The sequence below is a fragment of the Aethalodelphis obliquidens genome, unplaced genomic scaffold, assembly GCF_003676395.1.
Source record: "Aethalodelphis obliquidens isolate GAN/ISIS:26980383/991018 unplaced genomic scaffold, ASM367639v1 scaffold9, whole genome shotgun sequence".
Taxonomy (NCBI): domain Eukaryota; kingdom Metazoa; phylum Chordata; class Mammalia; order Artiodactyla; family Delphinidae; genus Aethalodelphis; species Aethalodelphis obliquidens.
In genome coordinates, this window is record NW_020837953.1 from 21,933,697 (window position 1) to 22,005,785 (window position 72,089).

Genomic DNA, 72,089 nt, shown 5'->3' on the forward strand with positions numbered 1-72,089 from the left:
ATTGAGAAGAGTTCCTGTGCTATACAGTAGGTCCTTCTTGATTATCTATTTTATATATAGTAGTGTGTATACAGCACACAGTATTAATATCATATGCAGCTTATACAAAGGCTACAAAGCACATCTTCAATTGTCATAAAGATCCCATGAGAGAGCTGCTATTAGCTCCATTTTACAGATAAGGACACTGAGGTCATAACAGTTGATGACTCTGGAGTCCTATTTGAAAGGCACTGTGCTATGTGCCTTAAATTGAATATTTCAATTCTCATCACCCTCATGATAGAGTGAGTACTACATTTATCCCCCTTCTACAAATGAGGAAACTGAGGCTAATTGTGGGCACGGACTTTGTCCAAGTTCATGCAGCTAGTAAGCGGTGAAGCTGGGATTCTAATTAGGGCCCTCTAGGCTGTTCCCTCATTTACATGAAGAGAATCACTCAAGGTCATACAAATTGAATAGTAGAACTGAAACCTGAGGCCAAAATATGACATCATTATTTGGTCCCCACAGGTATTTTATCAATCAGCATTGCCTTTCAATAAAAATTTATTTCTAATGAACAGTTCCTTAATCCTTAGTGTTGGAAGGACAATAAAGACTTAGAACAGGGACTTCCTTGGTGGCGCAGTGGTTAAGAATCAGCCTGCCAATGAAGGGGACATGGGTTCAAGTCCTGGTCCGGGAAGATCCCACATGCCGCGGAGCAACTAAGCCCGTGTGCCACAACTACTGAAGCCCGCGCATCTAGAGCCCGTGCTCTGCAACAAGAGAAGCCACTGTAATGAGAATCCCGTGCACCACAACGAAGAGTAGCCCCTGCTTGCTGCAACTAGAGAAAGCCCACACACAGCAACGAAGACCCAACGCAGCCAAAAATATAAATAAATAAATAAAATACACAAATACCTCCAATATTAAAAATAAAAGATATTGATTAAAAAAAAGAAGACAGAATCAATAAACAGAAAACATTACCTAGACTTAGTATTAATTCAAGGAGCAGAATGACATGCTATATGGAATTCCTGTGTAACGTGACATGCTGCACAGTTACTAATAAAGGTAGGGATGGGGGCTTCCCTGGTGGCGCAGTGGTTGAGAGTCCGCCTGCCGATGCAGGGGATATGGATTCGTGTCCTGGTCCGGGAAGATCCCACATGCCGTGGAGCGGCTGGGCCTGTGAGCCATGGCTGCTGAGCCTGTGCGTCCAGAGCCTGTGCTCTGCAACGGGAGAGGCCACAACAGTGAGAGGCCCGTGTACCGCAAAAAATAAAAAAAAATGTAGAGATGGGTTGAGATTATAATTATTATAATGGCAACTCAAGGGAAAGGCCCTGACCTCAGAACGAGGGTTTTGATCTCAGCTTTGCTGCTATGACAAAGACTCTCTCCTTGAGCAAACTTTAGGGAGGCTCCTCTGAAGCCTCTTTTGACTAGGTCTTGACTCTGGCTTTCTGTGTCTGTCCACGAACAGCTAAATTTTAGCAGGAATGCTACTAAGTCACTTTAGAGAGAATCCCCCATCCCTGATATCTGATCAAGTTCTTTATCCCCCCACTTTGTTGTCGAAGTTCTTAGCCTGTCTTTAGCGAGAATTCCCCTGCCCTTGACTCTCCTCTTAGTACTTTCTTATCCACTGGCCCCCTCACGCTATTCCTTGGTCAGCTTTCTTTGCTATGTTTGGAGTTGAGCCCGATCTCTCTCTCCTATTGCAATAGTCTTGAATAAAGTCTTTTTTTACTGTTTTTAACAAGTGCCAGAATAATTTTTCCTTTAACACTTAGTACCACATTGACCTTTAACACTTACTACCATCTGACCGGGCATCACTCATTCTTCTTGCTGTCCACCTCCCCTTCCGGGAGTTCACCTTCCCGGAGTTCACCTCCCAGGACGGGACTTCCTTAAAAGATTCCAGATAAATGTCTCTTTTGATGGAGAAAGCTCTGTATATTTAGTAAATCATTTGACATCTTTGCCTTTCGTTTTCCTCCCCTGTAAAATAGGGTCAATAATTCCTGCTGGGATCCCTCTCAGTGCCTCTGGAAGAAGCAAATGGGATAAGGAATATAAGTAATGTGTGCAAACTGTCAAAAACTGAACAAACCTATGTAGTATCTTGGAGAAAACTAGCAAGAACCACAGATTTATGCTCTGTTGAGGGCCTTCCCCAGGCTGTGTGGGGACTTCCAGAAGGATCTGGCAAAATGGGAACTAGGTGAACTGTGCCAGAACACCAAACTCCACGCGGGGTGCTTGGAAACCTCCTGCACCCTCTTAACGCGCAAACTGTTGCCGTTCCCAAACCAAGAAAGATTTCACTGCCTCCGAAAGCGAGGTGTGATTGCACATTTCCCACACGGCTTCTGACTGCAGGCACCAGGCGGGCTGCTGAGGGAGTGGGCCTGTGTGTGTGTCTGTGTGTGTGTGAGTGTGTGTTTGTACTTGGAGTGGGTGTCTGTGAAACCTGAAGGGCCATATCCCACGCTCTGTGGCTCCGAACAGCCAGCGCCGTCTGAGGAGCCCAATCCTGTATGGCCACACTGGAGGTGCTAACGGATAGCATTCTAGAATTAATGTGTGAATTAGTTTGGGGTGAGTTAGTGGGAAGTTTGCTGGCTTTCCAAGGTTTCAGGAACCGTAGCCACGCGTAAGCTTGCTGGAATCACCATTCACTTTAGCTTGGCCAGAGCACAGTCATCTAGGCAGGGGTCATTTTGGGGGAAGTTGCTTTAAGAATAGTAACATTTTAAGGCCATTATTGGTTTTTCGTCTTGCTTTGTTTTTGTTTTATTTTTAAATTTTTATTGGAGTATAGTTGATTTATAATGTTGTGAAATGTTGTGTTACTTCCTGCTGTACAGCAAAGTGAATCAGTTATACATATACGTATATACACTCTTTTTTAAAATTCTTTTCCCATATAGGTCATTACAGAGTATTGAGTAGAGTTCCCTGTGCTATACAGTAGGTCCTTATTAGTTATCTATTTTATATATAGTAGTGTGTATATTTCCATCCCAATCTCCCAATTTATCCTTCCCCCGCGCTTTACCCCCTAGTAACCATAAGATTGTTTTCTACATCTGTAACTCTATTTCTGTCTTGTAAATAAGTTCATTTGTACCATTTTTTAAGATTCCACATATAAGCGATATCATACGATATTTGTCCTTCTCTGTCTGACTTACTTCACTCAGTATGACAATCTCTAGGTCCATCCATATTGCTGCAGATAGGCCATTATTGTTATTATTATTGTAGTAGTAGTATTTTAAGAGGGTTTAGGCAACTGTTTTCTCTTACTCTATAAAGGTTTTACAGCTAAGACTGATTTTAAGAACCCAAGATAAAGAGACAGGTGATTTGTCGCTCCTTCTTTCCCTTCCATGTATCCACCTGTTCTCTCTCTTTTCTCCTGAAAAAATACTTGATTTCCGATCCTTTCTTTAGGTTAAATGGCCCAAACCATATCTGAGTTCTAAACTGGGACAAGGCTGTGGACCATCAGCTAATTCAACTATTCCTAAGTATGTTCAAAAACTAGAAGAGTGGGCCATAAAGGGTCTGTGAGCCAAGACTTTGGATGGAATGGGAAAGTGACACACTGGTGCTGGGCCACAAGCCTGCAGATGCCGGGAACAAGGCCCACAATTAGTCCCACAGGCGTCGTGGGGGAGTGGCAAACAGTCCCCCCAGTTTTGTAACCTCTTTTGTGAGATCTTTTATCCAAGCTGAGGACCCTGGGAAACACTAGTTACACATCTCCAGGCAGAGGCTCCTGAGGTGGGCTTTAGAGATGCTAATTGTGTAATGGATTGACAGGCAGCAGGACAATAAACCACGGAACTGTGAATGAACCAGGCTTGCACTGAGGCTGGAGGGCCTCAGGGATGGAGAAATTGTAGGTTTCTATCTACTTGTACATTCCTGGCTACAATTCAGATATCTGCAATGAGAACTCAGCAAATAAGAACTAAATAATTTAGACTTCGAAAAACCAGGGTGTCCATGCATGAGCTTTTAGAGGTGCCTGAAATGAAATCAACATTTCATTTGTGGGTGAATTTTTCTGGAGAGAGGACGCATAGATTTGGCTAGATTGTCAAAGTCCTTTGTGACTCCAAAATGTTTTAAAACTCCAAAATGTTTAAAAAACATCGGGCTCCGTGAGCCATGGCCGCTGAGCCTGCGTGTCCGGAGCCTGTGCTCCGCAACGGGAGAGGCCACAGCAGTGAGAGGCCCGTGTACCGCAAAAAAAACAACAAAAAACACCGGGCTCCGTGTCTCTAGGGAGTAAGCTATCTTGGGGAGGAACGGGTCTGCGTTGCCAAATCCAGATGGAGGTGAAGTCCTCCAACACTCCATTCAGTCTGCTCCCCTCCCCCCATACCCTCAGTCTCTTAATTGCCAGATTCACTGCCACCTTTTTAATGCTTATGGCATTTGACACCCTGGACTACTCCTCTGGAAACCCTCTCTCCCCTATTTCAGTGACACCACTGCTTCTAGATTTCTTTTTGCTTTTCTGATTTTCTTGGTTCACCCTTTAAAGGTCAGCCTTCTCCAGAGCTCCTTCTTCTGTTCTCTTCTGTTGGTCCTATTCACATGCTCTGAGAGGCCTTTTCCCCAATGCCATCCCCTTGAAATTCCATATCATGACATCCACAACCTTTCCTTTCCCTTTGCCTATCTGTCCTGTCCAATCCAGCCACGTTTTAATATTAATAAAATTAAAAATTCAGTTCCTCAGTCACACTACATCCTCACAGACTACATTTGAAGTGTTCCATAGCCACGTGTGGCTAGTGGCTACCATATTAGTAGAATATAGAGCATTTCCATTATTGCAGAAAATTCTACAAGTCTAGCTAACGCTTATGTGACCTCTGAAATTCAGCCCTTGCCATGTCTTCCAGGGGAGTCCTTCCAGGCTCAGTTAGACATCCCACCTCACTGCATCCTCCACTGTCCTGTACTAGGATCCTCACTGACATCTTTTTGTTTTGTTTTGACTTTTCTTTTTGTTTCTTTTTTGTTGCTTTTATTGACTACTTATATTACATGTGTAAATTTATAGTTCATTAAATTTTTAAAAATTTCTAATTTAATTTATATTTTGTATTGGAGTATAGTTGATTTACAATGTTGTGTTAGTTTCAGGTGTACAACAGTGATTCAGTTATACATATACATACATTCATTCTTTTTCAGATTCTTTTCCCATATAGGTTATTACAGAATATTGAGTAGAGTTCCCTGTGCTATACAGCAGGTCCTGGTTGCTTATCTATTTTATACATAGTAGTGTGTATATGTTAATCCCAACTCGCTGACCTCTGTGAATGCTCCACCATCCTGTGGGTTCCCTGAGGACAGGCACCATACTTACTTACTTGACTCACCAGCACTCAGCATAGCGTCTGGCAGAAAGTAGGTGCTCAGTAAACATTTGCTGAATGAAGGAAGCTGTGACAAGCAGAGCTGGGCAGCATAACCCTGGCCCTCTGTTACCTCCACCTGCAGCAAGTTCATTGGTGGAGTGTGTTGGTTGCAGTTAACTTCCTGTAGGAGACAGATGAGGCTGTGATCTCCAGATTGGAGGGGGAAGGAAAGAGGGCTCCATAGTCCCTTGGCTGGTGCAATGGAGGTGACCAAAGGCAACTGTTGAGCACTTTTGATTTTCTGTGTATAAGATCTTGGCCTGAGATTCAGGCCCACATGGCTTCCTTTGCTCTTACTAGGCAATTCATACACTTAGAGAGTCACGGAAACTTAAAATTGAAGAGACCCGGGCTTCCCTGGCGGCGCAGTGGTTGAGAGTCCGCCTGCCGATGCAGGGGACGCGGGTTCATGCCCCGGTCCGGGAAGATCCCACATGCCGCGGAGCAGCTGGGCCCGTGAGCCGTGGCCGCTGAGCCTGCGCGTCCGGAGCCTGTGCTCCGCAATGGGAGAGGCCACAACAGTGAGAGCCCCGCGTACCGCAAAAAAAAAAAAAAAATTGAAGAGACCTTAAAAGTAATGTAACTCGGACCTTTACCCAACGAATTAATCTCCTCTTAGCAGGGGCCTCCACTTGCTCACATCCAATGACAGGGAACCCCCTTCCTCCTGAGTCAGGCTAGTTCATTTCCAGGCAGCTCTTTGGGTGCAAAGTATTTTTTAATATTGAACTGCAATCTGCCTCTTTATATCTGCAGCCCTGGCCCTGGTTCTGCCTCTTGCACAGAGAATGCATCTGTCTCTCTCTTATGGTTAAAAGCAACCCATGGGTGCAGACATTTGTCTCTTCCTCCAGGGACCACTGAAATTCTTAGGTGGGACACCTTATGGGTGGTTAATTTTTATTAAACCAATGATTTCACAGCTTCCTATTTCCTCACCAAGTCACAGAGAGATGTAAGTCAGCAAACTTTTCTTGTCACAGAAAGGCACTATAGTATTTTACCCCTAAAATGCTTTTTATGTATAAGAACTGAAGCCAGTTTTGGGCTGAGATGCGTGTTGGGGGAGGGAACTGAAATGACAAGCAAGTCATTCACCTTTGACAGGGATCCTGGGATGGACAGTAGGTGTGGAATGGATAATCAACATTGCCCAAGTGGAGGCAGGTGTGTCAAAACCTCATGGTTGATATTTCATTATTTATAGAATACTGATACATGGCATTCACAATAATAGCAACAAAAATAATAGCTAACTTCCCCTAAGAGCTTTCCATGAACCAGGAAGGGTTCTGAGCCCTTCATCTATTTTATATTTTAAGACAATCCTATGCAAAGGTCCTATTATTATCCCCACTTTACAGATGAGAAAATTGAGGCACAGAGAGTGAGTGCCCTTGCTCTTGATTGGTTAGTTTCCTTCTTCTCCCATTACTCGTGCAACTTCCTAGGTTTGTTGTGTGCGCATGTGCCACGCTCTAACAGGTCACATTGACCTGCAGCTGACGGTGCAGAAATCGTTCTCCGTGAAATCCTCACAGCATCTCTGTGAGGCTGGATTTATTAGTTCCATTTAATGGTTGAGAAAATCAAGGCTCAGAGGAGCCTTGTCTATCAGAGAGCTTCTAAATGATAAGAACTGGAACTCCAGTGAGAATCTCCAAACTCCCAGCCTAGTGTTTTCCCCTTTACCGCCACACCTCTCCAAATGAAGGCAGGGTCCCAGATGTGCATGGTCATTTCCAACACACTGCGCATCTGTATTTCCTCCCCTTTCTGAAGTAGTTGGACAGGTATCTTTGCCCTATTGTCTTAAAGGTAAGGAGGTGGTGAGGCTGGGCCTAGGACACAGGTGTTCTAGCTTCGTGCCCAGGAACTTCTGAAGACTCTTTGACCTATGCAAGGACCAGCAAGGTAGAGCATGACCCCAGGTATATCCAGAGCAGTCTCTGGTGGGGCTCCGGGACAGGAGTAGGTGCTGAGAGATTCTGACTTCCTCCCTTTGAATGTTCCATCATCCAAGTTCTCCAGACCTGCTCCCCCTGAAGCCCTGGTGCCCTAGGCCAACCTGACCTTCCATTAGACCATCCAGGAGTCCTCCACACAGAGGATTTCACACAGAGCAGAGGGATGGCTCTGGAGTCATGGAGAGGGCCTTAAACCCTCCCCCACCCAAGTTCCTCTTTCACCTCCAACTCTCTGTGAACATGGATGAGGAATTTATCGTCCTTCTGTTTAAATTTCTCAGAGCTGAGACAAAGCTCATAACCTGCGTTTCTCATAAGGCTGTCAGGAGGTTCAAATGGGATAAAATATTCATTCGTTTATTCATCTGCTCATTCATTCATTCAACAGATATGCACTGTCAGCGAGGTGCCAGGCACTCTTCGGCGATGAGGATACAAAACAGAGTCCAATTTTTATGGAGCCTCTATTCCAGCTTCCATTCTGGAGGGACTACAGGTGAAAGGCATATAAAGAAGGAAAAATAAAGCATGACACGGGGATACAATGTGACAGGGGTGTTATTTTATATGGGGTGGTCTGAGAAGACTTCTGTGAGGCTACATTTAAGGAAAGAACTAAGTGAAGTGACTAAGGCGAGAACCATTCCAGTCAGAGAAGAGCATGTGCAAAGGACCTGAAGTAGGACCATGCTTGGGTCCCAGGACCCCCAGGAGGCCAGCATGGCCTGAGTTGAATGAAGGAAGGTGGGAACGGTAGGGGATGAAGTCAGAGAGACAGCCTGGGGTCTAATCCTGTAGACTCCTACAGCTCAGGAGATTCTCTTAATGTAGAAATAGCCTGAAGCCCAGGCCACCCTTTGAACACTGGGTACCAGCCACTCAGGCCAGCCCAGTTTAGAGCTCAGAAGATTATGGCCAAAGATAGATGGGGCCCTTGGGGCTATTTGAAATGTAGGTTGGATCCTGGATGCAGCCGCAGCAGCTATTCACACAGAGAAATGGGGTCCAGTACCAAGCTGGAGGATTCAGGGGCATAGCTCAGGAATGCAGTGGGCATGGGTGACCCACAGCCTGGAAGCAGAGTGAAACCACGTCTAGCTCCTGTGACCCCAAGCCAGTCACTGTAGCAGGTCTGCCCTGGGAATCACAGAGCCCTTCTCTAGCAGGGCTGTGCTTAGGGTCTGGGGATCCCAAGCCCACCTTGGTTGCTATTGTAAAGCCACAGAATGAGTGGAAGAATCTCTTCTTGGAATCTCAAGGCGCAGTCTAGCCCAATCTGATGAAAGAAATCCATGGTGTGTGTACATGGTGGGCGCAGGGTGGGGGGTCCTGCTCAGGGTTACCCTGCTCCTGGAATTCTGGCTGAGCTCTCTGATTCTGACTCAATACCGTTGGCCTCCCTGTGTATGCTGTCTTTCCAGGCAGGCTTACTTGTACATTCCCCATCCTCCCAACCTAGAGGGCTCAGCAGACCTAGAAATCATGTGCCCCATTCCCTTCTGGAAGACCAGGGACACACAGAAGCCCCAGTTAGGCTCCTGAGGCCTAGGGCTGGCTACAGTGCCAGCCTCATCCTGGTTAACTGCTGGCATGGAAGCTGAGAGGGGACTCAGGAATTAGGCTGACGAGCATTGTGGATTCCATGTAATACCTAGGACCTCCTGCCTCTGCTGCAGAAATTGTATTGTGTGTGGTGTTTCACAACTTGTAGAACTTCTCACATGCATAAAAATAAAAACTACAACAATAACTGAAGTATAATTCATATATCATAAAATTCATCCTTTTAAAGTGTACAGTGGTTTTAGTGTAGTCACAGGCTGTGCAACCATCACTTCTAATTCTAGAATATTCTCGTCACCCCAAAAAGAGACCCTGTACTCTTTGGCAGTCACTCCTCATTCCGCCTTTCCCCCAGTCCCTGGCAATCGCTAATCTACTTTATGTCTCTATGGATTTGCCTGTTCTGGGCGTTTCATATTAATAGAAGCATAAATATGTAGCCTTTTGTGTCTTGCTCATAGCATGCAACAGCACTTCATTTCTTCTTATGGCTAAATAATGTTCCATTTTTTGGACGTACCGCATTTTGTTTATCCATTCATCAGCTGATGGACATTTGGGCTGTTTACACTTTTTGGCTATTATGAATAATGTGCTGTGAATGTTCATATACAAGTTTTTGTGTGGACCTATGTTTTCAATTCTCTTGGGTGCAATTGCTTGGTCATGTAGTAACTCTATGTCTAACTTTTTGGGGAGCTGCCAAACTGTTTTCCATAATGGCGGCATCATTTTACACTTTCACCAGCAACCTATGAGAGTTCCAATTTCTCCACATCTTTGCCAATACTTTTCATCGTTTGTCTTTTTGATTATAGCCATCCTGGTGGGTGTAAAGTGGCATCTCACTGTGGTTTTGACTTGAATTTCATTAATGACTCATGATGTTGAGCATCTTTTCATTTGCTTATTGGTCATTTGTATATTTTCTTTGAAGAAATGTCTATTTAAATCCTTTGCTCATTTTTTTTTTATTTATTATTTTTATTTTTTGGCGGTACGCGGGCCTCTCACTGTTGTGGCCTCTCCCGTTGTGGAGCACAGGCTCTGGACGCGCAGGCTCAGTGGCCATGGCTCACGGGCCCAGCCGCTCCGCGGCATGTGGGATCTTCCTGGACTGGGGCATGAACCCACGTCCCCTGCATTGGCAGGTGGACTCTCAACCACTGCGCCACCAGGGAAGCCCCTTCTGCTCATTTTTAAATTGGGTTATTTGTCTTTTTACTGTTGAGTTCTTTATGTATGCTGGGTACTAGACCTTTATTAGATATATGATTTATAAATATTTTCACTCATTCTGTGGGTTGCCTTTTTACTTTCTTGATAACGTCCTTTGAAGCACAAAAGTTTTTAATTTTCATCAAGTTCAATTAATCTATTGTTTCTTTTGTTCCTTGTGCTTTTTGGTGTCATATCTAAACCATTGCCTAATCCAAGGTCATAAAGATTTACACCTATGCTTTCTTCCAAGAGTCTTATAGTGTTCGCGCTTACATTTATGTCTAGTCTATTTTGAGGTAATTTTTGTATATGGTATGAGGTAGAGGTCCAGATTCATTTTTTGCATGTGGATACCCAGTTGTTCCAGCATCATTTGTTGAAAAGACTATTGTTTTCCCATTGAATTGTCTTAACACCCTTGTCAAACTGCAACTGACTCACATGCATTTTTGAAGATGTTCCACACTTAATTGTGAATTGACTTTTGGAGTCAAAATTATCCTACGACTTTGTATGCTCAGCAAAAAGCACAGGCCCTGGCACAGAGTAGGTGCAAAGTAAGTGTTAACTTCAGTCAAATGGAGTAAGCCTGATAGATAGGCACATTCAGACACTGAGCCTTTCTGTATCCAGGGAGCACAGGGGATGGAGAGAGGTGATTTTTCTCTCTGGTTCCTGCTCTGTAACTGACCCTGTTGAGCATCACCATTTCTTCCAACCATATTTCTGATTTATCTTGTAGTTGTGATTCTGTGTCTGCCTCCTGGGGACTCAGCAAGCAGGCAAGTCTTAGCTCCTTCCTTAGACCTGAGGAATTTACTCTGAAGCTCTGATCCACACCCTTGGTAAGGATGCACATTGCCTGCAGGCTGGTGTGTACATCTCTCTGCGGGTTACTGGGGTGGCCTTTTATGTTCAACCTTGTATGTACATGGGTACTTTCCAACATTCCCAGACCCTGCCTTGACAACACAATGCGATGACATTAAAGTTAGGCTTGTAAAGTGAAACGTGCTAGCACTTCCACTCCCCAGAGCAAGTGTTTTCATTCTGCCATGGCCCTTTCCACTCCTTTGCCGCATGCAGACATGTTTTGTTTGTTTGTTTGTTTTTGTCTTTGCAGGTAGAGTGCAGATATGATTTTGTGGCCTGATTTTTTTACTTTGTTTTCATAATATTTCCCATGTCTCCACTTAGCCCTCATAACACACATTTGTAAGACTTTATTGTGTCGATAAGCCAATCCTCTTTGTTGAATATTTAGTCTTTTCCTGCTGGCTCTTAAGAAACAGATTTTAAAATACAAAAATAGGAATAAGTCATGCCCCACCCTCTGGGATAACAGTTCCTACTGAGATAAAACCTGCAAGGCTTAGTGGTCAGACGCTGAACGGATCCCAAATGACTGGAGACTATGTTGATTCAAGGAAGGCCACGTATTGGGTGGACCTAGAGATTATCATACTAAGTGAGAGAAGTCAGACAGAGAAACACAAATGCCATGTGATATCACTTATGTGTGGAATCTAAAAAAATGATACAAATGAACTTATTTACAAAACAGAAACACACTCACAGATATAAAAAACAAACTTATGGTTACCAAAGGGGAAAGCGTGGAGGAGGGATAAATTAGGAGTTTGGGATTAGCAGATACAAACTACTATACGTAAAATAGATAACCAAATGGTCCTACTGTATAGCACAGGGAACTATATTCAAGATCTTATAATAATCTATAATGGAAAATAATCTGAAAAAGAATATGTGTATATGTGTGTGTGTGTATATATATATACACATATATATATACACACACATATATGTGTATATATATATATGTATGTGTGTATATATATATATATATATATATATATAAAACTGAATCACTTTGCTGTACATCAGAAACTAGCACAACTGTCATCTGAAACTTCGGTGCTTCCATGAAATATGAAATTAAGCAGTTTGCTCATGTGGCTTAAACTCTTCCAGCTCCTAGTAACGTGCTCATGGAAACACTGAGGTTTTAGATGACTTTTCATACACGGTTTTCTTTTTTTTAAATTTTTTTTTTTTTTTTTTTGCGGTATGCGGGCCTCTCACTGTTGTGGCCCCTCCCGCCGCAGAGCACAGGCTCCGGACGCGCAGGCTCAGTGGCCATGGCTCACGGGCCCAGCCGCTCTGCGGCATGTGGGATCCTCCCAGACCGGGCCACGAACCCACGTCCCCTGCATTGGCAGGTGGACTCTCAACCACTGCGCCACCAGGGAAGCCCTAAAATTGAAGGATATTTGATTTACAATGTTGTGCTAGTTTCTGGCGTACAGCAAAGTGGTTAGGTTAGTGAATGGTGAGAATCTGAGCTGCGTGGAAAAAGAGAAAGACAGGAAACTAGAGGAGGAGAAGAAAACAGGCGAGCAAAGAGCCATTCCCAGGGTGAGGGGAACATTGCCAACAACTCTGCTTGGTATGATCATTTGGTGCTTTGAAGAAAACCTTAAATGACATGGAAGTGAACCTGGGAATATCTTATATCCAGGCTCATCAACTGACCCTGTGTGCAGAGCATTGGACCAGGTCCTGGAGAAATCCTCCCAGAAGAAAGAAAACACCTACCCTGTTCCCAGGAGATTCTTCTGGAAGCCGAGGGAGTGAGAACACACACAGAAAGACGCAGTTGGCCTGGCAGAGAAGCTCATTTGTATATGGCTGTGTTCCCTTGACTTTCTTTATTTGAAGCCCCCATGTCCAGCTAAACTCTCTCTGAGCTGGGTCTGCAGGGCGCATTGTGCTCGGGCAATTAAACAAGAATGCTCCGATCTGACAGTTCCACTGTGAAAGTTTTCAAATAGTGTTTGGAATGTTTACACAATTGTTCAAAAGAGGCTTTTTCAATGTACCTGTTTACACTCTTTACTTTTGGAAATTCTTTCAGCAATCAGGCCTTGGAGGGTTCTCAGCCTGTACTTGCCACCCTTGATTGCCAAGGGAGGAATGAAAGGCCTGTCAGTGAATCGCTGGGAAAACATTCCCAAACAAATGTCCTCTAATGAGGGGGTGCTGAGAACAGAGGGGGAGAGCTGGGGGCAGGGGGGCGGGTAAGGTCGAGGTTTTGTTGTGAGGTTTTGTTGTGAGCGGTTTGGCAAGGAAGCACCAGACACCGTGCCTTTGTGTGCAAATTTCCCACCGGGGCCAAGCGACTTTCCACAATTTAATTAAGTGGCTTTAGAGTCCCCGGAGTTGGCCTAACAAGCTACTCTTCATGAATGAAAGATTTGTCCGCAGCCCTGGGGGCCCGACTGGAAACAAAGTGGGCAGCAGTTATGGCTGGAGCGGCTGGGGAAGGCGGCGCAGGGGCTGGTGTGGTCCTTCTGGGACACATCTCACCTAGCTCACAGCACATATGCCATCCATATGCCCAGGATCACAATCCAATCAGCTCCATCAGACCTGGCAAAGAGGCATTTAAATTGCTAATATTGTGCTGGGGAGCGATGACAGCCCTGCCAAGGATCAGCTCTGTAGGACCCATCTAGACAAACCTGGGGGTTTCGAAGGAGCCCAAGTGAGGAACACTAGAAGATGGCTGTTAGAAGGCAGCAGAAGTGGGGATCCTTAGGAGAGAGCCATCGGCAGAAACCAAGGCAGGAATGCACCCAGGATGCAGCATTGGGGCCGGTGGGCTGACTCCAGCCCCTTTCTCATCCATCATTTCTGATAAGGGGCCAGCTGGAGTTTCCATAATGGCTGCTCTGTAGGGGGACACATCTCCCTCACCTTAGAACAAGCCAGGTTTTCTAGAATGCCATAAAAAATAATAAATAAATTGGAGTGCAGGATGGTTGGAAGAAGGGAGGGCCGGCTATAACTGTGAAATATTCCCTCCGCTGTGGAGGTTGAGTACCCTTGCCCTTGGCTGTGGTCTAGGGAGTCAGTATGGGATCTGGGGTCTTTGGCAGCCAATTTCCAATGGAGGGTTCACTGAGTGTTTTTCTCTGACTGTATTTTTAGAAAAGATTATGATGACAGTTGTTAGGTCTCAGGCAGGCAGGCAGCACATCCCATTACAAAGTTAGCATGAAATCAATATGTAAATAACCCTTTCTAACTGGCAGGTATTTTTGAAGGCAGAACGCACCTGATGTTGCAGGTTTGTTCCAGTTCACTCTAAATACCTCTCTGTCCTCTGGGTCTGTGAATGTGCTCACATTCGGAAGATCCTTTCTTCCTTTTCACTGGATCTTTGCATCAGCCCGGAGAGTGCTAATGCCACCCTGAACCTCGTCCTCAAACCTTCTCTGTCATTTAAAAATCAGATTGACAAGACCTGCTGCAGGCTGGGAGTGTTAGTTCCCTGTCAGCAGGGTCATTTTTCAGAAGCACGGGTTGCTCCAGGAAGGGAAGGGGCGGCAGAAACCTTGGTCATCCATGGAAGGAATTAAAGGAGGGAGAAAGCCCAAGAGGCTGAGATCAGGGTTGAATCAGAAATTCAGACAGTCACTGCCAAAACACATAGAAGTCATTGCCAGGACGTAAAAGGTCAGAGGCTCCCAGCCCTGGGAGGAACCAGGTTAGAATCAGCTGCAGCTCAGTGGGAAGAAACAGGTCTTAAGGTACTCTGGAGTGAGCAGGGTTTTCAGTCTTTGAATAGTGTCTGTTTGTACAGTTGTTCGATTTTAACTCGGTTTGCTATGTGCAGCTGTATTAAAAATAGAAATGCTTCTAGAATGTTCTGTGCCAGGCTTGGATAGTGCCAGGAGCCCAGTGTGGTATATGGTGTGTGTGTGTGTGTGTGTGTGTGTGTGTGTGTGTGTGTGTGTGTGTTTATTTTCTGAATTCAAAGGGGTGATGAAGTTCCAGCTGGGGCCTGATAATAACAATAATGGATACACTTTACTGAGCATCTACTCTATGTTCTGTGAGTTTTTATGTACTTGGATGGTTCTAGAGTCTTTTCTTATAAATGAGCTGAATCTGCCTTCCCACAGACTTCTACCCCAAGGCTTCCTCTTCCATAGAACAGTCCTCAGGACAGGTAGTATCTCCCTCTGAGACGTCTCTGCTCCAGGCTAAATACTTCCTGTTTTTTGATTATCGGAGTCCCCTCTCCAAGTAGACTCCATCAGACCCATTTCTTGCCTCCATATTCTTGCCATTTGGTGAATCTCTAGAAGGAATCAAGGTCAGCTATTCCTTTTGAGACTTTTTAGTGTGTGTCTAAATAAAAAAGGAGTATTTCTTGGCTAGAAAAGATGCATTTGGGGTAAGGCTTTAACTTTCCTAGTGCACAGAGCTCTGCCTTTTATTGTATAAGGGTGGTCAGGTGAGATAGAAATTTGACCTATTCTCTTTGGCCCGGAAGGCAGAGGTAGGACCACTGAGGTTAGAGAGAGATTATCAGAAAATCATATCTTAGCTTGGCTTAAAGAAGAATTCTCTAGTGAAAAAGATGCATACAACAATGGAGTGAGGTACTTTGAAAGGTAGGGAGTGTCCTACAATCTGGAGGTGTCTCAGCAAAAGTGGGAATTGTACAAGACACTTGTCCACTGACTACAGGGTTCCACAAATTGCTTCTAAGGCACTTTCCAACTCCGGGATTTTGTTTACTCATTGACTCACACATTTTTTGAGGACATGCTGGAAGCAAGGTGCCATTCTAGGCTCTGAGGAGATTCACGCTTGTTTTGAATAGTGGAAAAAGCAACCATTCTTTTCAATTGTGGCAAAATACGCATAACATAAAAGGTACCATTTAAACCATTTGAAGGATACAACGCAATGGCATCAAGTACATTCACATTGTTGTGCAACCACCACCACCGTCCATCCACAGAGCTCCTCTCATCCTGCAAAACTGAAACTCTATGTCCATTAAACAGCAACTCTTCATTTCTCCTTCCCCCAAGTCCCTGGCAACCACCACTCTACTTTCTGTCTTTATAAACTTGACTATCTTATGAACCTCAGAGAAGCAGAACCGTACAGTATTTGTCCTTTTGTGATTGGAGCATTTCATTTAGCATAATGGCCAACCATGTTGTAGCGTGTGTCAGATTGATTGTTCTTCCCTCTTTAAGACTGATAATATTCCATTGTATGTATATACCACATGTTGTTGACCCATTCATCCATCAATGGACACTTGGGTTGTTCTACCTTTTGGCTCGTATGAATAATGCTGCTGTGAACATTGGTGAGCAAATATATGTTTGAGTCCCCGCTTTCAATTCTTTTGTGTATATACCTAGAAGTGGAATTGCTGGATCGTATGCTAATTCTATGTTTCATTTTTGGAGGAACTGCTGCACTGTTTTTCATAACAGCTACACCATCTTACATTCTCACCAGCAGTGCACAAAGATTCCAATTTCTCTACATCTTTTCCCATGCTTGTTATTTTCTGTTTTATTGCTATTATTGTCTCTTTTAGAGTAGTATCTTAATAGGTGTATGGTGGTATCTCATTGTGGTTTTGATTTGCATTTCCCTAAAGATTAGTGATGTTGAACATCCTTTCATGTGTTTATAGGCCATTTGTATACCTTCTTTGGAGAAATGTGTATTCAAGTACTTTGCCCATTTAAAAATCAGATTGTTTATTTTGTTGTTGTTGTTGAGTTATAGGAGTTCTTTGTATATTATGGATATTAACCCCTTATCGAATATATGATTTGCAAAAATTTTCTCCTATTCCATGGGTTGCCTTTTTCCTCTGTTGTTTGTAACCTTTGTGCACAGAAGTTTTAAACTTTGATGAAGTCCAATTTATTTATTTTTGTTGTTGCCTGTGCTTTGGTGTCATAGCCAAGAAATCATTGCCAAATCCAATACCATGCAGCTTTTCCCCTATTTTTTCTTCTAAGAGTTTTATGGTTTTAGTTCTTATGTTTAGGTCTTTGATCCATTTTAAGTTAATTCCTGTGTAAAATGGTCTAGGGTAAGCATCCAACTTTATTCTTTTGCATGTAAATATCCAATTTTCCTAACACTATTTGTTGAAAGAAACTGTCCTTTCCCCACTGGTACCCTCTTGGTATCCCAGTTGTAAATCATTTGACCATATAGATGTAGATTTATTTCTCGGTTTTCTATTCTAGTCCACTGGTCTATATGTCTGTCTTCATGCCAGTACCACACTGTTTTAATTACTATAGCTTGGTAGTCAATTTTGAAATCAGGAAATGTGAGACTTCCAATTTTGTTCCTCTTTTTCAAGATTATTGTGGCTATTGGGGATCCTTTGAGATTCCAAATGAATTTTAGGATAAAGGAACTAGTGTTTATTGAGTATGTATTATCTCCTAAGCATGTTGGTAATGCAAATACAAGGTAGGGAAAAAGCAAGCCTTCCCTCTAAGAGAGCACAGTTTTATAAGAAAAGGTAAGCTATAACAAATAAACATGAAACAGAACTGGCTAGGTGCCTTAAGCATGTATGTAATATGAAAGGTAGAGAAGGGAGGAAAAACTGAAGGCAAATTCTCCAGACTACTTTTAGAAAGAAAAGTTATGGTGAAGTCTTTGATTTATTGGTTATTAAAGTCATCACAATGTTTTTGTTGAGTGTGAAGAAGCGGACCGTGCTAAGATAGCCAAGCCTTGTCTCTTGGTTCCTCCTCTCCTCTTTCATTAACCTAATGGCTCATGGCTGTCCCTCATGACATTTACTTCATTCAGCAAATATTACTGACCACGTACTATGTGCTAGACATTGGAATACAGTGGTCAAAAACAGACCCAGCCCCGTGGAGCTTACATCTAGAAGGAGAGACAGACATCAAATACTTATATGAGTATACATTGTTACAACCTGATCAATGCAATGAAAGGAAAGTCCAGGAAATAATGAGAATATGTACTAGGTGGGGGACTGAGCTGGTTCGGGGAGGAAGTGTCAGGGAAGGCTTTCCCAAAGGAATGATATTTTGCCCTGAGATGTGAAAGACGAATAGGAGTCAGTCCTGTGAAGGAGGCTTTCCAGGCAGCGTGGAACACCATGTGATAAAACCTCATAACAGATTAATAAAATCTATTCTTAATACCAAAAAGAAAAAATAGCCAAGCAAGCATAGTCCTACAAATGGATCCTCTGGTTCCGAAAGTTACCCAGAACCCAGGAAATGTGAGGAATTCACTAATTGAAGCACTCAAATGTTGTTATATGTGTGATTTACATAGGAGCATGCTGTTATTGCTGCCATTTGGACGAATGCCACCGAAAAGTGTAGTCAAAACCAGCCGTGGCTCCACAGCCTACTTGGCACTATGTGGGTCCATGAACTTGCTGCCAGGAAGATACGACTGAAGCAAGGAGTGGTGTTCAGTGTACAGGTTCAGTCTTCCTCAATGAACAGCCGGGCTGGTTGCCCCCTTGGCCTTTCCAGCTCTATGTGTATGATAGTTTGTCTCAAACAGCAATCGTCTAAAACACTGAGTACATCACATGGGACTTAAATATCCAAGCCTGCTTTATCTGTATGGGCAGAATAAAAACACCTGCTCAAAAATAGAGCAATGGCTAAGCTCATTATGGTTATTGACTCAGTGAAATATCAGACAGCAATTAAAAATGATAATTTCAATGAAATATAGAATTTGGAAAAATGTCTGCAGCATAACAGCAAATGAAAAAAAACACACAAAATGGTATGTACACCAGGACTACAGTGGTGTGAAAATATGCCTGCATTTAGTTGAGGACTGGAAAGGTAAGTATGTAAATTGGGAATAATTGGTATGTAGGGAGAAAGATGATGCGTGAGGTTTTCTTTTCATATATTTAATGTTATTACATTTAACTTTTATTTTTAAAAGATTGTGGGCTTTTTCAAATCAAGAATTTTCTTGGAGACAAAAGAATAAACACAATGTCTTTAGGCTTAACCAACAGGATTTGGGGACTCCTAATGGGAAAAAATCTCTGTCAATTATGTGAGCAAACCATTAGGTTGAGAAAAGTTGTCATAACTAGAATACTGGTAGGAATCAAATATGCAAATATTTCTTCTGGAGGTTAAAAAGTCTAAATAGTTTTATGATAAACAGTTTTAAGATAATTTCATTGGATAGTAGTACTGATCCTATGAAATCTTGGTTACAGTTTGTTTTCCTTATATTTTAAGTTATTCCTTATATATAGTTATTTATTTTTAATTGTGGTAAAAAAAACACATAATATAAAATTTACTATCTTTACACATTTTTAAGTTCACTAATGTTAAGTACATTCACACTGTTGTGCGATGGATGTCCAGAACTTTTTCATCTTGCAAAACTGAAACTCTGCACTTAGTAAACCACCGCTCCCCATTTCCCCATCCCCTCAGCCCCTGGCAACTATCACTCTACTTTCTATTTCTATGAATTTGACAACTTTAGATATCTCATATAAGTGGAATTATACACTATATTTGTGACTGGCTTATTTCACTTAGCATAAAGTCCTCAAAGTTCATCCATGTTGTCAGAATTTCCTTCCTTTTTAAAGCTGAATACTATTCCATTGTATATATAACACATTATGTTTATCCATTCATCCACTTATGGACATTTGGGTGCTTCCACCTCTTGGCTATTGTGAATAATGTTGCTATGGACATAGACGTGCAACAGTCTCTTCAACATAAAGTTATATTATAATGCTCCACTGATTTGGATCCTCTTTGGAAATCACGTTCCTCCATTTGCCTTCCCCTCACTCCTCTATGTCCGGAAGTCTGCAAACTCTAAGATTTTCTTTAGTTAATCTCTGGCCTTCAAGAGGTGGGAAGTGGGGCTTTCCTGGTGGCGCAGTGGTTGAGGGTCCGCCTGCCGATACAGGGGACGCGGGTTCGTGCCCCGGTCCGCGAAGATCCCACATGCCGCGGAGCGGCTGGGCCCGTGAGCCATGGTCGCTGAGCCTGCGCGTCCGGAGCCTGTGTTCCGCAACGGGAAAGGCCACAGCAGGGAGAGGCCCGCATACCGCAAAAAAAAAAAAAGGGGGAAGCTTGTTCCAGTTAGTGAGAGCTGATCTTTAACTTCAGAGTCAGAAAGTTATCTCTTATCTGGTGATTACCTATTTACAATGTTATTCTTTAAGAAGTCTTTCTCAATGCTACCACCAATATCTGAAGAAGATGCTAGTTTCCCAGAATAAGATTATGGCCTCAAAACTGCTTTATGTTTCCCAAGTGTCATTCGGGCTTGTGGCTAATCTATCCTACCCTTGTCATATATTCAGAGATGATTCCACCACTTAATAACTGGGTTTTCAGTGATTTGGGATGTGTGATAATTCAGCTGGTGCAAGACTGATATTTATTTTTATACTGTTTAGGAATTAAAAGACTGTCAAACAAAATAGTTCTATAAACAAAATTACACGGTGGGGCGAGGATATTTCAATTCCTTAAGGGGACAAAACATATTCAAGGATATCAACAGTGTAATTTACATATAATTGATGTTCTAATTATAGATAAGCTTGTCTACTAATTAAAGTAACATCGTTAGAACTTCTCCTTAGAAATATTGGTTAACAAAGTATAGACTTGAAATTAGCAAAATTATATTTATTTTCCTTTGCAGTTTAAATATGAAAATTTTCCATTTTTTGCTACAAGTTCCTAGAAGTATTATGGAATGAGTTATTGTAAAGTAGATTATATTTACCAATAAGAACTACGTAAATTAGTTGTCCAACAAACATTATTGAGCCCCTACCATGTACCAGGCATTGGGCAAGGCACCAAATGAAATATAACAATGAACGTGGCAGATAAGATCCCTGCTCTCCTAGAGCTTATCTCTTAGTGGATGAGAGAAAGATAATTATAGACAAATAACAGCTTAATAAATAAGATAATTTCAGATAGTAAGAAGTGTTTTGGAGGCAATAAAGCAGGGTCAAGTGACAGTGTGAGTGGGGGGCTTGCTCCTTTAGGTCAAGGGAGGTCTATTTGAGAAGGTGACATCTGAGCTGATGCTGGGAATATGAGGAAACAATGGTGTGAAAAACCAGGGACAGAATATTCTAAGGCAAATGCTCTAGGATCACATAGCAAGAGCAAGGCACACTACAAAGAACAGCAAGCTCAAAGACCAACAGGGATGGTGTGGCTCGAGCAGGATAAAGAAAGATGGAGAATGGTGTGTGATGAAGTTGACATGGGCAGGGGCCAGCTGAGCGGTAAGGCTGTGGTTAGGAGATTTCATTCTAAATGCAATGGAAACCATTGGGTGGGTTTAAGCAGGGCAATGACATATTCCAATTTGTGTCTTTAAAAGATATTCTCAGAGCTTTGTAGAGAATGAGTGGTTGATTGGCAAGAGAAGAAGCAGATCTTATACCTGATGAAGGACAGGTGCATGAAATAGAGTTGGGAGCATGTAGAGTAATTCCGATCTTTTTATGTGTCTTCTTTTTTCTGTTTCCCTCTTCTCTCCCTCTGAGCCCAACATGCCCTAGGGCAGAGGTTCTCAAGCCAGAGGTTACATCAGAATCACCTGGGGCGCTGTCTGTAAGAATGGTGCCCAGTCTCACCAGGGGAGATGCTCAGTGCTCTGAGGTGAAGTTTGATCATATGTGTTTGTTTGTTTCATCTACACAGGTGATTGTGTTGTGCACTGAAAGAAGTTCCAAGTAGCAAAATGTGGTGATGGGTGGGATGTTGTATAAAAAGTGGGGAAGGGAGGAGCAAACACACTCTCTTGCCCTAAGGGACTTTCAGTACAATAGTGGAGACTAGACATTGTACATGATTGTTGTACACAATTAATTGTGATACTAAATATGAAGAAATCAGGGCAAACGCTAATGGGAGGAGTGCTTCTGACAAAGGGTTCCTGGTCTTCAGGGGAGGGGGAGATCCTTGATAGTGAGGAGGGGTCAAGGCCTGATTATGGGGATTTTAGCCCCAGAGCTTAGTTAGTGACAATGAATAGAACCACTTCACCCCTCAACTGGTTGCCCATGGCCTCACAAGCCGTGGATATGGAGAACAGGCAGGAGAAAGCCTCCAGAGACCAGCAAGGATATCCCAGAGGCTGAAAGAGGCAGGGGAAACTTTGAGGCGGGACTTCACTAATTCAGATCCACTTTTTCTGGCTCCCACCCCCACCATGTCTGAATTAGTGAAACTGTGTTCCAGCTAAGTCATCGGTACCATAAACAGGAGCAGCGCCCTGGATTTGTGGACAAGATAAAAACCAAAACCAAACTCATTTCCAAGATATTAATTTGCTATATAAACCCTCAGTAATACAACCCCCAGAGTAGGGATCTGGGGAGTGCCGAGAGGATCTGCATTCTTCTCATAGAACTTTCATCATGTGTTGAAGACCAAATAGAATTTGGGGTGGAAAGGAAGGGGTGTAGAAGTGAAAAAATCCTGGGTTTTGCTTAACCGCACTGCTTCACTCCGTTTTTTAAAAAACACACTGAATTTATAAAGCGATCAACCAAGGGGTATTGCCTTAACGAAGGAGTTCCCTAAGGAGTTTCTTCAAATTGCAAGATCTCCCCAGTGCCTTCATTATTGTGAATCATTAAGTGGAAAAGACACAGTTCATAGTAGGACTGTGGGAGCCACTGGTAGCTGAGCTCTCATCCCAGGTCAAGCTCAGTTCTCTGCTTTCACAGTTCATGTGGAATATGGGTCATCCAGGTGAGTTCCTACTTTGTCTAAGCTATTTCCAAGCTCCCGCTACTACTGTTGGCCTCCTCATTTGGCCTCTGCATCTTGTAGAAGACGCCAAAGCACTTGACATTTAAAATTTATCAGCAAAGTTAAAAAAAAAAATCTAACGTGAATTAAACAGGATTTTTAATGCCCTCTACTGTTGCCATCAGTATAATCACTAACAGAATGAAATCAGAATCAGTGGAGGAAAATATTAATCATGCATTTGCATCTATTAAATATAATGCAAGAGAGAGTAAGCTGGCTGCTCAGGGCTGGTTTTCTAACATTTGTGAGGCAGGCAGCTGTGGGTCACTGGAAGAGTAGGATGATGCTTCGGGGTGTCTGCCCCCTTCTCACCAGCTTTTGTGCCCCCAGAGCCCACAGAGGCCCAACCTGCTTAAGGGTGACTTGGTCTGGATCGTACAGGAACCTGTAGGGACACTTCGGGACTTGAGTCAGATAGCAACTGCAGGCCAGGATGAGGGTGACAGCAGGTCTTTGGGGATACTGCCTTCAGCAAAAGACTAGCTCTAGTGGTTAAGAGCATGAACTTTGCAATGAAACAGACCTACGTCTTATTCGCTCTGTGACTGGGAAAGTTATTTAAACTCGGCTTCAGTTTCCTCATCATCACCTCACCTCACCTCACCTCACCTGTGATTTCAATCTCTAATAGCCTGAAAACCTTTGTCTCCACATCTCTCATCTGCATTCCAGACCCAAATGTGCTCTAAACAGGATCCACAAGCACCCCAAACTCAGGTCTACAACTGAATGATGAATTTACCCCCAATCCAATCCTCCTCTACCCCCTAATGGATAAAGGGCACCACTCTTCCCATAGTCACTCAAGCCTTGGAGAGCATCTTCATCTCCTTCAACCTCACCTCCACTGCCCAAATCAGATTAGGTTGTAGCCTGTCGATCCTACCCAATAAATAGCTCTCAAGTCCATTTCTTCCTCTTTGCAATTATTTGCAAGCCTAGATCTCCAGACTTATGTTCTCAAGTTCAACCCACCCCAGGGTCCACAGAGAGAGCTACCAAAATCATCTGTCTGACCATTTCTGCTCTGCCTACAACATTTTGATGGCTTTCAGAGTGGAATCTAGTCTTCTTGGCTTGGGTACAAGACCCTTCCAGGCTCGTTCCTTGCTACCCCTCCAGCTTCATCTCTTGCTGACTCCCCTTCCTCATTCTGGGTTCCTTTGGGGGAAATAAAGGCATGAGTCAAGCTCTGGGTGTTTTGTAAAATAGAGTTAAAAAGGTTGGACTTTTCCAACTAGATTTTTTTTTAATTACAAAAGTTCAATAACCAATTCATTTATTTAGTCACCATTTCAGTGAGTATTTGAGTACCTACTATGTGCTAGGTGCTATTCTAACACTGTAAATACAGTAATGGTATAAAAGAACATCTCTTTCCTCTTGGAGTTGTATCGCTCTTGCAGCATCCCATAAACAGATCAATGGAACTGAATAGAAGATCCAACTATGGGCTTAAGTATATGAAAAATATGTGGATATTACAAATGTGACATTTAAAACAGTAGAGAAACATAGATGATTCAGCATGTGATATTAGGATAACTTGCTTGCTCTTTGGGAAAAACATTAAGTTGGATCCCTGCCTCACACCGTATACCAACACATTTCTAAATGAATTAAAGGTCTAAATGTTGGAAAAAGGCTTTTGTCTTTAGCCCCATAAATTATAGTCAACCCCCAATTTCTGTCCTTGTCCTCTTTCCACACCAGTGGTCACAAACTCAGTTGCTGACAAGGACCAGGCAAGTCATTCAAATAAATGAAATGGTCCTGCAGGAACTTAGTAAACTGGAAAGCATTTGCTCCAAGGTAAGTACCTAATAGTCACAATTGCAATCATCTTCACAGTAGCAGGAGCTAACATTTGTAGATCCAGGCTCTTTTCTAATCACTTTACCTGAATTTACTCATTGAATCCTCACAACAAATCTACATGACATGTACTATTATTACAGATAGGTAAATTGAGGCACAGAGGAGTTGAGCAACTTGCTCCAAGTCACATGATTGGTAAATGTTGTGCAGGATCTGGAATCTGGGTAGTCTGATTCCAGAACCTAAGCTCTTAACCTCTATATTCAAGCCAGTTATTAGACCAAACAAAACATATGCATGTGCCAGAGCCCATCCATGGGTTGCCAGTTCTTAACTCATGCCCTGGATTCTTTTAGAAGTTTCACCCACTCTTGTCATTTAATTGTCTCCTCTCTGCTGACAGCTACACATTTCTATCTCAAACTCAACCCAGACTTGTTTCCTGAACTCCATATTTTTTATATTTTTTCTGGATCCCACTTGGATTTCCCCCAGGACCCTCAAACTTAATAGGTTTAAGGGGCCCCTTCCTTGTAGCTTACTCCCATGCCTTTCCTTCCTTCCTTGGATCATTCCCAAATGTCATCTTCCCATGCACACTCATTCACACATTCCTGCCCACATACCTATTCCCTTTCCTTTTCTGTCTTATTTTTCTTCACACCACTTACTGCCACCTAACATAACCATGTATTTTTCTCATTTTGTTTGTTGTCTATGTCCCATTGCTAGAAGTTAGGCTCCATGAAGGCAATGATTTTTATTTGTTTCATTTACTGTTGTATCTTCAGAGCCTGGCATAGAGGAATTTCATTGAAAGATGGAATGAATGAATGAACAAATGAATGAATAATGGTTTCATCTTATACAACAATGAAATTTCCTTGAGGTCTTATGTTTTATCTTTGAAAGGAATCCAGTTTTGCATTCTACTCTCTATATAATATATCTAATTTTATTTTAATATTAAAAGATGTTTTATATTGTTGCCCCTACTCCCCACCCAAATCTTCAAGTAAAATCAATGCTCCAGGTCAATGCTCCCTGTTATCTCGTGGCTTCCTGTACCCTGGGCATACTATCACGCCTCTCACCCTGCTCTTTGTCTTGCCCTTGCTTTGGTTTTCCCAACAACAAATGGAGAGACCAGCTGTTAAAGTGAAAGGCCTCCAGGAGTGAGTTGCCTGTAAGTTCAGGAGCAGCTGACAATACGAGAGACCGTGGAGGGCATTGAAGCCAAGAGTGTTTCAGGCTTCATGAACAGGCACTGAGGTTCGAGGCAGGGAAGGGACCATTCCTTTATTTTTCATGAATCAAACCATACTTTTTTCTTTTCCCTTTTATTCTTTATCCCCCTACCTGACTTTAAAAATGACTTCTTGGGCTTCCCTGGTGGCGCAGTGGTTGAGAGTCCGCCTGCCGATGCAGGGGACGCGGGTTCGTGCCCCGGTCTGGGAGGATCCCACATGCCGCGGAGCAGCTGGGCCCGTGAGCCATGGCCGCTGAGCCTGTGCGTCTGGAGCCTGTGCTCCGCAACGGGAGAGGCCGCAACGGTGAGAGTCCCGCGTACCGCTAAAAAAAAAAAAAAAAAAAAAGACTTCTTTATTTTTCCATTCTTTCATTTTCTCTTCTACTTTAAAATTATCTTACTCATTAATTTGTTTCATAAATATGCATGGAGTGCCTTTGAGTTGCCAGGCAGTGCTCTGGACTCCGGGGATAAAGCAGTGGATGTGGTCTCATCAGGTCCATATGAGAATACAGGCTGTGTGATCTTGGGGGATGGTTGCTGGGATAGGGAACTGCGGGATGCAGGGAGAACACCTACAAGAGCACCTAACCCAGATTTGCGAGTTCCAGGAAGTCTCCCCAAAGGAAGTGATATTTCGGCTGATATTCAAGGCTGAGTACAAGCTACTCAGGCCATTGGGAGGGAGTCCCGTCCTGGTGTCTGCATCCTATCAGGAACACGGTACAAACAAAGTGGCGGGGGAGAGGCGGGAGCAACCAGGATGTGTGCGTGTGTGTGTGTGTGTGTGTGTGTGTGTGTGTGTAAACCACTCTATGCAGGTTGCATTTGGAAGCTGGCAATTTTTCTCCCCTGAAGAATAATGGACTCAGGCTCCTTCAGGTATTTGAAAAACTGACACATAAAAATGGAATGGGCTTTAGTCTCAGTGGCTCTAGAAGGCAGGGTGACAGCCCTGGACAGGTGTTAGAGGCAGGTGGGGCTTTCAAACACAGCTGTCCCAAAACATAGTGGCTACCGAGGGAGGTTGTAAGTGCCTTAGCACTAGAGAGGCCAAGAAGGAGCTGGAAGGCATGTGCAGTGATACTTGCCAGGGAACTGGGCTAGTAGATCTTTGGCGGCGACTCCTACCAGAGGTTCTGTGACTCTGGCCATTGCCCTTTCAGGAGGGGCTTTGTTGAGGAGACCCTGGAGCATATTTGGACACTGCCTTGCTCTTGGCTAATAGAGAAGTATCACACCTGAGCCTTGCCCAAGGGAGCTCGCACACCCATCAGTGGGAGAAGCACATGCAAGGCTGCAGGTAACTCACAGGTGAATTTGTGGAATAGATCCTAGGACTAAAAGAAGTTGAATAAAGGAGAGATGGACCAGCCCAGAGCAATACAGTGGGACACAATGGAGTGCAGTGAAGAACCCAGGCTGGAGTTAGCGGCCTTGGGTTCAAGTCCAAGTTCTGCCCCAGACAGTATGGGGTGTCTTCAGGACGGCCATTTCCTTCTCTGAGCCTTTGTTTGCTCCTCTGTGAAATTAGAGACCCCGTTTGAACTCTAACATTGTAGGCTTCCATGATCAGTGTCCTGTAATGACTATTTAAATAGCTGATAGCTGCGGGAGGGAAGGAGCACTCACTCATTCATTCATTCATTCCATAAATACTTGTCAAGGTCTCCCATGGTCTTGATGCCTGGAGAAGGAGCCAGAGGCGTACAGGAAGATGATTGAGGTGGTCCATAAGAAGACACATGCACAGATGTTTACTGCAGCCTGGTTTGCAATGAAAGCAATTAAAAATCCATTGATAGGAAAATGGCCAAGTAATGGGGCTCATTCACATGAAAGAATAATATTCCTCACTTAAAGGAATAAAGGTATAGGTCTCTCTATACCAAATGGACAGACCTCAAAAGCAAAACATTGAGTGAGAAAAGCAAGATGCAGAACAATATATATTTGGCTAATAAGTGGTAGATACCACCTGTAGAGTCCTTTTCTGCCTCCCCAGCATCGATTCCCTTCTCTTGATATAGTTTTCTGGGGGTTTCCACAGCAACCTGTGCAGCATGTGTGCTTTGGAAGGGGCCGACTCTGGCCTCCTCCTACAATGGGGGATGTGAAGCAGTCCAAAGCTGACCGATAGAATCCCACCCCCTGGCCACGGTGTCTGCTTCAGGGATGGTTGCGTGGACCATTTTAGCCATGAGAAGTGAAGAAAAACTTCGTTGGGGCTTCTGGGGAAGAAGCTTCCTCTCTGTTCTTAGAGCATTTCCTGACTGATTCTCTCTTTCCCTGGATGGGAACAAGGAGGCATGCAGTCCTGGGGTGGCTGGCAGTCATATTACAGCCCCAGGGAGGAGCTGGCCCTGGACTGAAACTGATGCCAGGGAAGGAAGAACCAGGAGGCAAAGGAAGTGGGGTCCTTAAGGACATTGTTGAAGCTGATAAATCAACCTAGCAATCCTCCTTGCCACTAAACTTTTCAGCTGTGGGAGCTAGTAAATCCTCCTTAACGTTTAAGTCAGAGTTGGGCTTTCTGTGTTTGCAACTCAAAGGACCACTATTTAACTTAAATAGCACACACAAAAGAACATTAGATATTTTTTCATCTATATATACATATGGAAGTAAAAGTACGAAGCAGGGACTGAAAGCATATATCTTCGATCCGTGATGTGGTTGACTCTTGGATGGTAGGAAAGGAGCACAGAGAAATAGGTCCAGGGGTGGAAGACAATTTAGCATTTATGGAGCGCTAAGTGCCAGGCAGGTGCTGTTCTAAGATCCTTACATGTATTAACTTATTGACATTTTTACGACAATGTTCCACAGCCATTTGACAGACGTGGAAACTGAGGCACAGAGGGTGAAGCAACTTGCCCATGGTCACCTGGATTATAAGTGGCAGAACTGGCATTTGAACCCAGAGACTCAAGCTCCAGGGCCGCTTATGAGCTTTATGTACTCTCACAACTATGCTAGGGTGACATCAACTTTATCTATCAACATTTTCAGTCTTAAAAAACAAAAGTGAAGCAAATGTAATAAAAAACGGAACAATCATTTGCCCCGGTGAGGGGGTATCCAGGGGATGGTCTTATTATCCCCTGTCCTTTTGTGTGATTTTTCACATTTCTTAAAGGAAAAATAAAGCTGGGGACAGCTTCTGTTCTCAAGTTCTCAGTTCACGCGATGGATGGCTGCAGCCCAGGCTGAGTGCTGGGAGGCAGGCTGAGACAGCACTGGGGCAATGAATAGAGGAAGAGGTCACATCGTGCTTTGGGTGATCTTGGAAGCTTTCAGGCAGACGTGGCATTAGAAACTGGTCCTGGAAATGAGGTCCAAATAAAGTTTGGATGTGCACTGTTGAGGGCAAGCAAGCCACCAGACAGAGAGGAGGAAAGTGCAGGACCAGAGGAACCCATTTGGCTGGAACTGAGGACACATGATGTGGACAGTGAGACTGTTGCTAGAATGAGCTGAAGTCAGGCGGTGGCAGGCTTATCCTCCATTCCCCCCAGCTCCCCACCCCCAAAGGATGCCCTTTTGTTCAGTGGGGGCCTGCTGGTGCCTCTGACGCTTGCCTCCTCTCCATCCTTGCCGTTCTCACGAGGTGCCCATCTGGCTGTTTATGCTGCATCTCCAGATGTTCTCTGGGCTCCTGCCGTGAATTATCTGCTGACCCAGCAGTAGCCCTTCCCCGAGCACCCGGGGTGTTTTCAATGTAAAACATACAGCCACATTTAAACTAGCGAGACCTTGTCTGCCTGGGAAGCTGTCTTCAGACCGATCTGCATGGACTCTATTCTGGGCTCCAAACCTGCTCAGGGTCACCTGCACAGAAGCATCCCGGGGCCATCCACGACGGCTCGTGACAGCCGCTGGAGGGACGCAGATGCAGGCTAGCATGTAATTAGTGCCAGGAACGCAGCTCTCTGATCACTTTCCCCCAAGTACGTGCCTCTCTAGCTGAGAGGCACATAATGGACAATCACAGAAGATCCTTGATTATGACTTGATTGAGCTTATGGGAGCTCCAGACAGCTAATGCAATTGTGGCTTCCAAACCGTTCAGTGGAGGGCATTTCCATATGGACAGGGAATTAAATAAAGCTGTTCTGAACACTTCCTTGGGCTTGTGCCTCCAGTGTCTGGCCGGATACAGTCTTCCGCTTCAAGTGACCTCGACAGAGACTGTGGAGAGTGGTCATGACCCAGGACAAGAAGGCCGGCTTTCTCCTTAATTACTGTCACATTTCCCCTTAAGGGCTCTTGACCCGCCTGGCATTAGCTTTTTGCTCCCTCTTCTGAAGTCAGAGATCCACTCCCTGCCTTCTGTCCTGAGTCAGCACCACAGCTCCAGGCCCTGGGCTCTTCCAGACATCTTGACTTTCAGTAACCAGGGGATTGTCCTGGGCATGCTTTTCACAGAACGATGATTCACTGGCTTGATGGCAATGAGCCAGGGAAAAGCATGGGGTGGAGCACAGATCTCTCAGGGCAGGGCCTCTGGGGTTGGTCCCAGATCTGCCCTGACTCACGCTTTGCCAAGTCCTTCCCCTCTCTGGACCTCAGGCTCTCGTCCGCAGCATAAGGTTAGATGATTTCTAAAGTCTGGGAATTAAACACATTATCCTCATCTACAAAAGCAATAATGTAAGTAAAACACAATGTTGAATTTGCTTTCAAGACAACACCTGCTGTCTTGAAATGTTGGCAAAAGTACCAAAGATGGAGACTGTAGCTGCCAGATGCCCTCTCTGGAGGCTTCCAGAAAGAGAGCAGAACTGGTCCCCAGTCTTTTCCCCATCATCCGTCTTCAGTCCATGTAGACAGAAGAACTAGAGCTCATTGAAGGAGGGAATTTGGAAGAGTAGTGAGCTGTTGGCTTAGTGAGGAGAGCTGTGCCAATCTTCTCTCCGCTCTGTGGTGAAGGCCAGGGGATAGCCTCCTACCCAGAACCAAGTGACAGCAATTCCAAGAGAATTACTCAGGGCCTGAGGTACCAGCAATAGTGCACACCAGCCGGATAACTGCTGAGCAGCAGAAATTTCCAAGACTACCCAGTGATGCCCTGGAGAGGAGCACAGTGGGAGAGCTTTGGAGAGCTTGGAATGCATCCCCTGGAATGTATGCACACTTGTACCTAGAGAATTCTGAAGGCAGGTGGTGGGTGGAATCATTTGTGAGGCCAAAGGTGGGACAATGGATGGCCAGCCTGCACAGCACTGTTTAACGTGGCAAGAACACACAGGTATCTCATGAGGGAAGTGGGTGCTGTGAAGGATACCTGGGCTTAGGTAACATTGGTGGTAAAGACGGTCTGCCTTCTAGGCAAGGCAACTCCATCAGTAGAGGTCCTGGGGTGGGAGGAGGAGTACAAGAGGTCAAGCCAGAGGGCACACTGCTCGTGTCAAGAGACTTTTCAGGATGGAGATCCCAGAAGGAACCTCCCAATGAGAGATCCAGTATTTGAAGACCTGTCACATCAAGGGCATCAATGCCAACAGCATTGCCTGAGAGGAAAGTATAGGACCAGTTAGGTTAAAGACTTCTCTTTCCTTCCAATCTCTGTCCTGATTCTAGAGTAGCCAAAAGAAGCAGAGAAATGAGAATGAGAAGGGGAAGAGCATGAAAGAAGCAAGGGGAAGAAGATGCCACACCCCTTCTTCATGGCCAGTGGACCATACCCCTTCTCCATGGTCAGTGGACCACACCCCTTCTCCATGGTCAGTAGACCACACCCTTTCTCCATGGTCAGTGGACCATACCCCTTCTCCATGGTCAGTGGACCATACTCCTTCTCCATGGTCAGTAGACCACACCCTTTCTCCATGGTCAGTGGACCACACCCCTTCTTCACAGTCATTAGACCACACCCCTTCTCTATGGTCAGTAGACCACACCCTCTTCTCAGACCCAGGGATGAGTCCTGAGCTCGACAAAAGGAAGTTGCTTTGAGGCATATGCAAGACTGAAGTTTCAATTTGTCTGGTTTTGATTTGGATAGCTTTGGACTTTTGTTTTTTTTTCTTTTCTTTTTTTTTGCGGTACGCGGGCCTCTCACTGTTGTGGCCTCTCCCGTTGCGGAGCACAGGCTCCGGACGCGCAGGCTCAGCGGCCATGGCTCACGGGCCCAGCCGCTCCGCGGCATGTAGGATCTTCCCGGACCGGGGCACGAACCCGTGTCCCCTGAATCGGCAGGAGGACTCTCAACCACTGCGCCACCAGGGAAGCCTGCTTTGGACTTTTTAATACCTGAAAATAAGTCTTAATTACCAAACAGAGAATATTCTTGTGACTATAAGGGAGAAGACAGCTCTGAGTTCTGCCTGAGATGGTGTCAGGGGACAGGGAGGGGAAATCAGAAAGAGTAAGTTTAAAGGCAATGGTTAGAGAAAAATAAAGCCATTTCTTATTTATATGCCCTCAATTTAAGACTGTTTAATATGCAACTTTCATAACTAGTTCCCTGGTTCAATCTGTTACCATATTTAGGTTGGTTTAGTATTAGAAATGAAAAGGTGAAATGCACTGGATTCACACCTCTAGCTGGGCAAATACTATCTCAAAGGGGCAAACCACATTTCCTTGGCCCCCAGTCAACTTTTCCTGGCACCCTAGAGAGCTAGAGGCCTCTGTTCTCACTCCCACAGTCCATCATGTACTGTCCGCCATCCTGGTGCTTCCTCGACTGGATTTCATTTTTGCACTTGGTCTGTCTTCCTCTAGATGTTGTGCTCCTTGAGAGCAGAGGCTGTATCTCTAATGCTTAGTCAAGAGTAGCTCTCAACAAATGCTGTTGATGAATATGTTTCTGCCTCTGATCTTACCTTGCTGCCCTGTCCAGAGTCGGGGGTCTCAGTTTTCTCATCTGTAAAATGGCACATTGAACTGGATGCTTTTATGGGTCCTTCTAAGTTCAGAAACCTTGGACTGACAGCATGGGGTTTTCTGTTTATTCCCACCCTAGGAAATGTTCTGACAACCAGCTGTTGAGTGTTCAGTGCTGGATGTTTTGAGGGCAAGGTCCAAAATGGGCAACAGGGACAACTCATCCCTGTGTTGGTCATATACGATGCAACGTTTTGCCTTGGGGTGCGACAGAGTGTACTCTGGGTCCCTGCAGCAGGACTGGCCGTCCTCCCTGACCCTCTCTGTAAGTACAAGGGAGGTTTGTTGTCACGTGACCTCCGATCTGAGTTTCACTAGGACCACAGTCCCTGGGAGAGAAAAGAAAAACAAGCTGGACCCCAGTCCAAGAGGTTTCAACATGGTCGACAAGACTATGTAAGTAACTCAGGCCCGAGAAGCAAAGCATGAGCTCAGCTGAAAACCAGGAAAGAGGGTTGAGGTCTGACTCACCAACGATGCAGGTGCTGAGTCCCAGGCGCTGGCTAGAGTTTAAGTTCCTGCTGCCTGGGTTCAGGATTAGGTCTCTTAAGGGAGGCAGGGATGATGAGGGTACAAATGAAGATTAGCGGGACCATTAAATTGCAAGGGAGGCCCAGAGCTTAACAGCTTTCCAGCTGGCTCCTCAGATTTCCCTATTGCTCCATATTCGTGATTCGTACATCAACGTTGTATGTCGCAAAGGAGTAAAGCGCTGTGATTTGTACATGTTTGTCCACAAAAGCACTGAGCTGGTACGAGGGGCAATGAGCTGGGGTTACCTCAAATGTTGGATCTGGAATATTTCCAGGAGGTTGGGGGTCCTCTGGGGGGCTCAGCTGGGCTGGGACAGCCTCATGAAATTGGGGATGGACCAGATAGAGGGGTTTGGGGAGCCTCGAAGCTGTGGAATTCTGACCCACCTTGACCTTCTCAGTAGACTCACTTATACATAAGTGCCTTTCCCTGATTAGCACAGCCACGGCGGCTGATCATTTCGGAGCACAGGGCTTCCTGTGTCTCCATTTCCTCGCCTATGGTCAGGATGTGTACAACTGGCACCATCCCCAGGGCCTCTGCCCCTCCGGAGAACTCTTAACTGGGAGGGCTGTGTGAATCGCCGTGAGAGCTCTCTGCCTGGGAGTATGGCTGGGGAGGAGAGGTGGTGGAGAGACAGCAGAACTGCCATCTGACCCCGGCCGTCTCCTTGGGGCTGTTCGACTTACATGAAGTGTGGCTTTGCAGAGAAATTCAAACCTCCGCCGATGGGACAGCTGGCTGCTGTCCCTTCCCACACAGCGATGACTCAGGCAGGCCAGCTCCACTGGAGGCAGGCAGCTTTTTCATGGCTTGCTCCAAGAATGCTGTGTTTCCTGGTCTGATTTCTTTAGGGTCTAACCTAAGCCTTCTTAGGAATTCACCAGGGATTTTAAGCCAGGCTTCCTCAGGGTGTCTTGGGCATCCTCAGTTTATCCTGGTGACAGGAGGGGGCTGTTTCAGCAAAAAAAACTTATCACAAGGACGAGGCTGGGCCAGCACAAAGGAGAAATGTACTGCTTCCCAACAAAAGGAATCTCCGAAGCATCTTAATACTTTTACGGTTTTAATTATAAAATGAAGCAAATTTATGGGAGAAAAATAAATATTAAGCTCAGTTTTATTTATGACTCATTTCAGTGGCAAGGAATAACTCTCATCAAGACATCACAAACACAGAGGGCAGTGTTGGGAGGAAAACTGCAGTGGGATGTATGGACTCAAAAGTAGGATTTCTTTTGCCATTCAGACATACTTTTATTATTTTATTTTTTTTAACATCTTTATTGGGGTATAATTGCTTTACAATGGTGTGTTAGTTTCTGCTTTATAACAAAGTGAATCAGTTATACATATACATATGTTCCCATGTCTCTTCCCTCTTGCATCTCCCTCCCTCCCACCTTTCCTATCCCACCCCTCTAGGCGGTCACAAAGCACCGAGCTGATCTCCCTGTGCTACGCGGCTGCTTCCCAATAGCTATCTATTTTACATTTGGTAGTGTTTATATGTCCATGACACTCTCCCACTTTGTCACAGCTTACCCTTCCCCCCTCCCCATATCCTCAAGTCCATGCTCTAGTAGGTCTGTATCTTTATTCCCATCTAGCCCCTAGGTTCTTCATGACCTTTTTTTTTTTCTTAGACTCCATATATATGTGTTAGCATACGGTATTTGTTTTTCTCTTTCTGACTTACTTCACTCTGTACGACAGACTCTAGGTCCATCTACCTCACTACAAATAACTCAATTTCATTTCTTTTTATGGCTGAGTAATATTCTTGCACTGTTGGTGGGAATGTAATTGATACAGCCACTATGGAGAACAGTATGGAGGTTCCTTAAAAAACTAAAAATAGAACTACCATATGACCCAGCAATCCCACTACTGGGCATATACCCTGAGAAAACCATAATTCAAAAAGAGTCATGTACCAAAATGTTCATTGCAGCTCTATTTACAGTATCCAGGACATGGAAGCAACCTAAGTGTCCATCAACAGATGAATGGATAAAGAAGACGTGGCACAAAGGTAGGATTTTCGCAGGGACCCACTGCTGATGGCTCAGCCTCCCTGCAGCTGGATGGGGAGGGAGCTGTAAGTTGAGGGTGCCTCTGGGGGCCATGGAGAAAGGTGTCCATGGACCTTCTCTGTCATATCATTATGGCCCAGTGTTGTGGGTTGGATTGTGTCCCCCCAAAATGTATGTTGATGTCTTAACACCTGATATCGATGAATATGCCCTAATTTGGAAATAGAGTCTTTGCTGCTGTAATCAAGGGAAAATGAGGTCATGCTGAATTTGGTTGGGCCCTAAATTTAATCCCTGGTGTCCTTATAAGAAGAGTCACAGTGACACACAGAGCACATGGAGGCCATGTGGAGATGGAGACAGAGATCAGAGTGATGCGGTCAGAAGTCAAGGAACGTTAGATCACCAGCAGCCGCAGGCAGCGAGGCAGCGTGGAAGAATTCTTCCCTCAAGCCGTCCACGGGAGCCTGGCCCTGCTGACACCTTGGTTTTGGACTTCTAACCTCCAGAACTGTGAGAGAATACATTTCGGTTGTTTTAAGACACCCAGTTTGTGGTACTTTGTTACAGCTTCCCTAGGAAACGAATACACACAGCTACTGGCTGTGCGTGACCCTGCTAGCAACCAGCAACCTCTTCCTTAGTTTCCTGTTCAAGTTCCTGATACTAAAGGAGTCTGGCTCCAGCCATCTTTTGTGGCTGTCCTGAGGACCAACAGCCCCTGATGGCTTAGGGGCTGCCCTGGGCCAGTCAATTGCCACCTGATGTGTTGGGGTCACATGGAACACAGCAGGACTCCTTAAGCCCAAAAGGCCGGAGAAGCCCAGTCTCTGAAGTGTGTCCATCAAATCCAGGTGCCTGGCTTCAGAACCCTTCTGAATGTGGGCAGGGCCTAAAGGGAGTTGTCTATGGAAAACTGTGATCCGCCCCTGGAGGTCTTCTTTTGCATTCTCCCCTTTCTTTCTCCATACATCAATCTAATTCCTATTTTTCACTGCTAATGGCTAGAGAGAAAAGCAGATAATTTTTATAAATAGAGTTTCTGTGGAAAATACAGGGACTTGGGTCCTGTATTCAGATTCCCAAACCCTGAGTTTAAAGCTAGATTCTGGTACTTACTGGGCAAACGTTTCCACTTCCCCGAGCTTCCATATCCCTCCTGTGAAATGGAGTCAGTGCCACGGACCTGCTTAGAATGTGATCAGATAAGAACGTGGGTGTGAACATTCTTTGATCTTGTGGAAGCTCCCACCCAACATGGAATCCTGCAGGAGAGGAGCAGTCCCTCAGTTCAGGGTGGGCTCCGTGCGGAAGCCAGGATGTGCAGACCGAGGGCCAGGCTCGGGGATGGGGTGCCCGCTGACCGCCTGCTTTTCCTTTGTGTTTTTCGATAATGCTAATCTGGTTACTCTTAGTAACAGCTATGCCCCATTACTATTACTCAGTGCAGGCCCTGAATCATTCTGATGGATACAACTTGGCATCAACCAATTTGCCTAATTCATCACCTTTGCATTTCTTTAATACTAAAGACAACGTAGGAAGGTTTTCCAACTGGCTTTGCAATTTTCTTTTCTCCTCTCCTCCAACATCGGTGGGGGAATGCAGAAAAGGCTTCCTCTGAAGGGCTGTTGGGTGGCGAAATCCACGGGTCAGTCCCTGTGTGGCCTCGAGCAAGCTCAGCATGACCATGGCTTTGCCGCGTCCTTGACTCTCAGCCCCCAGGGCTGGTTGTTGGGCAGCCACTCACTTTTCTGTCTGTGATTAAGCCCAGCCCAGCTGGGGCTGACTGTGTAGTCCTGGCTGCCTGGCACTTGTGCAAGCTTAGCCATGGCCTAAAGTTTGGAGATAAGGAAGATGTAGCAGAATGACATATGTGAAAGTGTGCCAGGTACGATCATGAGGAAGCATTGGGGAAAGTATCTCGTTTCTCCGGAGGTGCGTTTGAGGGAGCTTGGCTTCTACTCTCTCGGTTTCTGGACTGACTGTGTGTAGGATCTTTGGATGTGAAATGCAGGTGTTTGTGTTTTAGAATCCAAAAGACGAGCTGAATGCTAATCTCTCAGTGTCCTTGTTTGCTCCTCTGGAAACTTCGTGGATGGACAGCTAATCAATGGGTGGAAATGATGACTCCTGCATTGTGCACATGCCGACTGGCAGCCCGTGGCTGAGCCCCAGGCCTCGGGAACATGCTCTTCCTCTTGAAGGAAGGCTGGGCGGGGAACGGTGGTGGAATTCCCAATCCTGGGTCTGGTTGGCTGGGAGCAAAGACTGATGCACTGAGGGCATCAAAAACAAGGTGGCAAAGGAAAGAGGGAGAGATGAGGCACAGTGCAGGAATTAGGGCCTGTAAAATCAAGAAGAACTCAAAGGGGAAAGAGAAAGGAAAGTGGGAGGAGGTCTTGAGGAATTTTGGAGCCTGAGAGCAGATGCCCAGAGAGGCATTTTACACTCTTGGTCTTGGGCTGGGCAAATGATTTTTTCTAATCAGCCCTTTCCACATCGTCCCAACTTTGACTTCACCCTCCACGCTGACCATATTTCCTGACCCAGACTGCAATTTCTGCCCTGTCCCAACCCAGGCCCTGTCCTCTGGTCTCTATTCTCCCCATGCCTGTACTGTCAACCCCTCCTTCAACCTCTCTGCTCTGACTAGAATCCCATCCACGGTCCTTGGTTCCGTCCATCATGTTGACTTTGGTAGGGAAAGAGAAAGAGAGAGGGCCAAGGAGAGGAGCTGGTTGCTTTGGAACCCGGGGAATCAGATTCCCCGGACTACTTCCAGTTTATTCTGCTCCAAAGACCAGAAGGAGAGTCTTTTCCTTAATATTCTGGGTGGTAGAATCAGCCTATACACAAATACGCATGTTCTGCTTTGGGTCGTCAATGGTGGTTCATGAGCACCTTTTATCATTTCTGGCATTCACAGCTTGGATGCACACTCTGCAGGATTCAGGCCCTAAGCCAGGCTCTGCCTCCTCCCAGCATAAGTGGTCCTGAACCCACTGGCCTTCTCATCTTTCTGGAATTCTTGGGCTAGGGTTGCCCTCAGCTCAGTAAGAAGCTTCTGTGAGGGTGGAGGAGAGGAATAGATAAAGTCAAGGATGTCAGGATAGCTTGTAAGGTGATTCAGACCCTAGTTCTGGGAAAGAAGAACCCAGGGAAATTACTTTATCAGTATTTCTCATTCAGCAGTAGTAGCAGGCAGGGTGGAGGGGACACAGACCACCTGTCTCCCTATGTAGGGACCAGCCCTTGGGAGAGTCAGGGCTGCCTCCAGCCTGGCTGGGTGGGGCGGGGATTGCGGGGGCCAGTGTGGCAGCTGTGGGCTGCACGGAGGCCTGTCAGGGAGGAATGATTAATGAATAGCCGCACCAGCTGAGGCTAACCTTTGGAGAGCCGGGCAGGACATCTGTAGAACTGTCAGAGCTCTGACAAGGACAGAGCTGAACAACCAATTATGCCGCCATCACTAAGGTGGGCTGTCACTTTAATCCCAGCCATTCACTTAGGCAAGGACGGGGAAATTTCTCCTCTGCAGAGACGTGTGTCTTGGCCACCTTAACCGTTTCAGGACAGGGCAGGGGCCTTTGATGGGAGCGGCTCCAGCAGCTTCTTTTGACAAGTTTTCCCCCTTCTGGGCTTTTCCCCTGGTTTCCAGTCTCTCTCTCTCCTACTGGCCATGGGAGCAGAAATTCCAAAACCACATAGATGCCTCCCATTCCATTCTGCTGCCTTCCAGGGCTTGCAGGATGAAGTCTGAATTTCTTAACGTAGCATCAAAACTCTTCATCCTATTGGTTCTCTCCATCTTTTTTCGGATGAGCAATTACCTATTGAGAATTTGGCATGTAGTAGGCAGTCTGCTCTCTCATGAGCAGAGTAATTAAATACAAGAGAGTTTTTACCATTTAGAAGCTTGTGATCTCAGAGTAGAGGCAGATAAGTAAGTCCCTGAGTAGAGTATAAGATCTCTTAAAGAGGTAGTAATAGAAAGCTGTGGGGAGTCAGAGGAGACACTGCAGCCAGACTGGTGGGGCAGGGGGCAGGGATAATCTTGGGCTTTGTTGAAAGCGCTGAGCACACATTTGTCAGACAGAGAGGTGGGGAAAGGGAAAAGCAGGTACAAAGACACAAAGGTGAAAATTTCATGAATTCCACCAATGGCAAGTAATTCCACATGTCTAGAATGCCGGCTACATGAGAAGTGGCCCATAAGTCTGGAAGAGTCGGGACCAAGTGGTGAAGGGCTTTGAATGCCAGATAAAGTGATTGAGATTTTATCCTGCTTCTTGGAAGGGAATATATTTGGGACATGCCCTCCTACCTATGTTTTTGACATCCTCTATAACCATGTCTTACCATATATCCTGGACTCCAAACACAAAGGAATGGACTTCTTGTTATTCACTGACCTTGCTATATTTTCATACCTCCATGTTTTTGCTCTCACTATTTTCTCAATCTCCCTGTGTTTAGCTGCTGATAACAGAGGTCCCAAAGAGGAGTAGCTTAAGCAAAAATAGAGGTTTATTTTTCTTTCATGTAACATGAAGCCTGATGATAAGTAACTCAGCAGTAGGACCACAGTATCTTCAGGTACCCAGGCTCCTTCCACTTTTCTGTTCCATCATCTTTAGTGTGGCTTCCATCCTCAAAGTCATCTCATGGTCACAAGAAGGATGCTACAGCTGCAGCCATCATGGCCTCATTCCAGGAAAGGAGAAAGAGGAAAGGAGAAAGACAAAAAGAATGTACTTTCCAAATAAGTCAGCCACTTTGAGATTTTCTAGAAGTTTTACATGATGTAAAAAGAGAATAATATAATACAATAATCCATTTCTAAAACCCTAGTTTAAAGAAAATGATAAAGCGTGAAGTTGGAAGAAGAGAACATTAAAGTATATTTAACTATTTATCTTAAATAAAAATACCTCAAAGATTCCAATATGACAATGAGAAGAATGTAAATTAAGAGTTATTTTCAGAAAATATTAAATCAGGAATAGTGGAGGTAGAGCCAACATTTATCTCCTAATGCATTAGAGAAAATAAATGCAAAGAAACTAGAATTCATCCACCAATAGACAGGTAAAAAAGAAAGATAGGTAATACAAGATGACAATAAAAGCAAAACAACTAGTATAACAATGTGTATAAATGTATTAAATTCCCCTATTAAAATATAAAGACTCTCAGATTTTAGAAAATTCAACTACATTCTACTTATAGGACAATCAACTAAAACAAAGTTAGGAAAAATAATTTTTTAAAAGGATGAGCAAATGCACAGGCAAACAAAAAAGAAATCAGGGATCACGATATTAATCAGGCAAAGCATAAGTCAGAACAATAAAGAATTAAACAAGAAAAAGAGTCTTGTTTTATGTAGAGTGAATCCCAATTTTAGCCTGAGTAAGACTCAGAAATGTCTGAGTGTTTCTTTTTGGATACCAGAAATCTATGTGAACAGAGGCTGAAGTGTCTCTTGGGAGAGAACTCAAGTTGTGTCCACTGCAGGGGTTGAGATATGGCTTAGTATGTCTTATGATATGATGGGTCTTCCTGTGCCTAAAGTCTCTTTGCCTGAGATTTTAGAAGGCTCATCCTTAGGAGTAAAGAAACCAAGTGCAGTGTGTGCAACCTGGGAAAGAAATCTTAGTCACCAGAGGTGAAGCAATTCTTAGGACAGTGTGGCAACTATTATTGGGGTTTGCCTTTGGGCCCATTCTGTGTTATTCTTCTAATATAAATCTTGTGGGAAGCATTGAAATTGTAATTAAATATTTAAATGATTACTTTCCAAAAAAAGTGGTGAAAGTAAGAAAGAAGGAAAGAAAGAAAGCAAGCAGCTGTATGTCCTTGAGATCCCTATAACAGAGTGTAACACAAAAGATGAAGAGAGCTATTCATTCACCTCTACTTTGCATTTGGTACCATGCAATTGGATTGGTGTTTGGGAAATATTACTCTGGTAGCAATATGGAGTGAGTAAGTCTGTAGTTAGAGAGAATAGGCATTTAAAACTCTGTTACAGTAATCTAAGATAGAAGTGAAATTTGGCATCGAAAGGGCTCCATCATAATGTCATTAGTGCACAGCAAAAACAGGGGTGCTTAACAAATAAATGCATGGTTGTATTCCATGGATGCCGGGAAGAGTAACAGTGGAACTTCCACTTATGGTCATGATGGAGGAACTGGGATCAGACTTCCCTTCCACTGTAACAAACAAGGTAAGCTTGACAGTTACTCCATATTTCTGCCTGGAGGTGTTTTCTGGATCATGGTTCCATGAAAGGGAACACAAATCTTGCTGAGTTGAATAGACAGACATCAGAGAGAGAGAGATGCTGAAGTAATTATAATTTTCAGGGAAGAACGCTAGAGAAGAGGATGCTACACATTAAAGACACTCCAGGAATTTGCATGGAATTCCCTTTAAATCTGTTACTGAATCCTCAGCTACCCAAAGCTGGGCAAAGAATGACCAAAGGGTCTTAAACTGAACAATTCCCAGAACTCATGCAGGGCTAGGGTAAGTTAGAGTTCTGACCTTTCAAGATCAAGAGGCCCTATAAATATTTCAGGTATGCAATAGAGACACCAGAAAGGCTTGCTTTAGCAATAGGGTTAAATTAGCCCTGGAGTAAAGTCTATTATAGACCTGTTCTAACAAAGCTTCAACCTTGAAAGAATCAAGCTCGTTTGCAAAAAACTTATCTGCCTGTCACAACAAAGTTTACATTCCTCGAGGGAAGACACAAAAATTCAGAATCCAACAACATAACACTCACAATTTTCAGCATGCAATAAAAAATTATTAGATATTCTTGGATTGGAAGAATCAACATTGTGAAAATGACTCTACTACCGAAAGCAATCTATAGATTCAATGCAATCCCTATCAAACTACCACTGGCATTTTTCACAGAACTAGAACAAAAAATTTTGCAATTTGTATGGAAACACAAAAGACCCCGAATAGCCAAAGCAATCTTGAGAACGAAAGAAGGAACTGGAGGAGTCAGGCTCCCAGACTTCAGACTATACTACAAAGCTACAGTTATCAAAACGGTATGGTACTGGCACAAAAACAGAAAGATAGATCAATGGAACAGGATAGAAAGCCCAGAGATAAACCCACGCACATATGGTCACCTTATCTTTGACAAAGGAGGCAGAAATGTACCGTGGAGAAAGGACAGCCTCTTCAATAAGTGGTGCTGGGAAAACTGGACAGCTACATGTAAAAGTATGAAGTTAGATCACTCCCTAACACCATACACAAAAATAAGCTCAAAATGGATTAAAGACCTAAATGTAAGGCCAGAAACTATCAAACTCTTAGAGGAAAACATAGGCAGAACACTCTATGACATAAATCACAGCAAGATTCTTTCTGACCCACCTCCTAGAGTAATGGAAATAAAAACAAGAGTAAACAAATGGGACCTAATGAAACTTAAAAGCTTTTGCGCAGCAAAGGAAACCATAAAGAAGACCAAAAGACAACCCTCAGAATGGGAGAAAATATTTGCAAATGAAGCAACTGACAAAGGATTGATCTCCGAAATTTATAAGCAGCTCATGCAGCTTAATAACAAAAAAACAAACAACCCAATCCAAAAATGGGCAGAAGACCTAAATAGACATTTCTCCAAAGAAGATATACAGAGTGCCAACAAACACATGAAAGAATGCTCAACATCACTAATCATGAGAGAAATGCAAATCAAAACTACAATGAGATATCATCTCACACCAGTCAGAATGGCTATCATCAAAAAATCTAGAAACAATAAATGCTGGAGAGGTTGTGGAGAAAAGGGAACCCTCTTACACTGTTGGTGGGAATGTAAATTGATACAGCCACTGTGGAGAACAGTATGGAGGTTCCTTAAAAAGCTACAAATAGAACTACCATATGATCCAGGAATCCCACTACTGGGCATATACCCTGAGAAAACCATAATTCAAAAAGAGTCATGTACCAAAATGTTCATTGCAGCTCTATTTACAATAGCCCAGAGATGGAAACAACCTAAGTGTCCATCATCGGATGAATGGATAAAGAAGATGTGGCACATATATACAATGGAATATTACTCAGCCATAAAAAGAGACGAAATTGAGCTATTTGTAATGAGGTGGATAGACCTAGAGTCTGTCATACAGAGTGAAGTAAGTCAGAAAGAGAGAGACAAATACCGTATGCTAACACATATATATGGAATTTAAAAAAAAAAAATGTCATGAAAAACCTAGGGGTGAAACAGGAATAAAGACACAGACTTACTAGAGAATGGACTTGAGGCTATGGGGAGGGGGAAGTGTAAACGGTGACAAAGCGATAAAGAGGCATGGACATATATACACTACCAAACGTAAGGTAGATAGCTAGTGGGAAGCAGCCGCATAGCACAGGGAGATCAGCTCGGTGCTTTGTGACCGCCTGGAGGGGTGGGATAGGGAGGGTGGGAGGGAGGGAGACGCAAGCGGGAAGAGATATGGGAACATATGTATATATATAACTGATTCATTTTGTTGTGAAGCTGAAACTAACATACCATTGTAAAGCAATTATACTCCAATAAAGATGTTAAAAAAAAAAATTATTAGATAATCTAAGAAGCAGGATAATGTGACCCATAACCAGGAGAAAATCAACCATATAAAACAAAACTGGAAGTGACAGACATAATGGAATTAGTAGACAAGAATTTTTAAATAGCTATAAATTTCTGCATGTGCTAAAAGATTTAAAGAAAAATATGAATAGAATGAGGAGGTAAATAAAAGATTTTTTAAATAAAAAGAACCAAATGGAACTTCTAGAAATTAAAAATACAATATCTAAAATGAAATATTCGCTGAATGGTATTAGCAACAATTAGACACTACAGAAGAAAACATCAGTGAACTTGAAGATGTAGCAATAGAAACTATCCAAATAGAAGCATGAAAAGAAAAAAGACTGAAAAAAAATTGAACAGAGGCTTAATGACCTGTGGGACAAGATGAAATTAAAATTCATGTAATGAGAGTCTCAGAAAAGGTAGGGGAAGGAATATTTGAAGGAAAATATTTGAAAAAATAATTGTCAAAATTTTCCAAATTTGATGAACCTACAGATCCAAGAAACTCAATGAGCCTTAAGTAGGATGAACATGCCAAGGCACATCATAATCAAATTGCTGAAGAGCAGTAATAAAAAGAAAAATTTTTAAAGCACTCAGAGTATAAAAACACATTACATACAAGTGAACTCATATAAGAATATCCACAAACTTCTTTTCAGAAACTAACCAGAAGACGATGGAATGACATCTTTAAGTAATCAACCAACCAATCAAACCTATCAACCTAGAATTCCATATCTGGTGAAAATAACTATCAAAAATAAAGGTGAAATAAAGGATTTTTTAGATAAAAGCTGACAGAATTTGTTGCCAGCATATTTTTAAAAGTTCTTTAAGCTAAAGGAAAATGAGACCAGATGAAAACATGAATATACACAAAAGAATAAAGAGTGCTAGAAACAGTAAATACATCAGTAAATATAAAATACTTTTTCTATCGCTTTTAAATTTCTTTAAAAGATAATTGTCTGTTTAAAGGAAAAATAATACAATGTATTATGGGACTTACTGCATATACAGAAACATAATGAAGTGAAAATATGCTGTCATAAAGTTCTATAGTACATCTAAAATGATATAGTATTACTGAAAGGTAAATTATTGTGTACCATAAACCTTAGAGCAACCATTATAAAGTTAAACAAATAGGTATAACTAACAAGCCAATGGTATTATTGGAATATTAAAAAATACTAAGTCCAAAAGAAGACAGGGGAAGAGGATAAAAGGAACAAAGAGTGGATGGGGCAAATACAAAACAAACAGCAAGGTTGTAGACTTAAATCTAATCATATCAATAATTATATAAAAGTGTAAATAGTTTAAACATTACAATTAAAAGGCAGGGATCATCATACTGGGTAAAAAAAAGTAAGACCCAACTATATGATGCCTATAGGAAATCCACTTTAAATATAAATCAAATACACTAAAACTGAAAGGATGCAAACAGCTTTACCATGCAAACATTAATCAAAAGGATGGAATAGATATATTAGTATCAGACAAAGTATATTTCGGAAGAAATGGTATTAGGAATATTCAAAGATAAAAAGATCAATTCATCAAGAAGACATAACAGTCCTAAAGGCACCTAATAACAGAGCTTCAAAATATAAAACAACAACTGACAAAACTTAAAGGAGAACTAGATAAAACCACAAATGTAGTTGGAGATTTCAATCCTCCTCTCCCACTAATTGATATAACAAATAGTGAGAACATAAACGAGCGTACAGTAGACCTGAACAGCACTATCAGACAAACTGACTTTTGGCATTTATAGAAAATGCTACCAAGAACAGGAGAAATGCATGTGCAACAAGATACATTATATATTGGGCTATAAAAAGAAGTCTCAATACATTTAAAAAGTTTGAATCATACAGAGTATATTTTCTAAACAAAGCACAATTCAGTTAGAAACCAAGAAAAAAAAAGTACATGGAAACTCTTCAAATATATGGAAATTAAACAGTGCACTACTAAATAATGCATGAGTCAAAGAAGAAATTACAAAGAAAATTAGAAAATATTTTGAACTGAATGAAAATGAAAACATGACATGTTAAAATGGGTGGGATGCAGCTAAAGATGTGCCTAGAGAGATACTTATAACTTTAAATGCTCTTATTAGAAAAGAAGAAAGATCTCATCCCAATTACCTAATTTCAACCTAAGAAGCTAGAAGAAGAAACAGAAATTAAGCCTAAGACAAGCAGAAGTAGGGAAACTAAAGAGTGGAAATGAATAAAATAGAAAATAAACGATAGAGAAAATTAATGAAACCAAAATCTGTTTATTTAAAAAGTTGAACAAAATTGATAAACCTCTAGCTAGACTAATAAGGAATAAAAGAGCAAAGACACAACTTATCAATATCATGAAAGAAAGAGGACATCCTGCAGACCCTACAGATGTTAAGGGAGAAGAAGGGATTTCAATGATGTCATAACAATAAATTCAACAACTTAGATGAATGGGGCATATTTCTCAAAAGACTCATTTTAATTTTTTTTTCATAATATTTCCACTTTTCTTTTTTAAGATATTTTTTAAAATCAACAGATAATTGATTACAATATTATATGTTATAGGTGTACAATATAGTGATTCACAAATTTTAAAGGTCATGCTCCATTTATAGTTAGTATAAAATATTGGCTATATTCCCTGTGTTGTACAATATATCTTTATAGCTTATTTTATACACAATAGTTTGTACTTCTTAATCCCCTACCCCTATAGTGCCTCTCCCCACCCTTCATTCTCCCCACTGGTAGCCACTAGTTTGTTCTCTTTATCTGTGAGTCTGTTTCTTTTCTGTAATAGTCATTAGTTTCTTGCCTTTTTTAGATTCCACATATAAGTGATACTATACATTATTTGTCTTTCTCTGACTTATTTCACTTAGTATAATTCCCCCCAGGTCCTTTCATGTTGTTGCGAATGGCAAAATTTCATTCTTTTTTATGGCTGAGTAGTATTCCACTGTATATATACACCACATCTTTATCCATTCATCTGTTGATGGACACTTAGATTGCTTCCATATCTTGGCTACTGTAAACAACGTTGCTATGAACATTGGGGTGATTTTATTGAAAGACACAATTTAAAAGTGACTGAAGAATAAATAGAAAATCTGAATCGTCATATATATATTTATATAAGAAATAAAATTCATAATTTCAAAATCTTCTTACAAAGAAAACTCTAGTCCTGGATGGCCTCAATGATGGATTCTATCAAACAAAATTCTACACAAACTGAAAACAATCAAGGCAGGAGGAACACCTCCCAACTCATTCTATGAAGTCAACATTATCCAAATACCAAAAACAGACACAGACATCATAAGAAAAGTAGACCATAGAGCAACATCATTCATGAACCTAGAAGAAGGGCAGTAACACCAGGTAGACATGTCAGTTTTCATAGAATTCTCATGAAAAATTATGGTACTAGAAGATATGGAGCTCACAAGTGGATGACTGCTGGGGCAGAGGGGCAGTCCAGGGGAGGGAACTTGTTAATGAGCAGATATGAACCCCTGTCCCCTGAGTACTCCTAAATATAACAGAGAGGGACTGTGAGGAAGTCTACAGAGCCTACATGAGTGGGTGGGACCAAGAGCTAGTGAAACTGTGGTATCGTCTGTTAACACGTGCTAAGAAGTTCTGCAAAACTTGGGTTTTATTGACAGAATGCACAGTTTAAAATGAAAGTATAATTTCAAGCATGCTTAGGCACAAAATAATTTTGCATCCAAGATATAGAGCAAAAGCTCTCAGAAATATAAGAATGAATAATCAGAAATACAACTATGGTGAGAGATTTCAATATTCCTAAATACATTTCTAAATATTCAATAAATTTTGTTTATTTTTATCACACCTTGGTGAACCTTTTTGATTTATATATTCACCTTTAATTTTGCCTCAGAAAGCTTTGCTTTTTATTTTCTATTTTCAAAATTATGTCTTTGATTATCTCTTCTGGTATAGATATTCTATATGCATCTTTGGAAACATCTCTAATTTTTCAATTGAATTTTCTTTTTTCTTTTTGTCTTCCACTTTTCTTTTTTCCCATTCCTTAATCCTTGCTTCTTCCCTTTATTTAGGACTTTTTAAAACTCCACTCCCAAGTCTCCCACATTAGTTATTCTTTTTAAATGCTATTGTTATTGTTATTGTTACCATTATATTATTAGCTCTTTGTAATCTACCCTTCACTTAAGCCAGAAACACGGGTGCAACCTTTGATTTTATCCTTATCTCTTTCCCCTCCCATTTTGAATGCATCATCAAATCCTGTAGCTTTAATCTTCAAAAGATGTCTTAGAACCAACCTTATCTCTATTCTCACAGCTACTCCCTATGTTTGGTTCCATCATTTCTCTTCAGCATTATTACAGAAGCTTTCTAACTGATCTGGACTCCAGCGTGTTAGGACAATAGGCTGATTCCTTAGTTAACCTAAGAAACTCCTGATAATTTTGCCCTTGTCTTCCTCTCCAGACGCATCTCTTACTCTTCCTTCTCTTCGAAGCTGAAGTAATTAGCATTCCTGAACGGGCCCGGCTTCCTCATGTCTTTGCGATTTTGCATGTGCTGTCTTGACATTACCGCCTATACCCCCTTGGCAAGCGCTAATTCATCCCTCAAGATTCAGCTCACACATCACATCCGCTGGGAGCCTTCTCTCATACCGGTCATCCCTCCTTAGTCTGTGTCAGGTGGGGTCCCCCCGACCCCACATTTTCCTCTCTCACAGCCCACATCACGTGATACTGTAATCCTCTCTTTACGTATCCGTCTCCCCTACCCCCAGATCGTCAGCTCCTTGGGAACAGCGATTATCATATTCATCTTTATTTCCCTAGCACCCAGCACAAGGCCTAGTATAAAGCGTTTTCGTTGAATAAAAACCCAGAGTGATGCCCCTAATAATTCCAAGTCCTAGATGGACCGCACTCGCACTCACTGCTTAATGCTGCTTTAATCTAGCTCCTACGCCCTGCAATACAGGTCACAGAAAAGTCAGCTACTAGATAAGCTGGGCCTCCAGCTCTGGGCACCGGGTTTGGCACACAGCAGGTACTCAACAGACATTTCTCAAGCTGAACTTGACCGCAATGTATTATTCTGTCCTAAATTGGACCTGTGCATTGAAAAAGGGGCTGGAAGTCAGTGATGACAGTGATGGAAGGCTATTTAACATCCTCCAGAACAGCCTCCACAGGGATTGTATGGATTTTGTTTCGCATGGGGAAGTGAGAGGACTACTGAACAGAATAAACCCAGTGATGCTCATTGGAAAGGTTGTGATGACAAAAGACCTGGTGACTTAGCAAAAGACATCTGTGGTGGGGTATTTCTGAAGCTGGCCAAATTCAATGTGATGAGCAGCAACGCAGCCACCTCCTGCCCATTCGTGGGGGGTGCATCTAGCAGATGGAAATCAGGTTTAGAGTAGAATCATGTTTGCAGGACAAATAAATAACAGGGTACCAAGCTCCGTCCACCCTGCTCCCTTAACACCTAGACACAGTGAGAGCTCTGAAAGGCATGGTGGTGGCTGGATATTACCAGCCAATGGTGCCTACTTAAGAGGGTAATTTGGGGCAATCCCAGAGAGGGACTCTCAAAAGCAGATGCAATAGCATGGCAATGCTGCCCTATGCAACAGCAGCTGCATCCAGCTGGACCAGGGCTTCTGCTGGGCGACGCCCTAGGGCCATTTTAAGAAATAATAATGAGAACTAGTCAATTATTGTGCAGGAAAGAGAGAGAGAAGGGGTAACCAATAAATCTTTTCCTAAGCCCTCCTTGCTAAAATCTCGAATTACAGAAGAAAGCATTTACTTTCCCTTGTTTTTCTGTTCAATTTTAATTTGATGGTTTTTTTTTTTTTACTGAGCACCTCCTGGCTGCTGGCAACTGTTGTAGGGGTCAGGGATCCAAATCAGGATGAGACACAGTCTCTGCCATCAGGGAGTTCTCAGTGTGCCCTGATGGTTGGGGCACAGAGGGAGAGGAGCTGGGCTGGCTCAGGGTCTGACACAAACGGAACTGTCCAAGAGTCAGAGGCCAGAGCCTGGGATGAGCAGAGAACTCTCCTTTAGGGTGCACAGGGTCAGGGCAAATCCCAAGGAGGCTGGACCCACAGGGAAAGGGTTGTCTAAGCCAGTGGATGTGAATGGGACATATGGCAGCTCTGAAAACAAGAGTCAGGCGCCCAGAAATGGGGTAAATAAGGCTGCTGTGTTGGGAGTGGTGGGGAGAAAGCAAAGACCTAAAATTAAGCCCAAACTGGTCAGATCTGAAAGTACTCAGAGCACCCAAGGAACCAGAAGAAGAGGGTCACTACTGCTGCCTTTGGTCTCCTGTAACCTCAGGCAATGATTCCATACCATGTATTAAATTCCTCCCACATGGCTCCTGTCCCAGCGCAGTGAGGAGAGAGACACGAACCATCCAGGGTTAAAGCATTATTAGGTGAGCAAGGAGCTCCTGGTGCTGGGGTGCAGAGGAGGAAGGGTCAGTACAGCCTTCGGGAAGCGATGACATTTGACTAAAGCCTCCTGGAAGGGTCAGGGTAACCTTGGCCTTGGCACAGTCCTCGGAGAAACCACCCTCCCAGCGCCGGATGTCTGAGTGACTGGCAGTTCTGCTTCGCTCCTTTCCTGAAATTCCGCTCCACCAACTGTTCTGGGGCTGGAACACTGAGATTCTGCGAAGCAGTGGGCCTATTGGAATGCACAGGAAGCAGCATCCTGCCTGCCATCTCCTCTTCTTTCCTTGGGCTGTGTTCCAAGGGAAGGCGCGAACCTTCTTTTCCGTGTCTCCTGGGTGCAACATTTGAATTCCCCTGGGAAACCCCACTAACTCAAAACCCTGTCGTTCAGAATTGGTGATCCTATGAATAGAGATTTGGATTAACTTGTTCCTTGAACTTGAGGTGAAGGACGGATTTTTCTAATTACATAAATAGGGCAAGATTTCATGGGTAATGATGGACTTTAAAGCTATTTTTCAAAGGCTTTAGGAGAAATCAGAGTCACAGAAGAGATCTTGGGTCATTCAACTTAATCACAGGTAGGTTTGGTATCTAGCTTCTGCTTGCATGGTTACATACCTCCTGTGATGAGGAACTCAGCCCTTCCTGAGACAGTGGATTCCATCTAGTGGCAGGTTGATTAGAAGGGTCTTTCTTATAATGAAATATCTCTCTGTGGCCCCTAATCATTGGTCATATTTCTGGCCTCCAGAGCTGCACAGAAAAGATTTGTGCCACAAAGCTGCCCATCAGAGGCCGGCCTGAAGATGAGCTCTCCAGGTCTTCTCTTGTCTGGTTCTACACACAGGCCTGGAGGTCTCAGGCCTCAGGGAGAGATTGCAGACTTTCTGTGTGAGAAACCCTCCCAGGGATGGAAGTGGACAGCAGCTGCAAAGCCCTGGCATGGAAACCTCAGGCCAAGGAAGGACTGGATCAAGGAGGGGATTCCAGGTCAGCTGTGCCCTGAAACTAGGCTCATAGGGGAGGTTGAACAGCTGAAGCTGGAGGGCACAGGGCTCTGGAACAGAGCACTCTTGCAGAAGGTTGACTGCAGGTAACGGAAACCGGGCAGCTAGGTTACCTGAGCACTCTTTTCCTCTCCTGCCCTCTTTCTTCCCTGGATCCTCACTCTTCCCTTTCCTCACGCTCTTTTTTTCTCTCCAATCACAATTTTCAGCTAACATCTCCATCCCTGACTCTCTCATCTCTGTCTTTCAGCCTCTTATCCTCCTTGTTCCTTATTCCTTCTATGTCGCTCTCTTTCTTTCTGTTTTGGTACTTCTCTCTCTTTTCCTGCCCTTCTGTCTCCATCACTGTTTCTGTGAGCCTCTCTCCCTGCCAAAGATATATTCAAAGAGAATATATCATATACACAAACCATGCTCGACTAAAGCTGCTTGTGAACTGGGCTTCATTTGCCTGCTCTCTTGAGTGCTTTCTGTGAGGCTAGTGACCCTCCCTCCAAATAAAATTCTATTCCCTGCTTCTGAGTGATGGTCTCTTCATCCACTTTGGGATAGTGGAGAACAGGTAATTTCTGCAGCAGGCAAACAGGATAAATAGATGAAAATCCAGAGTCACAAACACAAAATGATTTGCTTCAGGAATTATTTAAATAGCCAGTACATTTACATGTGATTCAATTTATAAACATTAGCTTCACACGCAACCTCTATGTAACTTCCCTCTTACGTATGGTGAGTTCATATATCCGTCTTTAATAAAACGTAAAAAAAATCAGCAAGATGTTTGGCAGCCTGAGTTCTTATTCCTTGGGGAAACTGGAGGAAGCAAAGCCTTTTTCTGAAGGTAGCTTGACATGAAAAAGAAAAAGCACAGATTTTAAATCCTGCCTCCTCAATCCTTTGGGTCTAGGAAGGTTTAGACTCTCTGAGTCTCTATTTTCTCATCTGTAAAGTGGGGACAATAAAACAACTTGGCAGGTCTATTGCAAAGAAAAAATGAGTTGATATTTTTAATTCATGACCTTTGAAACTGGTAAGATTACTTGAGAGTTGAGAAGTTAGTGCATCTGGGGTCTTTCTTGGCATTTTCTAATCATAGTTAGCAAAACCATAAAGATTTGGAGACTGTATTTAGGAAGGCCATGGTTCTTTGCAGTAAATTCTACCAGAAGAACTATCATCAGTTCCTGGGATTGAAAGGAAAACTTGTTTGACAAGCTGGGATGTGAAGACATCACTGCAGTACTCTGTTATTGTTAGTTTGGGTTAACAGGTATATTTGAAATGGTATGTTTGGAAGATTATATTCCTCAGAGGCAATAGTTAGATATGAACTTAAAATTTGGAAATTCTAGACTCTGCACCAAAAAGAAGTCGTATCCAGTGATACAGAAGGAGATGCAAATTTCAACAATGAATAGGAAAGGTGAAATCTTGAATTAATTCATGTCAATAAAGAGAGCTGAAGAAGTAACTAACCAGAGAGGAGGCTGAGGGATTGGAGGGAATCCACTGTGGAGAACAGGGCTTTGGTCCAGATGCTGTGGGGACTACAAGGTACTTTGTCAGTTTCCTTGTGAACTAAGAGAGGGGAGCGGCCAGAAACCGGGTGGCAAGATACAGCCAGGGGGCTTCAGAGGACTCTCCCAGAGGCAGTGTCCAACCAACGCTGGAGAAGACCATAAGTTTAACACGAAGTTGACTTTGAATTCAGAGCCCCTGGAGTGAGTAAAGGACTTGGGATCAATGAAAAGTATTTTACTCAGTTCTGGGACTAAATTCAGGCCAGATTGGTTTAAATAGTCATAGATACTAGTTAATGATTAGAACAGAATGAAATGAACAGAATGAAAGCACGCTAATGATTTCCTTCAGTCCTACCCTAACATGCTAAAAAAATTCTTTTAAAACATATTTCAAGTGGCTTTCTTTACTCCTTCAGTTTACATTCTCTTCCCGGATGCTGCCAATTGAATATCTGCCCCATTTCTCCAAGACTGATTGTGGCCGCAGGTCACTAGTGGCCGCCATGTTGCTAAAGCCAGTGACCACTTCTCCAGGCTTGTCTTATTTGACCTGTCAGCAGTATTTGGCACAGTTGACCGCTGTAAAATAAATACATTTTAAACATTTATTTTGAAATTTTTCAAACCCATAGAAATTTGCAATGTTAGTCTAACAAACACTCCCTTATTGTTTAGCATTTTACCACAGCCGTGATAGCTCTTTCTCTCCGTAAAATTCAACATATTATTGTTGTTATTTTTGCTGAACCATTTAAGGGCAAGTTGCAGACATTACAGCCCTTCATTCCTAAATACTTATGCGTGTATTTCCTAAGACCAAGGAAATATATATCATTGATACATCTAAAAGATGGTCCATATTCTAATTTCTCCTGTTGTCTCGATAATTGATATTTATAACAACAATAACAATCAAATTTCCAATCCAGGATCCAAAACATGAGTATGTATTGCATTTAGTTGTCATGTTAATTTTGTTTCCTTTAGTTGGGAACCATCCTTCAGCCTTTCTTAGTCTCACAATACTGACATTTTTTTTTTTTTTTGCGGTACACGGGCCTCTCACTGTTGTGGCCTCTCCCTTTGCGGAGCACAGGCTCCGGACGTGCAGGCTCAGTGGCCATGGTTCACGGGCCCAGCTGCTCTGTGGTATGTGGGATCTTCCCGGACCGGGGCATGAACCCGTGTCCCCTGCATCGGCAGGCAGACTCCCAACCACTGTGCCACCAGGGAAACCCAGTACTGACATTTTTGAAGAACCCAGAGCAATTGTTTTATAGAACATCTGACACCTCTTCATGGTTAGATTCAGAGGATCTGCTCTTGACAGAACTGTAAGTTCAGTTGTGTTCTTCTCTGGCCTCACATCACAAGACACTGTTGTTACTTTTTACCATCATTGGTGATACTTACTTTGATCACACAGTTAAGGTGGAATCCACCAGTTTCCCTCACTGTAAAGGATTTTTCTCCCTTTATATTTAGTAGGTGATCTGTGGGGAGGTACTCTGATCTTAATCCCCAATGAAAGATTTTTAGATCCATTAATGATTTTTACCTGAGCCAATTATTTCAAAGTGTAGAATTTCTTACTCTATCATTCCCTCTATACTTTTTAGTTGGCATTTTACTGTAAGGAAGACTTTTCCCTTCTCTCCCACTTTATTTATTTTGTTGGTTGCTTGCTTGTTTTCTATCAGTATGAATTTATTACCCACGTCTTGGTTTCTAAATACCAATCTCCAACAAAAGAACTAGGGGTCCTTGGAGAAATGGTAAATTCTAGGGCTGGGGCAGGAAAATACAAGATGAGCCTGGGGTATCTTGTAGTAACAGGAAGTGGAGAAGAGCTGAGAGAGAGAGATGGAGGGAGAGAAGGTAAGACAAATAATGGGAACATGTCAAAAGGACACAAGAACCAATCTGAATGAGCTCCCAATGGGCAAAACTGGGACAATTTAAGCAACAGAGTACTTTATACTAATATTGGATTATAACCCCCAAATAAAATAAATTTTTATTAGGCTGTACTGATATAAATAAATACTGAACAAATAAATAAGTAGGAGAAAAGACAAATTCTTCATGTAGAAGTCCAAATAATATATGCAAATATTTCCTCCTCAAGGAGATGGAGCATAACTCCCCCCCCCCCAAGTATGCACTATGCATATGACCCTCCAAAGAATACAGTCAGAGAAGGGGGAGGGGAGAGTAACTCTAAGTACAGAAACTGACAGTCACAACCTCAGCCAGGTGATCAAGGTCAACACTAGTAGTGATAAGTCACGTGGATAGTATATACCCTTGATATGATGTGATAAAAATGGCACTTTACCTCTGTGGCCTTCATCCCCAAAACCTATAAGCAGCGTCTAATTATGAGAAAAACCTCAGAAAACTCCCAAGGAGGGACATTCTACGAAATACCTAGCCAGTGCTCCTCAAAACTGTCAAAAACAAGGAAAGTCCGAGCACCTTTCATAGTCAAGAGGAGCCTAAGGAGACATGATAACTAAATGTAATATGGTATCCTGGAAAAGAAAAAGGATATAAGGTAAAAGTCAAGAAATCTGCATAAAGTATGGACTTTAGTTAATAATATGTCAATAGGGCTTCCCTGGTGGTACAGTGGTTAAGAATCTGCCTGCTAATGCAGGGGACACGGGTTTGAGCCCTGGTCTGGGAAGATCCCACATGCTGCGGAGCAGCTAAGCCCGTGCACCACAACTACTGAGCCTGCGCTCTAGAGCCCATGAGCTGCAACTACTTAGCCCGCGTGCTGCAACTACTGGAGTCCACGTGCCTAGAGCCTGTGCTCTGCAACAAGAGAAGGAACCACAACGTGAAGTCTGCGCACCGCAAGGAAGAGTAGCACCCACTTGCCACAACTAGAGAAAGCCCGTGCGCAGCAACAAAGACCCAACATAGCCAAAAGTAAATAAATTAAATTTAGAAAAAAAAGTCAGTAATGGTTTATTGATTGCAACAAATGTACCTGCTAATTTAAGATGTTAATAATAGGAGAAACTGGGCACAGAGGGTATGGGAACTCTCTGTACTATTTTGCAATTTTCCTGTAAATTTAAAACTGTTCTAAAATAAAAAGGGGTTCTTTTTTTATAAAAAGCTCACATAGTATTTTTAAATGTGTAAGTTTCATTGGATAAAAATAATACCTTAATTTTACTTTTAATATCTTCACTGGAGTATAATTGCCCCACAATGTTGTGCCAGTCTCCTCTCCACAGCAAAGTGAATCAGCCACATGTACACATGTATCACCATATCCCCTCCCTCTTGAGCCTCCCTCCCAACCTCCCTGACCCACTTCTCTAGGTGGTCACAAAGCACGGAGCTGATCTCCCTGTGCTATGCAGCTGCTTCCCACTAGCTCTCTATTTTACATTTGGTAGTGTATATATGTCCGTGTCACTCTCTCACTTTGTCCCAGCTTACCCTTCCCCACCTGTGTCCTCAAGGCTGTTCTCTACATCTGTGTCTTTATTCCTGACCTGCCCCTAGTTTCATCAGTACCATTTTTTTTAGATTCCATATATGTATGTTAGCATACGGTATTTGTTTTTCTCTTCCTGACTTACTTCACTCTGTATGACAGACTCTAGGTCCATCTACCTCACTACAAATAACTCAATTTCATTTATTTTTATGGCTGAGTGATAGTCCATTGTATATATGTGCCACATCTTCTTTATCCATTCATCTGTTGATGGACACTTAGGTTGCTTCCATGTCCTGGCTATTGTAAATAGAGCTGCAATGAACATTGTGATACATGTCTCTTTTTGAATTACAGTTTTCTCAGGGTATATGCCCAGTAGTGGGATTGCTGGGTCTTATGGTAGTTCTATTTTTAATTTTTTTTTTTTTTTTTTTGCGGTGCGGTGTGCGGGCCTCGCTCTGGCCTCTCCTGTTGTGGAGCACAGGCTCCGGACGTGCAGGCTCAGTGGCCATGGCTCACGGGCCCAGCCGCTCCGCAGCATGTGGGATCTTCCCGGACCGGGGCACGAACCTGTGTCCCCTGCATGGGCAGGCGGACTCTCAACCACTGCGCCACCAGGGAAGCCCTATTTTTAATTTTTTAAGGAACCTCCATAGTGGCTGTATCAATCTACATTCCCACCAACAGTGCAAGAGGGCTCTCTTTTCTCCACACCCTCTCCAGCATTTATTGTTTGTGAATTTTTTGATGACGGCCATTCTGACCACAGTGAAGTGATACCTCATTGTAGTTTTGATTTGCATTTCTCTAATGATTAGTGATGTTGAGCATCCTTTCATGTGTTTCTTGGCAGTCTGTATATCTTCTTTGGAGAAATGTCTATTTAGGTCTTCTGCCCATTTTTGGATTGGGTTGGTTGATTTTTTTATATTGAGCTTCATGAGCTGCTTGTATATTTTGGAGACTGATCCTTTGTCAGTTGCTTTGTTTGCAAGTATTTTCTCCCATTCTGAGGGTTGTCTTTTGATCTTGCTTATGGTTTCCTTTGCTATGCAAAAGGTTTAAGTTTCATTAGGTCCCATTTATTTATTTTTGTTTTTATATACATTTCTCTAGGAGGTGGGTCAAAAAGGATCTTGCTGTGATTTATGTCATACAGTGTTCTGCCTATGTTTTCCTCTAAGAGTTTGTTAGTGTCTGGCCTTACATTTAGGTCTTTAATCCATTTTGAGTTTATTGCTGTATACAGTGTTAGGGAGTGTTCTAATTTCATTATTTTACATGTAGCTCTCCAGTTTTCCCAGCACCATTTATTGAAGACTCAGTCTCTCCAGTGTATATTGTTGCCTCCTTTATCAAAGATAAGGTGACCATATGTGCATGAGTTTAACTCTGGGCTTTCTACCCTGTTCCAGTGATCTATATTTTGTGCCAGTACCATACTGTCTTGATTACTGTAGCTTTGTAGTATAGTCTAAGTCAGGAAGCCTGATTCCTCCAGCTCCGTTTTTCTTTCTCAAGATTGCTTTTGCTATTCGAGGTGTTTTGTGTTTCCATACAAACTGTGAAATATTTTGTTCTAGTTCTGTGAAAAATGCCATTGGTAGTTTGACAGGGATTGCATTGAATCTGTAGATTGCTTTGGGTAGTATAGTCATTTTCACAATGTTGATTCTTCCAATCCAAGAACATGGTATGTCTCTCCATCTGTTTGTATCATCTTTAATTTCTTTCATCAGTGTCTTATAGTTTTCTGCATATAGGTCTTTTGTCTCCTTAGGTAGGTTTATTCCTAGGTATTTTATTGTTTTTGTTGCAGTGGTAAATGGGAATGTCTCCTTAATTTCTCTTTCAGATTTTTCATCATTAGTGTATCAGAATGCAAGAGATTTCGGTGCATTAATTTTCTATCCTGCTACTTTACCAAATTCATTGATTAGCTCTAGTAGTTTTCTGGTAGCATCTTTAGGACTCTCTATGTATAGTATCATGTCATCTGCAAACAGTGACAGCTTTACTTCTTCTTTTCTGATTTGGATTCCTTTTATTTCTTTTTCTTTTCTGATTGCTGTGGCTAAAACTTCCAAAACCATGTTGAATAATAGTGATGAGAGTGGGCAACCTTGTCTTGTTCCTGATCTTAGAGGAAATGGTTTCAGTTTTTCACCATTGAGAACAATGTTGGCTGTGGGTTTGTCATATATGGCCTTTATTATGTTGAGTTAGGTTTCCTCTATGCCTACTTTCTGGAGAGTTTTTATCATAAATTGGTGTTGAATTTTGTCAAAAGATTTTTCTGCATCTATTGAGATGATCATATGGTTTTTCTCCTTCAATTTGTTAATATTGATTGATTTGCATATATTGAAGAATCCTTGCATTCCTGGGATGAACCCCACTTGATCATGGTGTATGATTCTTTTAATGTGCTGTTGGATTCTGTTTGCTAGTATTTTGTTGAGGATTTTTGCATCTATGTACATCAGTGATATTGGCCTGTAGTTTTCTTTCTTTGTGACATCTTTGTCTAGTTTTGGTATCAGGTTGATAATGGCATCATAGAATGAGTTTGGGAGTGTTACTCCCTCTGCTATATCTTGGAAGATTTTGAGCAGGATAGGTGTTAGCTCTTCTCTAAATGTTTGATAGATTTCACGCGTGAAGCCATCCGGTCCTGGGCTTTAGTTGTTGGAAGATTTTTAATCACAGATTCAATTTCAGTGCTTGTGATTTGTCTGTTTATATTTTCTATTTCTTCCTGGTTCAGTCTTGGAAGGTTGTCCTTTTCTATGAATTTGTCCATTTCTTCCAGGTTGTCCATTTTATTGGCATATAGTTGCTTGTAGTAATGTCTCATGATCCTTTGTATTTCTGCAGTGTCAGTTGTTGCTTCTCCTTTTTCATCTCTAATTCTATTGATTTAAGTCTCCCTTTTTTTCTTCTTGAGTCTGGCTAATGGTTTATCAATTTTGCTTATCTTCTCAAAGAACCAGCTTTTAGTTTTATTGATCTTTGCTATTGTTTCCTTCATTTCTTTTTCATTTATTTCTGATTTGATCTTTATGAGTTCTTTCCTTCTGCTAACTTTGGGTTTTTTTGTTCTTCTTTCTCTAATTGCTTTAGGTGTAAGGTTAGGTTGTTTATTTGAGATGTTTCTTGAGGTAAGATTGTATTGTTATAAACTTTCCTCTTAGAACTGTTTTTGGTGCATCCCATGGGTTTTGGGTAGTCGTGTTTTCATTGTCATTTGCTTCTAGGTATTTTTTGATTTCCTCTTTGATTTCTTCAGTGATCTCTTGGTTATTTAGTAACGTACTCTTTAGTCTCCATGTGTTTGTATTTTTTACAGTTTTTTTCCTGTAATTGATATCTAGTTTCATAGCGCTGTGATCGGAAATGATACTTGATATGATTTCAATTTTCTTAAATTTACCAAGGCTTGATTTGTGACCCAGGATATGGTCTGTCCTGGAGAATGTTCCACGAGCACTTGAGAAGAAAGTGTATTGTGTTGTTTTCAGAAGGAATGTCCTATTAATGTCAATTAAGTCCATCTTGTTTAATGTGTCATTTAAAACTTGTGTTTCCTTATTTATTTTCATTATTTGATGATCTGTCCATTGGTGAAAGTGGGGTGTAAAATCCCCTACTATTAATGTGTTACTGTCAATTTCCCCTTTTACGGCTGTTAACATTTACCTTATGTATTGAGGTGCTCCTATGTTGGGTTCATAAATATTTACAATTGTTATATCTTCTTCTTGGATTGATCCCTTGATCATTATGTAGTGTCCTTCTTTGTCTCTTGTAATAGTCTTTATTTTAAAGTCTATTTTGTCTGATATGAGAATTGCTACTCCAGCTTTCTTTTGATTTCCCTTTGCATGGAATATCTTTTTCCATCCCCTCACTTTCAGTCTGTATGTGTCCCTAGGTCTGAAGTGGGTCTCTTGTAGACAGCATATGTACAGGTCTTGTTTTTGTATCCATTCAGCCAGTCTGTGTCTTTTGGTGGGAGCATTTAATCCATTTACATTTAAGGTAATTATTGATATGTATGTTTCTATTTCCATTTTCTTAATTGTTTTTGGTTTGTTTTTGTAGGTCTTTTCCTTCTCTTATGTTTCTGACCTAGAGAAGTCCCTTTAGTATTTGTTGTAAAGCTGGTTTGGTGGTGTTGAATTCTCTTAACTATTGCTTGTCTGTAGAGGTTTTAATTTCTCCATCGAATCTGAATGAGATCTTTGCTAGGTAGAATAATCTTGGTTGTAGGTTTTGCCTTTTCACTGCCTTAAATATGCCCTGCCACTGCCTTCTGGCTTGCAGGGTTTCTGCTGAAAAATCAACTGTTGACCTTATGGGGATTCCCTTGTATGTTATTTGTTCCTTTTCCCTTAATTCTTTTAATATTTTTTCTTTTTGTTTAATTTTTGATAGTTTGATTAATATGTGTCTTGGTGTGTTTCTCCTTGGATTTATCCTGTATGGGACTCTCTGCACTTCCTGAACTTGATTGACTATTTCCTTTCCCATGTTAGGAAAGTTTCCAACTATAATCTCTTCAAATATTTTCTCAGACCCTTTCTTTTTATCTTCTTCTTATGTGACCCCTATAATTTGAATGTTGGTGCACTTAATGTTGTCCCAGAGGTCTCTGAGACTACCCTCAATTCTCTTCATTCTTTTTTCTTTATTCTGCTCTGAGGTAGTTATTTCCACTATTTTATCTTCCAGCTCACTTATCCATTCTTCTGCCGCACTTATTCTGCTATTGATTCCGTCTAGAGAATTTTTAATTTCATTTATTGTGCTGTTCATCATTGTTTGTTTGCTCCTTCTAGGTCCTTGTTAAACATTTCTTGTATTTTATCCATTCTATTTCCAAGATTTTTGATCATCTTTACTATCATTACTCTGAATTCTTTTTCAGGTAGACTGCCTCTTTCCTCTTCATTTGTTTGGTCTGGTGGGTTTTTACTTTGCTCCTTCATCTGCTGCATATTTCTCTGTCTTCTCATTTTGTTTAACTTACTGTGTTTGGGGTCTCCTTTTCTCAGGCTGCAGGTTCGTAGTTCCTGTTGTTTTTGGTGTTTGCTCCCAGTGGGAGAAGTTTGTTCAGTGGGTTGTGTAGGCTTCCTGGTGGAGGGTCCTGATGCCTGTGTTCTGCTGGGTGGGGCTGGATCTTGTCTTTCTGGTGGGCAGGACCACATCCGGTGGTGTGTTTTGGGGTGTCTGTGAACTTACTATGATTTTAGGCAACCTCTCTGCTAATGGGTGGCATTGTGTTCCTGTCTTGCTAGTTGATTGGCATGGGGTGTCCAGCACTGGAGCTTGCTGGCCGTTGGGTGGAGCTGGGTCTTAGCATTGAGACAGAGATCTCTGGTAGAGCTCTTGCCAATTGATATTACATGGGGCTGGGAGGTCTCCAGTGGTCCAATATCCTGAACTTGGCTCTCCCACCTCAGATGCTCAGGCCCGACACCAGGCCAGAGCACCAAGACCCTGTCAGCCACACGTCTGGGAAATCAGATGTTTCCCAAAGGTTCCAATTGATGCTTTTTCTTGTGAAATCCAAGGTCCTCTGGAAGTGGTTCGGTAGTATGAATTGATTGTACTAGATTACTGGTTTACTACACAAGGATATAACTCAGGAACTGCAACAGGGGAGAGATGCATAGAGAAAAGTATGTGGGATGGGTCACAAAGCTTCCATGCTCTTTCCAGGTGTGCCAGTCTCCCCACCTAATTTTTTTAAATAAAAAATTATTGAGGAACTTGAGACATTTCCCCACATAGCTAGTGAGTGGTGAAACTAAAATGAGAATTCAAATTGCCTTATTCTAAATCACATACTACCTGCTATGAAGTGAATTGTGTCCTCCCTAAAATTTGTATGTTGAAGCCCTAACACCCAATTTGACTGTTTTGGAAATAAGACCTTTAGGAAGTAATTAAGATTAAATGAGGTTATCAGGGTGGGTCCCTAATCCAATAAGATTGGCAGCCTTATAAGAAAAGGAAGAGATCTCTTTCCCCCTACCTCATGCACACACCAATGAAATGCCATGTGAGGACAAATCAGCCAACTGCAAGGCAGGAAGGGAGAGCTCTCACCAGAAACTGAAAGCTGCTGGGCCATGACCTTGGATGTTCCAATTCCAGAATGGTGAGAAAATAAATTTCTGTTGTTTGAGCCACCCAGTCAGTGGTATTTTGTCATAGCAGCCAGTGCAGATTACCTTAAAAAAAATATATTGTCATTTATTGAGTTCTATGTCCAAGCACTGTTCTGAGAGCTTTATAGACAGACAATTCTCACAGCAATTATGACAGGTGGTTAAGCAATATTTCTTCCCCATTTTGCAGATGAGAAACCTGAGGCTTAGAAAGGGTAACTTGCTGAGATCACACAGCTGACAAGAATCAGAGGTGGGGTTCCCACTCATGATTATTTGATCTTAATGCCCACTCTTTCAACCACTCCCCAGGATCTATTTGTGGGGAGTAGGGATTTATACTCCAGCTCCTTGAGGACAGAGCTGCTGCACAAATTATTTGGAATTCTCCTGCATGTGAGATTTGTCCCTTCTGCCCCATTTATTAATTTTTCCAGTCATTTATTTCTATCAGTATGGACTTGTGGATATTTATTTTATACATTGTGTTATAATCCAATACTACTTCATTTATTTTGTTATTCAGATTGTTCCAGTTTGGGCCACTGGGAGCTCTTTCAGTGGCTCCTATGTCCCTTTGACATATTCCCATCATTGTGTGTTTGTTTTTGCTTTTTTAGTTAGTTTTTTAGATCACTTCTTTAGTTCCTAGCACTACAAGATCATCCAGGATTGTCTTGTATATTTTCTGCTCCAGTCCTAGAATCAACCATTTTTCCTAAGAGCCCCGGTTCCTTTTACTGGAGAAGGCTATTAGAAACCAAGACTTGGGCATTAGGTATAGTCATTGCTACTGCTCTGTTTTTGTTTCTAGGCCCTCTCAGTTGACAGAGCAAAAAACATGTGTTTATACTAATCCATGTATAGACACATATCTACAAATATTTCTATATGAAACTTTTGTGTCTATACTAAGCTAAGCATGAGTTCATGGTATGTCTCCCACTCAAATCCATTACCACGTTGATTATTCTACCTTCTTCCTTTGCTTATTTGTAACCTCTCACTGTAACAGTGAGAAACCTCACTCCCACCATCTGCCATCCATTTACTTAATTGTTCAGTTCCAGTGTACATTCTTATTGCTATCAGAATTGTTAACTCATACTCCCATGGGAAACAAGTTTATCAACTAGAGTCCAGTGCTTATTTACAGGTTATCTTTTTGTTTGTTTGTTTACCTTTAGTTGTAAAGGTAAACATACACACTTATTTCCAAAGTTACTTAGTTCAGGACCTGTTTCCCCCACCCCGTTCAGTGAAGTTTTTCCATACATTTGTAATATAGTTAGATTGCTTTGTCACATTCTGTCCTAGACCTTGACTTCCTTAAGAATTTGTTTTAATTCAAAAACGTAAAGTTTCCCTTTTTTGTGCTGTAAAGCTCTATGAGTTTGCATAAATGCAATTTGTCATGTATCTACCATTGCAGTATCATACAGAATAGTTTCAGTGCCCTAAAAACTTTTCTGTTCTTCATCCATTCAACCCTCTTCCCAAACCCCTAGCAACCACTGATCTTTTTACCCTTGCTACCTTTGTTTTTTCCAAAATGTTATGTAATTGGGATCATATAGTATGTAGTCTTTTCAGACTTCTCTCATTTAGCAATATGCACTGAAGATTTATTCATATCTTTTCAAGTTCTAAAAAATCATTTCTTTTTATCATTGAATAATATTCCATTGTTATGGATGTATCATTTGTTTATCCACTTACCTATTAAAGGACATCTTGGTTGCTTCCAGATTTGGGCAATTATAAATAAAATTGCTATAAACATTTGTATGCAGGTTTTAGTGTGGATACATTTTCACATCAATAGGGGAAATACCTAGGACCACAGTTGCTGGATCATATGGTAAGATTATGTCCAGCTTTGTAAGTCCTCAAATTTGTTGTACCACTTTGCCTTCCCATAATCAGTTAATGAGAGTTCCTGCTGCTCTGCATCCTCATTAACAATTGATATTGTCAGGTTTTTTATTTTAGCCATTCTAATAGGTGTGTATTGGTATCTTATTTTTGTTTCAGTTTGGAATTCCTAGTGACATAGGATGTTGAGCATCTTTTCATATGCTTATTTGTCATCTGTAATATCTTCTTTGTGACGTTGCTTTTCAGATCTTTTGCCCATTTTTAATTTAGCTGTCTGTGTTAGTATTATGTTTTAAGAGTTCTTTGTATATTTTAGATACTAGTCCTTTCTCAGATAACTGTTTTTCAAATATTTTCTCCCATTCTGTGGCTTGTCTTTTCATTCTCTTAACGGTATCTTTTATAGAGCTGAAGTTTTAAATTTTAATAAAACCCAGCTTACTTTTTTATTTCATGGATCATGCTTCTAGTGTTATAGCTAAAAACTCAACACCAAACAAAGGTCGTAGATTTTTCTCTCGTTTAATCATTTTGACAAACATAACTCATATGTTAAGTGTTGAATTGTGTCCCGCCAAAAGGAATGTTGAAGTCCTAACTCCTGGTGCCTGCAAATGTGACCTTATTTGGAAATGAGGTCTTTGTAGATGTAATCAAGTTAAGATGAAGTCATTAAGGTGGGTCTTAATCCAATATGATGAGTGCCCTTATGAGAAGAGGGAAACCTGGACACAGAGACACAGGGAGAATGCCATGTGAAGATGGAGATAGAGATTGGAGTGATTCATCTACAAGCAAAGGAACACCAACGATTGCCAGCCATCACCAGAAGCTAGGAGAGAAGCATGGAACAGATTCTCCCTTAGAGCCCTCAGAAGGAACTGACCCTCTCAATATGTTGATTTTGAACTTCTAGACTCCTGAAATGTGACAGAATAAATTTCTGTTGTTTTAAGCCATCTGCTTTATGTTATTATGTTATGGTAGCTAACTAAAACATCGTATGTGACCACTACCTCAATAAAAATATAGACTATTTCTATGACCCCAGAAAATTCCCTCATTCTATTCCAGTCTATTTCCCACTTAAAGATAACCATTATTCTTATTTCTATCACCATACCTTAGTTTTCCTGTTCTAAAATATCTTATAAACATAATAATGCAGTATGGGTTTGTTTTTTTCTCAAGCTCCTTTCACCCAGGATAAATGTTTTTTATATTTATCCATGTTGTTACACATTAGTAGTTTCTTTTATTTATTGTTGAGTAGTATTTTTTATTTATATGTTACAACATGTTTATCCATTAACCTATTAATGGACAATTGGGTTGCTTCCAGTTTGTTGCTATTATGAGTAAAGCTGCTACGCCTACTCTTGCACAAATCTTTTTGTGAATGTATGTTTAAATACTTATGAGTAGAATTGCTGGGCCAGAGTGAATGTATGTTTAACTTTATATTCTGACTATAAGTCCTTTATTATATACAGTATTTGCAAATATTTTCTCTGAGTCTGTGGCTTGTTTTTTCATTCTTTTAATAGTGTCTTTCAAAGAATAGAGGTTCTTAATTTTGATGAAGTACAATTTATGTAATTGTTTTCTTTTATGGATAGTGCTTTCAGTGTTCTATCTAAAAGATCTTTGCCTAATCCAGGTTCACAGATTTTTCTCCTATGCTTTCTCTTAGAAGTTCTACAGATTTAAGTTTTACCTTTAGATCTCTAGTTCATTTTTAGTCATTTTTAAATGTGGTGCAAGGTATAGATCAAAATTATTATTATTATTAATTTTTTTTTTTTTACATATGACCATCCAATTGTCAAAGCACCACTTGTTAAAAAGACTATCCGTCCTCCACTGAATTGACTTTGTACTTTTAAAAACTCAATTGGCTATATTATATGTGGGTCTATTTCTGAACTTTCTATCCTGTCCCATTTATTTCTCTATCTTGAAGCCAATACCACATTATCTTTATGACAATAGCTTTATAATAAGTCTTACAATCATGCAGTGTTAAGTCCTCCCATGCAGTTCTTCATTTTCAAAGTCTTTTTTTTGGCTATTCTAGGTTCTTTGTACTTTCATATGAATTATAGAATCTGTTTGTCAATTTCTACAAAAAAAAATCCTGCTAGAATTTAGATAGGGATTCAGTTGAATCTGTAGATTCATTTGGGGAGATTTACAATCTTAATATAAATTTTTCCAGTATATGAACATGGCATATCTCTCAATTTGTTTACGTCTTTAATTTTTCTCAAAAATGTTTTGTAGTTTTCAAATATAAAGATCTTAAACATTTTGTCAGAGTAATCCTTATTTCCTATTTTTGATGCAGTGTAAACACTATTATTTTTAATTTTCAATTTTGTGTTGCTGATATATTAAAATATATTGATTTTTGTATCTTGCAATCCTGTTAAGTTCTTTTACCAGTTCTAGGTCTTTGTTAGCACTTCTACTGCACTCCTGAATAGAGGTGGTGAGAGTGAGCATTCTTGCCTTTTTCATGTTGTTAGGGAGAAAGTGTTCAGTCTTTCACCATAATTATGATGTTAACTGTTAGATATTCTCATATGCCCTTTATCAGGTTGAGAAAGTTCCCTTTTTAAAAAAAATTTTTATTGAGGTATAGCTGATTTGCAATGTTGTGTTAGTTTCGGGTGTATGGCATAGTGATTCAGATATATATATATATATATATATATATATTATTCTTCATATTCTTTTCCATTACAGGAAAAGAAACTACTGAATATATTTCTTTGTGCTATACAGTAAGTCCTTGCTGTTTATCTATTTTGTATATAGTATTGTATATCTGTTAATCCCAAACTCCTAATTTTCCCTCCCCTGCTCTTTCCCTTTGGTAACCATAAGTTGGTTTTCTGTGTCTGTGAGACTGTTTCTTTTTTGTAAATAAGTTCATTTGTATCATTATTTTAGATTCCACATATAAGTGATATCTTATGATATTTGTCTTTCTGTGTCAGACTTACTTCACTTAGTATGATAATCTCTAGGTTCATCCATGTTGCTGCAAATGGCATTATTTCATTCTTTTTGATGGCTGAGTAATATTCCATTATTTTATATATATATATATATATATATATAAAATATATATATATATATATATCACATCTTCTTTATCCATTCCTTTGTTGATGGACATTTAGGTTGCTTCCACGTCTTGGCTATTGTAAACAGTGCTGCTATCAACATTGGAATGCATGTATCTTTTTGACCTAGAGTTTTCTTCTTTTCCAGATATATGTCCAGGAGTGGGATTGTTGGATCATATGGTAGCTCTGTTTTTAGTTTTTTAAGGAATCTCCATACTGTTCTCCATAGTGGCTGCACCAATTTACATTCCCACCGACAGTGTAGGAGGGTTCCCTTTTCTCCACACCCTCTCCAGCATTTATTATTTGTAGACTTTTTGATGATGGCCATTCTGACTGGAGTGAAGTGATACCTCATTGTAGTTTTGATTTGTATTTTTCTAATAATTAGTGATGTTGAGCATTTTTTCATGTGCCTGTTGACCATCTATCTGTATGTCTTCTTTGGAGAAATATCTATTTAGGTCTTCTGCCCATTTTTTGATTGGGTTGTTTGGTTCTTGATATTGAGTTGTATGTGAGAAAATTCCCTTTTATTCTTAGTTTGTAAGAGTTTTTATTAGGAATGGATGTTGAATTTTATAAAATTCTTTTTCTGCATCTAGTGAGAAAATCTTATGGTTTTTAGTCTGTTGTTATGGTGAATTATATCTCTTGATTTGATAATGTCAAACTAAACCATTATTCCAGGGATTAAACCCAATGTGGTCATAATTTATTATTAGTTTTATATATTGTTGCATCTGATTTACTAAAATTTTGTTAAGAATTTTTGAATTTATGTTCATGATAGAAATTGATCTTTAGACTTCTTTCCTTAATGTTTATCTGGTTTTGATATCAGATTAAAATTGGTCTTATAGAGTGAATTGGGAAGTATTTCCTCCCTACCCCTTCACCTTTCTTGAAGAGTTCATATAGAATTGGTATTTCTTTCTGAAATGTTTGCTATAATTAGTCAGCAAAATTATCTGTGCCTGGAATTTTCTTTGTGAGAAGGTTTCAGCTAAAAATTCAATTTCTTTAATAAATACAGGACTATTCACACTATCAATTTCTTCTTGAGTGAGATTTGGTAAATTGAGCTTTCAAAGAAATTTGTCCATTTCGTCTAACTTTTAGAATTTATTGACATAAAGTCGTTCCTAATATTCCCCTACTACACTTTTAAAATCTGTAGACACTGTAGTGATATCACCTCTATAATCCCTGATATTGATAATTTGTGTCTCCTCTCTCTCTTTTATTTTTTCCTAATTAGCCTACATGGAGGTTTAATAATCTTAGTGGTGTTCTCAAAGAACTTGCTCTTGGTTTCATTTCTTTTCTTTATTGTTTTGTTTTTTCTTTTTTATTAATTTCTACTCTGATATTTATTTCCTTTTTTCTGTTTATTATGGGTTGATTTGCTCTTCTTTTTCTAGTTTCTTAGAGTGAAAGCTGATGTCATTGATTTGATACCTTTCTTCTTTTCCAATATTGGAGTATAAATTTCCCTCTAAGTACTGCTTTAGCTACATTCCACATATTTCGAGATACTGTGCTTTCATTTTAATTCAGGCCAAAATACTTGCTAATTTACTTTTTGATTACTTTATGACAGAAGGGTTATTTAGAACTGGGGTATATAGTTTCCAATACTTGGGAATTTTCTAGATATCTTTCTGTTATTGATTTCTAACATAATTCCATCATGTTCACAGAATATGCTTTCTATGACTTGAATCATTTTAAATTTATTGAGACATAATTTATGGTCCAGACATATTTTATGTTCTAGCTAGTTTATGTTTTGTTTTAATGTGTACTTGAAAAAATTTGGATATTGTTGTTGTTGAGTGGAGTGTTCTATAAATGCCAAATAGGTCAAATTGGGTGATAGTGTTGTTCAAGTCTTCTGTATCCTTACTTGTTCTATAAATTATTGAGAAAGAAGAATTGAAATCACCAACTATAATTGTGGATTTGTCTATTTCTCCTCGCAGTTCTGTCAGTTTTTACTTCATGTATTTTGAAGATCTGTTATTTGGTGCATAAACATTTTAGATTGATTTGTCCTCTTTATGAGTTAACCCCTTTATCATTATTAAATTACCCTCTTTATCCTTTCTAATGTTTTTGTGATGAGATTTACTTTGATTTTAATGTAGCCACTTCAGTTTTCTTTTGATTAGTGATAGCATGGTTGCTTTTATTTTTAACCTATTTGTGTCTTTTTAAACCCATCTATATTTTTAACCCACATACAAGTGGATTTCACATAGGTAGCACACACAGGCATATCTCATTTTATTTCACTTCACTTTATTGCACTTCATAGATACTGCATTTTTACAAATTAAAAATTTGTGGTAACCCTACCTCAAGCAAATCTATAAGTACTACTTTTCCAACAACATTATTTTGAATTAAGGTACGTAAATTGTTTTTGAGACATAATGCTATTGCACATTTAATAGACTACAGTATAGTGTAAACATAAATTTTATATGCACTGGGAAACCAAAATATTTGTGTGACTTGCTTTATTATGATATTCACTTTATTGTGGTGGTCTGAAACATAACCTGCAATATATATGACGTATGTCTGTACTTGGATATTGCTTTTTTAATCTAATCCGATCATGCCTACCTTTTTTTTTTTGCCATACGTGGGCCTCTCACTGCTGCGGCCCCTCCTGCCATGGAGCACAGGCTCCTGACGTGCATGCTCAGCGGCCATGGCTGACGGGCCCAGCCACTCCGCAGCACGTGGGATCTTCCCGGACCGGGGCACAAACCCATGTCCCCTGCATTGGCAGGCGGACTCCCAACCACTGCGCCACCAGGGAAGCCTGATCATGCCTACCTTTTAAGTGAAGTGTTTAGACCATTTATATTTAATGTGATTATTGATACAATTGTGTCTAAATATACCATCTTGCTATTTGTTTTGTATTTGTCCTAGTTGTTCTTTGCTCCTCTTTTCCTTTCTTCTTTTGGTTTCAGTATTTTCTATGATCTCATTTTATCTTCTTTGTTGGATTATTAGCTGTAAATCTTTGTTCTGTTATTTAGTGCTTGCTCCATGGTTTATAGTATACATCTTTTACTTACCACAGTCTAACTTTAAGTGATATTTTACTACTTCCTGAATAGTACAAGAAACTTCCAAGTATATTTTGATTCTCTCTTACCAGTTTTTGTGCCTTATTATCATACATTTTACGTGTACATTATTTTAGGTATCTCAAAATAAGTTGTTATTATGCTTTAAACAGATGATTATTTTTAAAGATATTTAAATAATAATTTAAAATCATTATATTTACTCATGTAATACTATTTCCTGTGCTGCTCAATACTCTGTATAGATCGGGGTCAGAAATTTTTTCTGTAAAGAGCCATGTAATAAGCATTTTAGGATTTGCAGAACATGTGCTTTCTGTCACAACTACTCAACTCTGCCATTGTAGCACAAAATCTGCCATAGACAGGGCTTCCCTGGTGGTGAGTGGTTGAGAGTCCGCCTGCTGATGCAGGGGACGTGGGTTCGTGCCCCGGTCCAGGAGGATCCCACGTGCCACAGAGCAGCTGGGCCCGTGAGCCATGGCCGCTGAGCCTGCGTGTCCGGAGCCTGTGGTCCACAACGGGAGAGGCCACAACAGTGAGAGGCCCGCGTACTGCAAAAAAAAAAAAAAAAAAATCTGCCATAGACAATACATAAATGAGTGGGCATGTAAACTTTATTTACAAAATAGGCAGCAGGTCAGATTTGGTTCATGGACCATATTTGGTTCATGTGGTTATCCCTCTCCTGTGTCATTTATACCTTTTTCCTTTGCTTCATTAATTCCTACCTTCTCTGAATGGGACAAATTCCCCTGTCATGTGCTCTCAGATAACCATACACCTTCTCTTCATAAGGACTTATCACTGTTAAAACTTTACATTTATTCATGTGATCACTGGATTGTCTTGCTTTTGCTGTAAGCTCCATGGCTGTTTTCTTGACACTGTATTCTCAATACTTAACACAGCAAATAATTGTTGAATGGCAATAAAATGGCTTTGTGTGTGTGTGCACAAAGTAGTTTAACCCTAGATGCACAAAGTAGTTTAACCCTACCTCTCACCCTAATTATAAGTCACAGTTGGTAATTCACCATGAAAAAAAAAAGGAAAAAAACTGATATAGGTCTAGGTTTCCATCTGATATCATCTTCATTTTTCTTCTTGAGGAACTTCTTTTTACATTTCTCGTTCTGGCAATCTTCTGCTAATGAATTTTTTTTTCAGCTTTTCTATGGCCAAGAAAACAT